Source organism: Lepidochelys kempii, chromosome 1 (assembly GCF_965140285.1).
Source record: "Lepidochelys kempii isolate rLepKem1 chromosome 1, rLepKem1.hap1, whole genome shotgun sequence".
Taxonomy (NCBI): Eukaryota; Metazoa; Chordata; order Testudines; family Cheloniidae; genus Lepidochelys; species Lepidochelys kempii.
In genome coordinates this window covers 303,828,903-303,900,991 of record NC_136380.1, presented here as the reverse complement: position 1 = coordinate 303,900,991, position 72,089 = coordinate 303,828,903, and the positions used below count along the sequence as shown (strand labels likewise).

General features: G+C 41.9%; 1 protein-coding gene across 1 annotated transcript; it reads right to left on the bottom strand.

Annotated features, from left to right (window-relative positions):
* Positions 1-20,375: 20,375 nt before the first annotated feature.
* Positions 20,376-48,257, bottom strand: LOC144930500 (uncharacterized). Its single transcript, XM_078852523.1, has 3 exons — positions 47,781-48,257; positions 46,935-47,192; positions 20,376-20,401 (listed from the first exon to the last, which is right to left on the bottom strand). The coding sequence occupies exons 1-3, from the start codon at positions 48,184-48,186 to the stop codon at positions 20,376-20,378; spliced, it is 690 nt and encodes a 229-aa protein (XP_078708649.1). The 5' UTR covers positions 48,187-48,257.
* Between the last annotated feature and the right edge of the window lie 23,832 nt (positions 48,258-72,089).

The following is a 72,089-nucleotide window of genomic DNA, read 5'->3' as shown; positions in this document are numbered from 1 at the left end:
AATCCATTTTAAGCAACAAACCAAAAGAGTGACATAGACAAAGTGTGTAAGTGAACTTTCCATCATTTACATCTTTATGCTATTGTCAGAATTGATAAATACTCATTAAAAATAACTGGGGTCAAGCCACTCATTAATCCTGCTGCCCAGTGGTTCCCAAATATGTTTTTCTTTCCTATGCAGCTTATGAAAGCTGGGAAAAGTACAGAAACAGTCTTGTTGAAAAATTAAGCAAATTTCTAATGGGGAAAATTCAGTGTTCATTAACCCTATCCTCATGTAATCTGTGGTTTGGCCACGAGCAGTATTTTTTTCCTAGTAATCTGTAATTTTCTTTCTTTAGGGCCTGAGTTCTTTCTTCTTTTAGGTTATTATTACACAAGACTGGTATTGCTTCAGAACGAAAAATGTCCATTTTGTCAATGGATTTCAAAAATAAACATGCAATGCAAGTAAAAGAATTGTTAGTGCGTCACAAGAAATGATCAAAAGCTGCTAGTACTGTTTGACAGCTACGAATGGCTTTGTTTAGTTGCCCAGCGTCTTTTACCTTGTGGTTTTTGTTTTCTGTCAGCAGTTTATTTCAACAAAGGGGACATCGGTGCTGTTCAAGTTATGCTACTAGACTGTTCAGCTCCCCTTCCTTCTCACCTGTAACTGAAACATTCATCTTTGCATTGTACTCATCCTTTTCTACACCAACATTTGCAGTTCTTAAAATTCCTAAGAGCCGGCATTCCACTCAGTTGAACAGCAATGTGCTCTAAGGCTATCGAATAGGGCCTGGTTCTATTTGTTTTTGTGTTTGTCTGGGCAAAACCTATACAGCTTCTGTTTGTTATTCTAAAACAACTTTAAAATTTGCTAAGGTTCCAATCATTCAATTGTTACTCAGAATAAAGTCTTTTTGGGGTACCAAATTTTAACTGAATAAACCCTGCCAGAACAAATGCTATAAATATGACTTATGTCCATGCATTTCAGTTCAACATATACTTTAAGAAGAAAAGTTAAATTTAGGGTCAAATGCTGCCACCTATACTGAGGTTGATTAGTACACTACTCTGTGAGTAGACTACTTGATTGGCCTGTCATTATTTACTAAAACGTAGAGATAGGGATCCCATATATCGCATGAAATTAGCAATTGAAAAGCTGGTAGCAGAAATCTTTCCTTTGATGGTGCAAGAAGAAAAATTTTAACAAGACTGAGGCCATGTCTACACTAGTGAGCTTACAGTGGCACAGCTGTACTGATGCAACTGCTCTGCTGTAAGAGTGCTTCTGTGGCCAACGGGAAAGAGCTCTCCCTTTGACATAATAAAACCACTTCAATGAGCGGCAGTAGGTAGGTCGTCGGGAGAAGCTCTCCCGCTGACCCAGTGCTGTGCAAACTACCATGTATGCTAGCAAAACTTATGTTGCTCGGGGGGATGAGGGTGTGTGTTTTTTTCACACCCCTGAGCAACCTAATTTTTGCTGACATAAGTGGTAGTGTAGACATGGCCTAAATCACATGTCTTGTCAACACCTCAGTGTGGGAATGCAAGGTTATATAAAACTACAAACAAAGACTGTGGCTACACTAGAGCACTCACAGCGGCAGCTGTAAGTGCTGTAGTGTACCTGTTCAAAACCGAGAGGAGAGAGTTCTCCTGTTGACTTAATTAATCCACCCCAATGAGCAACCGGGGCTTAGGTCAGTGTAACTTATGATGCCCAGGGGAGTGGCTTATTCAGACCCCTGAGCAACATAAGTTACACCGACATAAGTGGTATTGTAGACATAGCCTTAGGGACAGAAAAATAAGTTATGCAATGGCTTAGAATCATAGAATATCAGGGTTGGAAGGAACCTCAGGAGGTCATCTAGTCCAACCTCCAGCTCAAAGCGGGACCAATCCCCAATTAAATCATCCCAGCCAGGGCTTTGTCAAGCCTGACCTTAAAAACTTCTAAGGAAGGAGATTCTACCACCTCCCTAGGTAATGCATTCCAGTGTTTCACCACCCTCCTAGTGAAGAAGTTTTTCCTAATATCCAACCTAAACCTCCCCCACTGCAACTTGAGACCATTACTCCTTGTCCTGTCCTCTTCTACCACTGAGAATAGTCTAGAACCATCCTCTCTGGAACCATCTCTCAGGTAGTTGAAAGCAGCTATCAAATCCCCTCTCATTCTTCTGTTCTGCAGACTAAACAATCCCAGTTCCCTCAGCCTCTCCTCATAAGTCATGTGTTCCAGACCCCTAATCATTTTTGTTGCCCTTCGCTGGACTCTCTCCAATTTATCCACATCCTTCTTGTAGTGCGGGGCCCAAAACTGGACACAGTACTCCAGATGAGGCCTCACCAATGTCGAATAGAGGGGAAAGATGACGTCCCTCGATCTGCTCGCTATGCCCCTACTTATACATCCCAAAATGCCATTGGCCTTCTTGGCAACAAGGGCACACTGCTGACTCATATCCAGCTTCTCGTCCACTGTCACCCCTAGGTCCTTTTCCGCAGAACTGCTGCCTAGCCATTCGGTCCCTAGTCTGTAGCTGTGCATTGGGTTCTTCTGTCCTAAGTGCAGGACCCTGCACTTATCCTTATTGAACCTCATCAGATTTCTTTTGGCCCAATCCTCCAATTTGTCTAGGTCCCTCTGTATCCTAACCCTGCCCTCCAGCGTATCAACCACTCCTCCTCACTTAATAAGATATTTCCTAATGTCTTCAGACTAAACAGCCTTTTCTATAAGTTTAATCATTCTAAATTTCTGATGTAAATAGTTTACAATAATAACTGCAGGTTACCTCTGATTTGTGTGAAATGTTGTTACTTTTGGATCTAAAGCTAGTAACATCCGCCATAATGAGTGATATTTGAGAAGTCTGCCTAGCATTCCTTGTTCAGTTAATACATTGCAGTAGCATCCCTTTGCTTTGATGTTAATGGGATACGGTGCAAGACTTCCCCTGTATAGGATAGCATTCGTAAATCAATTCATCTTCTCTCCATCAGTGCTATGTGAAATGAAAGACAATGGCAGGATTGATTCTATATCTATACAGGATATTTCTGTGAACATTGAGAATAAAAGTATATTGTTAGTCTTGCTCTTTATTAATTTTGTTTTCCTGGCAATTGACTTGGCTTGAGGTGCTATATTTTTCAGAAAAGTTAATAATCTCTTTTTTATTCAGGGCCAGCGTTCTTAGCCCTTTCAACATGGCAATCCCTTATTTGAAATCAAACAATTTTGTAATCCTCTTACATTTATTGTAAAAGTAAGATAATGAATCAATGGTAACGATGACCCTATATAATGTATGTATGTATATGTGTTTTGAGAGATTGACAGAGAATACTTGGAGGGTAAGGATGTGTGGGTCGAGTGTGGAGGAGCTAGACTGTGGGAGAGTATTGTTTATTCAGATATGAAAGGGTTGGAGCTACTACAACTGCTACTATATTTAGCCTCACAAAGGTTAAGTTTTGGTCACTCCAAATTTATTCAGGACATTTTATTTTCTTTGCATTAGAATTATAATGAATTTTCCAACACCTTATGACCTCCCTGATTGTTTTTCTTGTCCACAGGGGGTCATGACTTACAAGTTGAGACACACTGCTCTAGTATAATGATCCTTGTTCTCTGGCTTAGTACTTCATGACTTAATCTCGAAACTGTATCTATCCAGGGGTGATAAGTCATGTTCCATAATGACTGGCATCTTCTCTGGAGGTATGGTGCCAAAGTTTACAAGAACATAAGACCATAAGAACAGCCACACTATGTCAGTCAGACCAATGGTATCATTGTTTCTGAAAGTTTCTGAAGATGGCCAGTGCCAGATGCTTCAGTGGGAATGAAGAGAACAGGGTGATTTTGAGTAATCCATCCCCTGTTGTCCAGTCTCAGCTTCTGGCAGTTAGAGGCTTAGGGACACCCACAGCATGGGCCCGCATACCTGACTATATTGGCTAATAGCCATTTATGGAGCTATCTTCCATGAACGTATCTAATTCTTTTTTTAATCCAGTTATAAATTTGGCCTTTACAACTTCCCCTGCAAACAGGTTCCACAGGTTGGCTGTGTGTTGTGTGAAGAAGTACTTCCTTTTGTTTGTTTTAAACCTGCTGAGTATTAAATTTCATATTAATTTAATTACTATTATACTTAATTTATTCATTTAATTTCATATTTCATACAGAGGGCCATAAAATACTTCTCTTTCTGCACACCATTCATGATTTTATAGACTTCTATCATACCCCCTCTTATTCCTCTCTTTTCTAAAAAAGAGACTTCTATCATACCCCCTCTTATTCCTCTCTTGTCTAGGACAGACCTTATCTTCTTAATCTCTCCTTGGATGGAAGCTATTCCATACCCCTATTCATTTTCATTGCCCTTCTCTGCACCTTTTCCAATTCTAATATGTCTTTTTTGAGATGGGGCAGCCAGAACTGCCCACAGCATTCAAGGTGTGGGCATACCATGGATTTATATAGTGGCATTATTATTTTTTATTATCTATCTCTTTCCTAATGGTGCTAACATTGTTAGCTTTTTTGACTGCCGCTGCACATTGAGTGGATGTTTTCAGAGAACTATCCACAATGACTCCAAGATCTCTTTCTTGTGTGGTAACAGCTAATTTAGACCCCATCATTTTGTATGTATAGCTGGGGTTATGTTTTCCAAGGAGCTTTACTCTGCACTTGTCAACACTGAATTTCGTCTGCTGTTTTGTCACCCAATCACCCAGTTTAGTGAGATCCCTTTGTAACTCTTCACAGTCTGTTTTGGACTTAACTATCTTGAGCAATTTTTTGTATCATCTGCAAATGTTGCCACCTCACAGTTCACTCCCTTTTCCAGACCATTTATGAATACGTGGAACAGACAGGTCCCAGTACAGATTCTCGAGGGACCACACTATTTACCTCTCTCCATTGTGGAAACTGACCTTTTATTTCTACCCTACTGAAGTTAAGCTTTCTGATCTATAATTGCCAAGATTGCCTCTGGAGCCTTTTTTTTTTTTTTTTTTAAAATAGGCATTACATTAGCTACCCTCCACTCAATTGGTACAGAGACTGATTTAAGCGATAGGTTTCATAGCATAGTTAGGAGTTCTGTAATTTCATATTTGAGTTCCTTCAAAACTCTTGGGTGAATACATCTGGTCTTGGTGACTTATTATGCTTTAATTTATCAATTTGTTCCTAAACCTCCTCTACTGACACTGCAATCTGGGACAGTTTCTCAGGTTTGACACCTAAAAATAAAAGGCTCAATTCTGGGGCTCTCCCCCGTATCCTCTGCAGTGAAGACTGATGCAAAGTATTCATTTAACTTCTCCACAATGGCCTTGTCTTCCTTGAGTGCGCCTTTACCACTTGATCAACCATTGACCCCACTGACTGTTTGGCAGGCTTCCTACTTCTGATGTACTTAAAAAAATGCTGTTAGTTTTTGTGTCCTTAGCTAGTTGCTCATCACATTTTTTTCTTGGCCTGCCTTACTATAGTTTTACATTTCACTTGCCAGAATTTATGCTCCTTTCTATTTTCCTCTCTAGGATTTAACTTCCAGCTTTGAATGAATGCTTTTTTGCCTCTAAATGCCTCTTTTACTCTGCTGTTTAGCTATGGTGACTGTCAGGGTTCCTTCCCCACTCTGAACTCTGGGGTACAGATATGGGGACCCGCATGAAAGACCCCCTAAGCTTATTCTTACCAGCTTAGGTTAAAACTTCCCCAAGGCACAGATTCCCTTCTTGCCTTGGGATCGCTGCCACCACCAAGTGATTTAACAACCATCCACTTGGAGTCCTATTCCCCCAAAATATTCCCCCAAGTCTATACACCCCCTTTCCTGGGGAGGCTTGAGAATAATATCCTAACCAACTGGTTACAAAATTATCAAAGACCCAAACCCCTGGGTCTTGGAACAATGGAAAAATCAGTCAGGTTCTTAAAAAGAAGGATTTTATTTAAAGAGAAAAAGGTAAAAGAATCACCTCTGTAAACTTAGGCTGGTAGTTAACCTTAAAGAGTAGCAGAAAATTCAAAGAGCACAGAGGAACCCCCTCTGTTTCAAAGTTACAACAAAACACGGATAAACCTCCCTCTAGCAAAGGGAAAATTCACAAGTTGATAAAACAAAGGTTAACTAATATGCCTTGTCTGGCTGTTACTTACAAGTTTGATATATGAGAGACTTGTTCAGGAAGATTTGGAGAACATGGATTGACGTCCGGTCTCTCTTAGTCCCAAGAGCGAACGGCCACAGAAAAACAAAGAACCCAAAACAAAACCTCTTTCCCCCTCTCCAGATTTGAAAGTATCTTTTGTCCCCATTGGTTCCTTTGGTCAGGTGCCAACCAGGTTACTTGAGCTTCTTAACCCCTTACAGGTAAGGAGGAATTTAGGCTACCCCTATGGTTATGACAGTGACAATTTTTGTTCCTCTTGCAGATTTCTTTGTTTTTATTTGGGGTGTACATTTCATTTGTGCGTCCATTATTTAAAAAAGTTTCTACATTGTTTGCAGACATTTCACCCTATTTCTGTTTAACTAGCCTCCTCATTTTTGTGTAACTCCCCTTCCTGAAGATAAATGCTTCTGTGGTGGGGTTCTCTGGCATTTTTCCCCCTACAAATTTAATTACATTATGGTTGCTATTACTGAGTGGTTCAGCTATATTCACCTCTTGGACCAGATATTGTGCTCCACTTAGGACTAAAGCAAGAATTGCCTTTCCCCTTGTGGGTTCTAGGAAAAGCTGCTCCAAGAAGCAGTCATTCATGGTGTCTAGGAAATTTATTTCTGCATCTGTTCCTGAGGTGGCATATACCCAGACAATATGAGGACATTTGAAATCCCCCCATTATTATTTGGCTTACTGCCTTTGTATCCTTTCTAATCTCTGAGCATTTCACAATCACCATCACCATCCTGGACAGGTGGTTGGTAGTATATTCCTATTGCTATACTCTGATTGTCCAAGGATGGAACTTTTATCCTTAGAGATTCCATAGTACAGTTTGATTCATTTGAGATTTTTACTTTATTTCTGACTCTATTTTTTTCTTTCACATATAGTGCCACTCCCCCACCAGTGTGATGTACTCTGTCATTCCTATATATTTTGTACCTGATATTACTATGTCCCGTTGATTATCCTTATTCCACCAAGTTTCCGTGATGCCTATTATATCAATATCCTAATTTAATACCAGGCACTCTAGTCCAGGGCAGGGGCATGGCCAGGGTTCATGTCACACTTCCTGTTAGTACCCAGTCTGGGCCAGGGTAGCTAGTAATCTAACCAGAGGACCAAATTCAATGATGAATCCTGGTCATGTGCCAACGGAGGCACACTGCACATATGCTAAGAAGACTTTTATCCATTTTATTATTTAGACTTTTAGCATTTGTATACAAGCACTTCTACATTTTTGTCAATATTCAGTTGCTTATCTTTATGTGTTATATTTAAATGGGACTCTTTTACATTTTGCTGTTCCTCACTAGCTCCTAGCCATACTTTACCAACTTCTTTTCTATCCTCTTTACTAAGATCTAGAGTTTCTCTTTTAATAAATTCATCCTGAAGGGATGTCTTCAGCCAAACCATGTGCTGCTCCACACCTGTCATCTTTCCCCCAGCTCTTAATTTAAAAAATCCTCTACCATTAAAAACTTATTATAACATCATACTTCTGCTGTAGTGTGAACATGGAAGTTGTATTGCATTACACTGAATTAGAATACTGTCAAAGTGTATCGTGCCTCATCTCATTACCTGTTGTCAATAACTAGTTTATGCTGGGGAATGGAATATATAGTTCTGAGTATGAAACAATATCACTTTACAGGATACCTTATGCACTAGTTCTATATTCCAGCAGCATTGCTTGGTAATTGTCATGTAATGACACAAAATTATACATTGTAAAACATCACAACTGAGCTGGGACTTGCAGTTATATTTCTGGGACCTTAACAAGTAAAATAAAAGTAAATGTAATTGTTTATGTGCTGATTGTACCTACTCCGCTTACCCTGACTAGCGGAGACATTCATTAAGTATTGCTTAAGAAAAAGAAAACGATTATTTGGATGTGTAGGTCATCTTTAAACATGTTTTGCATAAATGCACTAGTAGAAGCATTCTGACATTCTCTATATCAAAAAATCCTCCAAAATATTGATATAGGTTTAGTTTTATAATGCAGCAAAATAATAAACTGTGGCATAAAATATAAATACAGTATGTACAGATGAAAAAGCATTCATGAATATAGAGGAATAGAGGATACATGCAATTGGCAATAAAATATGATTAACCCATGTGCAGGGAAAGGCCTTACTAATTCACAAGCAGTGATCTCATTAGTGAGTTATAGGGGTTTACACATGAGTGAGGAAATCATGTATCATAATTGCTCATTATATACCCTATTTATTCCTAGGATGTCTTTTGAAAAACTTTATTTCCCCCCCACACACACACTTAGGTTGGGACTAGTTGAGAAAAAGGGATAAACAGAGATCCCAAAGTCTTTCATTTCAATGGCAATTTGGGTGCTATTCACTAAAAGGAAAGTTTGTTAATGCAAAAATGAAAACTATAGTTTTTGTTGTGTGCATGGGTGTTTTAGATCTTATTTGCTAAAGAAGACTTTGAAACATACTCAAGAGCTAGACCCACTAGTATGTACTGGCTTGAGACTAAAAAACAGAAGAACCTACCAAATTACTGGGGAGACGTGGTAGAAACTGTCACGCTATCTCTCCTCCTTTGAATTCTGGTCTAAACAAAGTCATCTAATGATATACAGGATTTTGAAAATATAAATAACTCCCAGGAAGACAAACAATTGAAAGGTTTTTGTGGAAAACCCCACAAAACTACCAGGAGCTGGGAATGTCAAGAAATTAATAATAAATGGGAAAATTTTATGACATTTTTCTGAAATGTCCCTCCAATTTCTTTGACCAACCAAAATAGCTAAATGAAATTTTTTGAATGTTGAAATGTCAAATTATATCACTGGAGTTACCCTGGAATAATACAATGGTGAAGCATAGAATCATAGAAGATTAGGGTTGGAAGAGACTTCAGGAGGTCATCTAGCCCCCTTCTAAAAGCAAGACCAACCCCAACTAAATCGTCCCAGCCAAGGCTTTGTCAAGCTGGGCCTTAAAAACCTCTAAGGTAACCCATTCCAGTGCTTCACCACCCTCCTAGTGAAATAGTTTTCCCTAATATCCAACCTAGACCTCCCCCACTGTAACTTAAGACCATTGCTTCTTGTTCTGTCATCCACCACCACTGAGAACAACTGAGCTCCATCCTCTTTGGAGCCCCCCTTCAGGTAGTTGAAAGCTGCTATCAAATCCCCCCCTCACTCTTCTCTTCTGAAGACTAAATAAGCCCAGTTCCCTCAGCCTCTCCTCATAAGTCATGTGCCCCAGCCCAGCCTAATCATTTTCGTTGCCCTCCGCTGGACTATCTCCAATTTGTCCACATCCTTTCTATAGTTGGGAGCCCAAAACTGGACACAGTACTCCAGATGTGGCCTTACCAGTGCCGAATATCACTTCCCTTGATCTGCTGGCAATGCTCCTCATAATGTTATACCAATAAAATAAAAACCAGCAGGTTCTTATTAAAGGGGATAAGACAAAATATCACATTTATTGTGAATAGAAAAAGAACCATAGTAGGTAGTTATAGCTATAACATTTCATTCAGTATCACATTCATTCACACATTCGTTCATACACACACACAGGTTCTGCAGCTGCTGTATAGTTACCAGTCCTGAATGTAACTTGAGTTCGTGGCTTGGGTTCGTAGCTTGTGGCGGCTAACTGGCCGGGAAAGCCGGGCACAAGGAAGAGCTGGGTCTCTGTTGCGCATGCACCGATGCCCTTCCATGTTGGCAGCAGAATGTTACCCTTCAAAGTCTTCCATCTCACCCATCCTTTTTGTAGGCTTTAGTTTGAATCCAGAGTCTATAGGTCTTGCTGTGCCACGCTGCCTCTGGGTCCGGTGTGACTGATCACCCATCAATTGCAGACATGACTTTCAGCCTAGGACCCGGCTTTGATGTTTCTTTAATTGTACTTTTGTTCTTTTCTTTTGAGGGTAGACTCCTCTTACTTTGTCAGGGCTGTTGTCTGCATCTTCAGCGGTTGGGTGTTTACACTTTATTTCATCAGGACAGGCTGGGGCTGGAGGTTGATTCCATCATCCATACATACCTCATTCACACATCTAAACTAAACTAATAAGATTACAGCAGGGTTTTGCAAAAATGAAGGTTGCAGTAAGCTTTTACAAAATGAAGTGAGCATTTTAAAATGGAGTTTGGGACAAGTTAAAATGGAGTTTGAGTTACAATATGGACAAGTTTCAGAGTAACAGCCGTGTTAGTCTGTATTCGCAAAAAGAAAAGGAGTACTTGTGGCACCTTAGAGACTAACCAATTTATTTGAGCATGAACTTTCGTGAGCTACAGCTCACTTCATCGGACAAGTATGGACAAAGTGTAAGGACAAGTGTAAGGAATGGCAAACAGTGAACAGAAGTTACAATAGAGACAAGTATAATGAATGACAAACAGTGAGCAGAAGTTACAATGTGGAAACAGTGTAAGTTTCAGCGATTTAAGCAGCAATTGGATTGAAAGTGAAACTCAATTAGCCAGTTATTGGGGTAACCAGTTTTAGGAATGAATGTTGTTTCAGTCATAAAACTTTGCTTATGAAGTTATATTAATAAAGTGAACAATTAAAAACAATTTCATTGATCAGTTCTACAATAATGCAGCCCAATATGCTGTTAGCCTTCTTGGCAACAAGGGCACATTGTTGACTCATATCCAGCTTTTCGTCCACTGTAATACCTACGTCCTTTTCTGCAGAACTGCCACTTAGCCAGTCAGTCCCCAGCCTGCAGTGGTGCATGGGATTCTTCCATTCTAAGTGCAGGACTCTGCACTTGTCCTTGTTGAACCTCATCAGATTTCTTTTGGCCCAATCCTCCAATTTGTCTAAGTCGCTCTGGACCCTATCCCTACCTCCAGCATATCTACCTCTCCCCTCAGCTTAGTGTCATCTGCAAACTTGCTGAGGGTGCAATCCATCCCATCATCCAGATCATTAATGAAGATGTTGAACAAAACTGACCGCAGGACAGACCCGTGGGGCACTCTGCTTGATACTGGCTGCCAACTAGACATGAAGCCATGATCACTACCTGCTGAGCCTGACGATCTAGCCAGCTTTCTATCCATCTTATACTCCATTCATCCAATCCATACGTTTTTACCTTGCTGGCAAGAATACTGTGGGAGACCATATCAAAAGCTTTGCTAAAGTCAAGGTATATCACATCCACTGCTTTCCCCATATCCATAGAGCCAGTTATCTCATCATAGAAGGCAATCAGGTTGGTTGGGCATGACTTGCCCTTGGTGAATCCATGTTGACTGTTCCTGATCACCTTCCTCTCCTCCATGTGCTTCAAAATGGATTCGTTGAGGACCTGCTCCATGATTTTTGCAGGGACTGAGGTGAGGCTGACTGATCTGTAATTCCCCGGATTCTTCTTCTTCCCTTTTTTAAAGATGGGCACTATATTTGCCTTTTTCTAATCATCTGGGACCTCCCCTGATCGCCACAAGTTTTCAAAGATAAATCAAGCCCATGGGTTTTTGGTCCAAACTAGAATGGGAATACAGTCTTCTTTAGATGAGGGTTGCCATTTCCATCACAAAAATAGTAAAAAATTTCTTTGGCGCAAATTTAAAAAATTGCGAAAGATCCAGGTTTCTTATCCCACCATTTCACAAATGTAAGAAAGATGTTTGCATGCAAATATTAACAAAGTGAACAGATTTTCAAGTGTCTATTTCCAATACACAGTGTTATTTCCTGAACATAAAGTTCTTACAGGAGACACAGAAAATCTACATTGTTTGAGTAATTTTCTTTAAATTTAATGAAAATAGAAAGATTTTATAGCAAATCTTGTATTATACACTAATAAAGTAGAGAGTATGTAATGCAGCTTAGCTGTGAATGAGATTTAAGTTATATCTTCTGACTTCTTCCAGATTTACACTGGTGTAACAAATTATTCTGGTCCATTGTGTTGATTTGGATTTTTTTATTTGGGATTTTTTTTTTAATTTAGAATAGTATCTTACCCTACTTTTAATGCAGAGAAATACTTCAGTATGCATCCGATGAAGTGAGCTGTAGCTCACGAAAGCTTATGCTCAAATAAATTGGTTAGTCTCTAAGGTGCCACAAGTACTGCTTTTCTTTCTGTAGTCCCTCTTTCTGCATCTGTCTTAAAAATAACAGCAATAAAGATGAGCATTGCCAGTAGCACTCATTAGGCCAGACCTACAGTAAATCATACTGTAGGTTTCATTTCTAGATATTGAAAAGTAATCTAAAATTCTGACACGAACTAACATTCACAATAGCATTATGTTCTTCATGTCTGAAATGCCCCTAAACCAGAGAAACTGAAGAGAGAGTCAGGTAATGTGATTAAACAGCTGACACCTCTCTGGATGGAAATACTCTAGGCAAGCCATCGTGGTCAGTGAAACAGATTGTGCAGCTACCTGTGTTAGAGAATCGGACTGGCTTCCTACATTACACATTTTTCAGAAATGAAAAGCACTATGCAAAACAACTGATGAAGAAATTAATTTCTGAGTAAAACAATACATGCCTAATGTCTCTAAATACCACACTGAATCAATTATTTTAAATATTAGAGATATTTTCTGAATTGCAGTGTGCATGGTAGGGGAATGTAACATTTTTTAACCCAGTTATCAATAGTGCCCCAACCAGTTCAAGGAAGAGTCAGGCTAACAGCACTTTGAGATGGCTGGCACATTACACATTCTGGAAATTCTAATTTTATGTAAATTTGGAAAATGTATGCATGTACCAGAGTTGCTCTTTGTTCATACACTGTTTTAGCATGTCTAAGTAGGGGAGGCTGCCACACAACTTGGTTTGCAAAACAGCAGCTGGGGGTGATTTGGTCCCCAAGGTACACTAATTTCGTCTGAAAAAAGTATTCATATTTGTTATTTTATTGCTATGGGGAATTCCAAAAATGTTTTTAAAAAATATATTAACAGTTAGTTTACCAGCTTTACATAGAGAATTATGAAAATTTTACTAATTTTTCTGTATTTAGTGATTATGCTCTACATTTAAGGCTGATTATGGGTAACAAAACTTTAAAATCAGAGGTTGAATGGTACATCCCTGAAATACTCATTTTATGCAGATTTAGAAAATAAATACATTTACAATGGTTTCTTCTTTGTTCAGCCACTGTTCCGGCATGTCAGCTTAGTGGTAGATGCCACACAGCAGGGGCTGTATAAATCTGACTGAAAAAGCAGATGAGGTTTAGCGTCATTTTAGTCCCTGTCAAGACCAGAGTTCCTACGCAAAGGGACACAGATTTAATACGTTTGTAATCAGGACACTTTCAACATTTAAAATGGTTTATGTTTGTGTTGTCAGATTATTTGCTAGAGTTGCATAACCAAACAAGCAAGGGGAAAAAAAAACAGGGACTTACATTTACTGTGTTTTTTACATTGCTTCAGCCTTAAGAAGATTTATGGTGAAGAAAACTTTGATGTGGGATGTTGAAATTATGTTCTTGGAATCCTCATACTTAATTCTACACTCATTGGAGTCAATGGCAAAGCCCTCTTTTCCTTTAATGGCTCAGGGTAAGAGCCATTAAGCCATAATTATGTTTTGGAAAAGTTTGGTTAGATTCTGGTTACCACAGTACATTTGCCTATAGTGGTGTTGCATATTACTGAAAACCAACATTTTGCTTATATTTTGTTTTGATCTGTGGTCACATAATTAGATAACTGCCTATCTGTACTAAAAAAATTCATACACTATAAAAGTTGTACTTATACCTGTGGAACAATAATAAAATTCCTCAAGGTGATGAACCTTCAGCGGATAACCGGACCTGACCGTTCCCACAATTCCACAATCCGGACCTGACAGTTCGTTATAGCCACTTCAATCTCCCCCTGCTGGGCACTCACCAGGCTGCTGTGTTTAGACCCACGCACTGGGTCTGTGACTTTTAAGCATCCCAGGAACTGAAATGGGCTCCAGGCTCTTTCTTTGGCCTGTAGGCTTACTCCTTGGGCATAGGCTCTTTGTCTGGCACCTCTTTTCAAAAGTGGTCCAGGTGCTGAAGGTCCCAGGACCCGTGCTGAATCCCTCAAGGGTGCCCAATAGCTTAAGCACAATGACCCCCAAGCTTTACCCTCCTGGGTACTTTGGTTTACGGTTTAACCCTTCAGGGACACATCATAGTTGAAGCCAGTAAGATGCAGATCTTGCAGAGGAATTTTTAAACCCATTATTCTTTATTTTTAGATAGCACAAGGGATAAACAGATCCATGCAAAATAAAAGACATCTGTATACCATTCTTCCCTGCCTCGGTTTCCTCACCACTCTTGAGCATTCTTTTTGATTTTGGCAATGTCCTTTCAGGATTCCGGGTAACTCTTCTGGACCTCACTCCTCCAGCATGGGCTTAATATTTTGTTCCAGTTAGTGAAAGAGCAAGCTGCTCCATGCCTACCTGTTTGGTTTTTTTTTACCTTCCAGTCCCTTTGCTGTGTGACGCTTATGGTCAGCCTCAGTCCATCATAGGTAATCAGAGCCCCCAGCCAAGTAGTCTGTTTCTTGGTTACCACCCACCTGAAGTCCAGACTTGAAAAAGTGGAGGTTATTTGTCCACAATCTTGGGCATAACCACTGATCTGCTATGGCAGGGTTTATTCAGTTGTTGATGGTCCTTAATGATCATCTCATTCAGAGGCAGACACCCAGGTGCCACTCCCCTTCTTTTTAACACAAGAAGCGTGATGCAAGACAGTTGATGACACAAACATACATTGAGTTCATAAAATCAAACTGGAATTCATAAATTGTACATAGGCAGGTTCCTCCAAACGGTTACAGTGTTAATTTAGTGTATGCTCCAGTTCCACAGCTAAGTATCCAGTCCTCTTGAGTCCTTATATAATTGACACTTAGGAGATGACTCTGTGCAATCTTTATAACTATTACCCTGATGAGACAGACTATGGTATGTGTATAACTCAAGTGGCTTTAAATAAAGCTGGTTGTGAAATTTTTTGGATCCTGTGAACAATTTTAATACAAATGAAAACGTTTTCATAATTTTTTTTCCAAATGTTTTCAGGTTTTATAAATAAATCAAAACATGAACATTTTTTTGGTTTTCAACAAATGGAAGATTTCAGTCAAAATTACTGAAAAAACTGGGAAAGGTTTCAGTTGTTGGTTGAAATTTTTTGGCTTTCTGTTGCTGGTAAAACTAAAAACAAACTCTTTTTTATGAAAGTCTGAAAAATTTGTTGAAAATGGACATATTCCATGGACATTTCAATTTTTATGACAAGGCCATTTTTTGGTGAGAAAAATGTTGTAGTTGAAACAAATTGAACAGCTCTAGCATTACGCTGAAATATTACAGTTTCTTTCCCTCTCATAGGGAGGAAGTGAGGATTCTCAACCATTACTTCAATGAAGGGAGTTGTTTCCCCCTCATTTTGAGGCCAGATTCTGTCACCCTTACTCCCAATGATAGTACCTTAAGCCTTAATCCTGCAAGCACTTATACACATGAGCGGACTTCTCACTGAGTTATTTACACTATACGCTCTATTGGGTAGGGACCATCTTTTATGATGTTGTTTATAAAATGATTAGCACAAAGGAGTTTGCAGTGTAGTTGTAGCCTAGTTGGTCCCAGGATATGAGAGGGACAAGGTAGGTGAGGTAATATCTTTTTACTGGATCAACTTCTGTGGTATTTAGTTTGGCCACTCTGGTTACCATCTCCAGACCTGAGGGATCGCTCGGTGAAGCTCGAAAGCTTGTGCCTTCCACAAACAGAAATTGGTCCAATAAAAGATATTACCTCCCCTATCTTGTCTCTAGCATAACAGGGCATGGTATTGGCTTGGGTCTCTACACACTACTATAATAAAAATAATAAATACAGTAATAAAACTAATAATAAACTTGTTGTGAGTAAAGGTAGATGAATTGGGGCATTTAAATTTATTGATTTGTGCAGGAAATGGCCCACCTTGATTATCATACACATTGTGAAGAGAGTGGTCACTTTGGATGGGCTATTACCAGCAGGAGAGTGAGTTTGTGTGTGTATGGGGGTGGGGGGGTGAGAAAACCTGGATTTGTGCTGGAAATGGCCCACCTTGATTATCATGTACATTGTAGGGAGAGTGGGCACTTTGGATAAGCTATTACCAGCAGGAGAGTGAGTTTGTGTGTGTGGTTTTTGGAGGGGGGTGAGGGAGTGAGAGAACCTGGATTTGTGCAGGAAATGACCCACCTTGATTATCATACACATTGTGAAGAGAGTGGTCACTTTGGATGGGCTATTACCAGCAGGAGAGTGAGTTTGTGGGGGGAGGGGCGGGGGGGGGGGCGGAGGGTGAGAAAACCTGGATTTGTGCTGGAAATGGCCCAACTTGATGATTACTTTAGATAAGCTATTACCAGCAGGACAGTGGGGTGGGAGGAGGTATTGTTTCATGGTCTCTGTGTGTATATAATGTCTTCTGCAGTTTCCACAGTATGCATCCGATGAAGTGAGCTGTAGCTCACGAAAGCTCATGCTCAAATAAATTGGTTAGTCTCTAAGGTGCCACAAGTACTCCTTTTCTTTTTGCGAATACAGACTAACACGGCTGTTACTCTGAAATCTTCCCATCAAGTTATTTATAACTTCCTATTGTTCACATTTATTAAACTAGCTCATTTTATAATCTCTACTTATTTTATTTTTCCACGTACTCCCCAGCCTTAGACTTAGGTCTACAAGCACTTATTCATATGCTCAATTTTACTCATGTGAATAATTCTATTGAAGTTAGTGGGGTAATCAAATGGTAAAATTAAGTAAATATGTGTTTGCAGGACAGGGGCCTTGGATTTCACATTTTGGGGAACTAACAGTTTTTAGATTATTCACTTTATCCATATTAAAATGTATATAGTTCAACAGGCACACATCCTGCACTATCTGCAACCTTATAACAGTTAAAATTACAGCCTCATCAGTATTATAGATATAAAGACAAACCTCCAGATCCCCACATAAAACCTTACACCGATGATGGTCCAAGTGGCAAATAAAGTTCCCCTAAATTCTCAGGCAACCTTCATCCCAGTGGCTGGGGTAAAAGCTGGGTCTTAAAACATCTCCAGAAAGTTAATAAATACATTATTTAATTTTCTTTTAAAAGTGTTATTCATAACAAATATTTTCCTCAACTTTCTACCTTTTCCTGGGGAAGCAATATGGCACATATCAGGGATTTTATTGTTCTCCTAAGAGATTAAGCACTCTGCTGTGCTTTATGAATCTCTGACTCACTATTTTTTCCATCATGGCTGGCCATATATAGGCCCATCCCACTTTGATCTGAACTGAAGCTGGTGGGAATATTCCTCTCCATTTTTTTCTCCTCTCTGGACTAGATTTGGATATCATTTAATCCCAGCAGTCCTTCTTAGTGAATAATGAATGTGAAATCTGAGGTCTGAGGTTGTTGGCATTTGAGCCTAATGTCAAACTGCTTTTCCTGCTTTACTTTTGAAGCAGACAAACTATAATGAATTCCCTTGACATACTACTTTTGGCAGGCTCTGACTTTTTTCATGGATGTGCCCAGCAATGTGGCTTCAGGCACACAGCTAAATCAAATGTCATTAACATTCGCCATCCCACATTCTGACCCGTAACGTGGGGAGTACAAATGTTGGCTACTAAATTGGAAAGAAAGCACCATAATAATAGTTCTGGTTATCATTTCATAGTCATGATTTATGCCTGAAGTAAGGAGAAGTGTGGAATCCATACTGCACCAGGTTGAACACCTGAGATATTGTGCCCTTTTTTGGGGTGCAGCATACTTCTCCTGTGAGGCTAGCCAGAGATCTCTGACTGGTACACGGGGAAGAGGAGCCATGACTCTGCCTATTCTTTACCATGTCCCCTTGCCGAGTTGCTCCCAAGGGGAAGCATCTAGGGTGCAGAATGCTGGGGCTGTAAATGAGTTGGGCCCTGCCATGGGCTGCACAAGGAGATGGGGTCCTTACTTCCTACTATGCTGTCATAAATATAAAGGGAAGGGTAAACACCTTTAAATCCCTCCTGGACAGAGGAAAAACCCTTTCACCTGTAAAGGGTTAAGAAGCTAGGATAACCTCATTGGCACCTGACCAAAATGACCAATGAGGAGACAAGATACTTTCAAAGCTGGAGGGCGGGAGAAACAAAGGTTCTCTCGGTCTGTGTGCTGCTTTTTCCGGAACCAGAGCAGGAATGCAGGTCAGAACTCCTGCAAAGGGCTAATAAGCAATCTAGTTAGATATGCATTAGATTCTGTTTTGTTTAAATGGCTGATAAAATAAGTTGTGCTGAATGGAATGTATATTCCTGTTTTTGTGTCTTTTTGTAACTTAAGGTTTTGCCTAGAGGGATTCTCTATGTTTTGAATCTGATTACCCTGTAAGGTATTTACCATCCTGATTTTACAGAGGTGATTCTTTTACTTTTTCTTTAATTAAAATTCTTCTTTTAAGAACCTGATTGCTTTTTCATTGTTCTTAAGATCCAAGGGTTTGGGTCTGTGTTCACCTATGCAAATTGGTGAGGATTTTTATCAAGCCTTCCCCAGGAAAGGGAGTGTAGGGTTTGGGGAGGATTTTTGGGTGGAAAGACGTTTCCAAGTGGGCTCTTTCCCTGTTATATATTTGTTAGACGCTTGGTGGTGTCCAAGGGCAAAGTCCAAGGGCAAAAGGTAAAATAGTTAGTACCTTGGGGAAGTTTTAACCTAAGCTGGTAAAAATAAGCTTAGGGGGTTTTTCATGCAGGTCCCCACATCTGTACCCTAGAGTTCAGAGTGGGGAAGGAACCTTGATATATGCCCTGGTTAAAATACTCACTAAATTATATTTTAATTTTATTTAAATCAACAAGATCCAGTCTCAGGTCCTGATCTTGCAAACATGCTTGTGAATATCTTCATACAAATGAATAGTTCCCATGTATTCAGTAGAACTACTCCTGTGCATAAAGTTACCCATGTGCATAACTGTTTCCAGACAGAGCCTTAAATAATAGTAGTACACAGGGCACATATTTAACTGTATAGAATATGCAAACTACATACTAGAAAGAAAGATGCCAGGAAATAATGTACATACAACCTAAGGAGCTAGAATAGCTGAACAAGTGAATAGATATAGTTCTCCATTAGTAAGAATCTTCACATTTGAATAACAATGTTTAGTTACAACTAAATTAATATTAAATACTTCTGTATTGAGTAATATAATTACAAAGATATTTTGTCAATAATAGTTATTTACACACCTCTATAATTTATATTACAGCGCTTTGTTTTCTTTTGACTTTTTTTTTGTTTAGTGTGTTAAAAATATATTCTTGGTATTTGCCAACTTGCATTTCATCCTACAGCCTACCTAATTTCCTAATCCAGTCCTGAAGGGGAGATCTTGGACTCAACATGATGCTTCAGCTGAAGTCTGAAGATATCGGATGTTGCACAATCAGTATATATAAAATGAGCAGTGTAAATCCATACTTACCTTTTCTATTATTTAACTTTAAAGGCTCATTATTTATCAAGGGTCAAATTCAGGCTTTTGGGCTGTGTGTATGCACATGTCTGAAAGCCAGAGGTTTTGGGAGATGGACTGCAGGACACAGCTTTTGCACATTCCCCCCAAATTTGCCGAATCTAGGCTCTGCACATCTTCTGTGACCAAAGCTATAGACAGAGGGCACTCTGGGGCTGGGCTTAGGATGAGAGGGCATGAATTGTGTATTTTAGTGTAGCCACCTTTAATGTATTTTAGCATATACCCTCCCTTGCAGGAATTATTCATATGAATGGCATAAATAATCTCCAGGGACACTTACGGGTTTACCCTTTGAACAACCTGAATATGAGAAGTGCCTGCTTTGCCCATTCCTCTCAGTTAAGGATCTGGCCACAGTGACCCACTCCTTTGTCACCAGCAGATTGGGGACTACTGTAATTCATGTAGCTGGGGGACAGTTAGAAGCAATACAAAATGCAGTGGCCCGGCTCCTCAGGGCCATGAGCACAGTACTCCAGTCCTCTGGGTGGACGCTATAGAAAACCCTAAGAGACAGAGTATCAGTGGAGACCTATTGCCATACACAAATGTCACTGAGGGTCAGAATCGTTTTCGCCTGCAATACAAGGGCAAAAACACAGTATAAGAGGATTTTCTTGTTTTAATTCAGAAATGAGAAATGCATCTCATATGCTCTCCCCATACCTCACCCCACTGCTCCCATGAGGAGCAAATCTCCTCTCCTTGATGGAATGCTAAGCAGGAGATTGAGAAGTTTCAGAGTAGCAGCCGTGTTAGTCTGCATTCGCAAAAAGAAAAGGAGTACTAGTGTCATCGGATGCATCCGATGAAGTGAGCTGTAGCTCACGAAAGCTTATGCTCAAATAAATTGGTTAGTCTCTGTTAGGTGCCACTAGTACTCCTTTTCTTTTTAGGAGTTTGAGAGTTGCCTATGCAAGGTAAAATAAGGGCCATGGAGCCTGATTCACCACTCCATTTTTATGCTGCTGTAACTCCGTGGATTTCACTGGCGTTAAACTAGTGTAAAACTGGAACACCACAGTGGTAAATCAGACCCAGAGGTTTTTGGTCTGAACTAGAAGAGGGAGGCAGTGGTTTTTTGGGTAAGATTTGCAAACTTCATAATGAAAATAGAGAACATTTCCTTTGTTGCAACTTTACAAGTTTTTTGAAAGATTTCCATATTCCATATTTTTCCACTGACAATTTTACCCTCTGGTTCTGCAAAGAGAGGCATGCCTTATGGTTAACGTTATTTACAAATCGTTTTCATAGCCATTCACCTCTACCTGGCATTGGAGACATGAGAAGACTGAAGGATCCAAGCTGCATATCTAGCAAGAGTTAATTCATTGACCAGTTCTCTATGCTGAAGACCAAACCTCTGACATTCTTCTATGTCATTTCCTATAAAACTTCACGAGTCAAACGTCTGGTAGCACCGATATGATCAGTACCTAGTCAGGTAGAAAATCATGATCAAAATTATGTATATGTTGACAATTATGTGGTCTGCATATGATTTTCAGTTATCACAAACAATTCTTGATAACTGCATTTTGTGCAGTTATCACCTCTGTTTGTTAATTGACATTCTGTTTGATCTTTCCCAACTGCTGTTTGCCTTTACTTCAAGAAGATAATCTGGTATCACAGGCTCAATGTGTTATTGAATATTTGTTTTTCTTGGAATCTCAGGACTGTTTTGGACGTGAGAATTTTTCAGCAGAGAATTCATTGTTCAGAATTTCTTTCCATATATTTTATAGACCTAATTAATCAGACTCTAAAGATCTGTATGAATAGGATTTCTTCTTTCATTTAAGATTATTGTTACAGATGTAGAGAACACAGAAAGCCAAATTCATCCCTTCTATTACTACAGTGGAGTCACTTTTAAGGTGTAAATGCACTTCAAGGTTGAGCTACAATTAACCAGGGGGCACACATCTTGGTACTTATATGGTACCCATCACCATGGGTTGACTATTCTGTTTATGTTAATAACATTTATTAATTAATTTTTTATAACAAATTAAGCAATATTATACGAGTTTACAATTAAAAAGGAACAGAAGGAGAGAACATCCTATGTATAGGCAGAACGGCTCAGTTTAGGATTATGAGGGACAATCAAAACTGTTGGAATTTCCTGACCTTTAAAAGATCGATGTGTCATCTTTCATGTTCCTTTACTTTTCTCTCCACCTGCTTTCTTAAAGTATGTAATGTTTCTAAAAAAAACAAAACAAAACAACAATGTAAAGAAAATGTAGGTGTGGAGAGAGAATTCAAATCAGCTCCTTCTGACTTACATGTTCCTCTAGACTAGAAACTGGAGGGGATTGAAAGCTCCACAAGCCTATTAGCTTTCTGTATAAAGCAATTTACATTAGGTAAGGACAGATCTGTTAAGAAAGACCAAGTTAAGGTTGAGGACTAGGATTGTCAAAGGGAATGAAATGGAGTTACATATCCAACTCATACTGACTTTCCTTGGTTTAGCCTTCCTTAATAAATCTATTCTTTGATAAAGAACTTTTAATCTCCACCACCTTCACTGAAGAAACGTCAGCTAGAGGTAACTGGTTGATGGCACTTACAAACTCTGCCAACTTCTCTAATAGACTAGGTCCTTAAATTATCTGTCATTGTCCAAGTTGTCCTTCACCTTGGTTATGACTGAAAAGTTAAGAAAACCTGAAACTAGAAAGATCATTTTTCTATATAAAAGGCTAATTCTATCTCACTCCATAACACTTCACCCCGTCACACACTTTTTAGCTTGTAGGGAGACTGTAACCTGGAGAATAAGCACATTCTCAGCGACCTAGAAAGATTACAAAGTGTACTCACAAATCTAGAGCTCTACTTTTAATTAACTGTAATTGGTTTGGGTGTGTTCAGTGCTGAAAAACATTTTCCTTTCTTTTAGCTAGGGTCTGCTAAATATATTAATTCAGAACTAATGATTGAGATTGGCTCAGAATTCTCTTTTATGTATTTGAGAAAGCAAAAGCCAGCCAAAGCTTGAGACTCCTGGTAAAACAATCGGGCCAGGGGCGGGGGGGAGGATGATAATATTTTGAATGGATAATTTTGTTATGTTTGCTACTGTTTCATGAAGTAACAAAATTTGAGAGCGATTCTCTATTTAACTTTAACATTTTTGCTTTTAAAAAGCCCCCACCTCCCTAATAAGCAATTAGTTGTAAGAAAGCCAGATGACTGAGTCCCCCTCCCTTCATTCTTATTACTGTAGTAAAATTTGGTCTTAGCTGATCACTGTTCTGCAGGGTAAGGAAAGGTAGCATAGAGGTGAGTCATACTGCTAAGGGACACAACCAGCTGGCCATACTTTTTTTAATTATAATGCATTTTTAATGTAAAAATCTCAGAGAGAGAGAGAGACGTGGCAGGCAGTGTCCAAGATTAGGTGGGTCTCTAAACGCAATAGAGATGATGATGCCCAGGACTCCTTACTGCAGCCAGAGTTAAAGGAGGAGAAATGTGTTTTCTTGTATCACTTGTGAAACTGTGGTTTACAAAAACAAAACTGACAATATCACAAGGAAGCAAAATATCATGTTACCTTTAGACGAGAGTCCCCAGTATGAATTTTATTATCTAGTGAGCGGTTATAGAGGAGCAAAACACAGAAATCACTGAAGATGCTGTTGTTGTAGCTGGGACTAAAGTAAAGGTTACTGTTTACTAGCACAGACTGAATGCATTCTGTGCTATGCCTCCATTGCGGCTTCTCTCACATGTAGTATTACCCCCAACAATGACACTGATATTTGTCTCTCTAAGGATCCTATTGGTTAGTGTAATGGCAGTGTATAGCCCAGTAGCAGGTGGATGTTGTAAGTCCCCAATAAAGTACATTTTAAAACATTTGTGTGCTTTAGAAAATAAAACCAGCCTCACTATGTAAACAATTTCAAAACTGTCTTTACAAGTTCATAATAAAAACCCCATAATAATCACTTTTCCCCATAAATTAAATTGTATATTGTTGGGCTCTCAGTAGTCTCAGTGTGACTTCCTCAACATTCAACAGTGGCAACATTGGTCATGTTGCTGCTCTCGTTTTCCTCCAATGTCACATATTTTAAAAAGGTGGAAAGATTACTAATAGCAAGGTTGTTGGGATAAGATTTCATTTCCAGCACTGAAATTCATGTTAACTTATGCCACCCCATGAAATAAATCATGTATCTGAAGCAGCTTATTGTACATAGCATGTATATGTGTGTGTGTGATTATATAGACCTAAGCACAGAGGTGAAGAGTGAATCTCAAAAGAATCCAAGGTTTTATGCAATTTCGATAGTCATATACTTATCTATACCATCTCTGAACTATCCAAGTCTTTTTGTTATGCTAGATTAGGCTGGAAAGTATAAAAGTATGGCCTTGGGGTAATTTCCATCTTCACTTCTTGTTAACACAGAATAAAGCTGCAGAGCTCTGTGATCCATGAGAGTTTTAAAAAGTTAACAGAATTTTCTGCACCTAGAAAAGGACTTCAAGATACAGTACAGAAATATATATTCAGTGGATATACACACAATACCTAAATAATAGGTATTTCAAAATTCAGAAATGTAGTGTATTTTCATACACAGGTGCATTGGGCTTTATAATGATTTAAGACTCAAGCATTCCAGATTTTACTTATTCGTTTTTAAGGGAAGACTACTTTATATGAACCATAGTTGGAATCTTAAGCTAAATAAAACTGCAGTTAAATTAAATATTTTCTGACTCATACTGAATCATCTGATTTAGGTCCTGCAGGCTGCAGTGTTACCTTGCCTGGTGAGTTGAATAATTATTTATAGACTAAGTGAACATTAAGATCACCCTTTATCTAACTTTACACAGGCTGTTGGGTTAGCAGCTATTGTAGAGATTATTCTGCTGGGTAATGTGGTCCCACATTGTAGGTCAGGGTCCAGCTGCCTTTTTTTCATTCTGTAAAGATGGCTTGAAAATGCTGGCACAATGGGTTTACACCACATTGATTCTATAATCCCTAATCTACTGTGTCTACAGGGGACTATAGTTCTATGTAACTGGCATAAAACAAAGTGATAAATGTTAAAGTTCTTAATGAAAATGAAGTAATCAAGGATCCATTGAAAAGTTCTATACTTTTCACAATAACGATTCTTGATATTTAGATAGATTATAATGAAACAAGTATGTTTCTCTGAGATGCATGATACAAATAATATTTATAGCATGGTGCCATGCGGCTAAATTGAAACCACATTGGTTCCACATTAAACACATAGTATAGTTTGGTGATACTGTATTTCAGATCTTTCTGAAGGAATATTTTATACCCAAACTATGCTGTGAGGCATGAGGCTGAATTTATGCCACTTAGCTTCAAACACTCCCATTGAAATACACAGTCTGGAGTTTCTTATTGCCACTTTGAATCTGAAACTATCAAAGAATAAGAAAATTATCTCAAATATGACATAACTGATGACCCATAAAATACCCATTTCATGATCCCAGAATAGTGGATGTCTCTCTAATGTTGGAATCATGCACTACTGTAATGAATAATCTCACTTAGGGTTGAACTATGGTTCTAGTGAAACCAGCGCGCTACATTACATGACAAAAGCACACACTGAAATGCAAAACGTGGCATTTGCATGTAAATAATATTATTCATTATAGATTCATTAGGAGGTATTGGATCCCATTGACCCCTCTCCCATTCCCCGCACATCAGTCTGTGAACTTCTTTTCTGATATCAGGCAGCAAAATACTCAATTTTTCTATCATGTCTAACAGCCTGATGTCAGTTTTGCAAACATATACAAAAATAATATAAAATACTTTGTTACATCTTGTGTTCTAATCTACATTAGCAAAAAATAACACATCCCAGTGAGCATGCTGTAACAATGCTTCTGGGCCTGCAAATATTTGTGGCTGAAATTTAGGTCACTTAGGCCCAGAACCTCAGAGGTATTTAGGAGCTTAGCTGCAATTGAAATCAGTTGGACCTGGACCTTACAGTCAGATTCTGACACTCTTACACACACTGTGTAGCACCATTTGAAATCAATGGGACTATTCAATGAGAGTAAAGATGGCAGAATCAGGGCATTGATGTTTAAGGCACAGTCCTACATTGAGAACTGTACGGATCTAGAGATTTGCTTTTGCTGTTCTCAATTAATAATAGTAGGGATGTACATAATTGAATTTCAGGCGCCATCAGGTATGTAGATGACCAAGGGTACATCTACAGTGCAAACAGGAATTGTGATTGCACCCAGTGTAGGCATACTCAAGCTAGCATTGATCTAGCTAGATTAAAGCTGACTGAGGTATGTCTACATGTTCTGCAGTCACACCTCCTGACTGCAGTGTAGATGTACTCCAAGTGATCAAAGCTGTGCCCTAAGTGTGCAAAATATGAAAAACAGTAGCTAGGACACTGGACTTGGACTCAGGAGACCTGGATTCTGTTCTCTGCTGTCCTCCTGATTGAATTTAAGCAAGTCACTTCAACTTTCTGTGCCTCTGTTTTTTCATTTGTAAACTGGAGATACAGGTACTGTTACTTGCCTCCTTTGTAATGTGTTTGAGATTCACAGGTTAAAAGCGCTATGCAAGAACATATATTCTTATATATTTAAAGTCTGGTCCTCATGCAGGCTGTTTGTCTAGAAATTTGTTTAGCTTTTTTACTGTATACTATGGTTCTATGTGGTAGGTGAGGACCCAGCTGCTACTAATCACTGTATTATATCATTAAGCTTTGTTTAACATGCAGAATTCTGCTTCCCAACCTCAATCAGTCATGAACCCTGCCTGTCTTTGAAACCAGCTCACTGATATGACACATACTTAAATGATAAATCAAATAGGTGTATATTTTGCAAAATATAAATCTGTCTCTTTACAAAGATTCTGTGACTTGGTCTCAGTTTGTTGATCATAACACAGGCCTCCACCATTCTGAAAATAGCTAGTTAAGCATAAATGGCAAACAAGCAAGAAAAATCAAACACTTCCCCAAAGTAAACAGCTCTGGGGAGATCTGAGTAGTGAAAGAAAAAAATCAGCTGAAATATATCTTAATAACTAGAGCTCTGATCTTGCTTGAATTGGAGTCAATGGGAGTTTTATCATTAACTTCAATGGGAGCAGGAGAGGGTAATTTTACCATTTAAAAGTGGCAAAAATATTTCAGAGTAGCACCAGTCTAACAGGACATCAACTTCTGTGGGCTCCAAAACACACAAAGTAAAAGGGAATAAAAGATCAGGAAATGCCACAAAACTACTGTATTGTTGGTTCATGGTTTCATATACCTCCTTTTCTATTATTTGTACTTGTTTAAAAATGGAAAATAAAATAATAAAAATAAAGTAGTAGAGTCCAGGGTAGAGTCCTCCATTTTGTAAGTATTGCTTACATACTTTGTTCCTAGATGTATGACCTTGCATTTTGCCATACTGAAACATACTTTTTGCTTCACCCAGATTACCAAATGATCCAGATCACTCTGTATCAATCACCTGTTAAAAAAATTGGCCTTATTTTTAATTTGTATTTGTCTGGCTTTAACTTCCAGACATTGATTCCTGATATGCCTTTTCTCCATAGACTATAACTCTTCCTCTTGACATATAACTCTTCCTCTTCCTTGAAGAGCAGAAGCATTTAAACTGCTAACTTCAAAGCACTAGGTTAAGAGGATTGCAGAATATGTTGGGTTCTTCTCCTCCTTCAACTTCATGCTAATGTAGGCAGGGGGTTCATGAGACTTTGACAGCTGGCAAGGCATTGCATGCCTATCAAGAGGGCTTGGGATCAGGTTTCTCACTGGGAGACGCATAGGGAGGAGGTGGTTAGTGGGTTTTAGATTGTTAATAAACCACTGAATGCATCCGATGAAGTGAGCTGTAGCTCATGAAAGCTTATGCTGAAATAAATTTGTTAGTCTCTAAGGTGCCACAAGTACTCCTTTTCTTTTTGCGAATACAAACTAACACGGCTGCTACTCTGAAACATAAATCCAGTGTCTCTGTTCAGTCCATGATTTTTAGTGTCTAGCAAAGTTATGAATTTAAGCTCCCAGGCTCATCTTTTGTGGTGCAGATTTCCTGTGAGGCTGAGGACTGAGAGGTCAGATATAGAGTGATCACTTTGTGAAAAGCGTTAACACACAGGTGCTTTGGCTGTTTTTATCTTTTATCATTTTCCTGTGGAAGTTCATCCAAGAGTGTGGTGATTGTCTCCTTTCACCCACATAGTTATTAATGGGGCCTGAATGCACTGAATGAAATATAGCACATATTGTGATAGGCATGTCTAGGACCCCTGAATCTTTAAAAGTGTGTTGTGGGGGGTGATAAAAGACAAAAAACACCATACCACCTGTGGGTGAACGCTTTTCACCAAACTATCACTCTATATCTGACCTCTCAGTCCTCAACCTCAAAGGAAACCTGCACAACACCTTCAAAAGATGAGCCTGGGAGCTTCAATTTGTAACTAAAAGTCACGGACTGAAAAAAGACACTGGATTTATGGTTTAGTATGACAATTTATAACCCATTAGCCACCTCTTTCACCACCAGTCTCCTCCTCCCATCTAACTCCTCATGACTCACTCATGAGTCAGAAGTGTTAATGGGCCGTTTCACTTGGAATGGTCCCTTGAAATATGTGTTAACTACTTATGCTGAGCAATCTGTTCCACCTTGTATTTAACTGTGACACTCTGAATGCTTTTCCCAGTCCTGAAGAAGAGCTCTGTGTAATCTCAAAAGCTTGTCTCTCTCACCAACAGAAGATTGGCCCCATGATGATATTACCTCATCCACCGGGTCTCTCTGCTAGCATTCAAGAAAGAAATTTTTGAGTCATTGTGGATAATTCTCTGAAAACAGCAGGTAACTGTGCAGTGGCAGTCAAAAAAGCTAACAGAATATTAGAAACCACTAGGGAAAGAATAGATAATAAAACAGAAAATCTCATAATGCCACTATCTAAATCCATGGTATGCTCACACCTTGAATACTGCATGCAGTTCTGGTCACCCCATCTCAAAAAAGACATATTAGAATTGGAAAAAGTATAGAGAAAAGCAACCAAAATTATTGGTATGGAACAACTTCCATATCAGGGGAGATTAAAAAGACTGGGACTGCTTAGAAAAGAGACAATAAAGCATAAGTGGATTCCATAAAGAATTAGATAAGTTCCTGGAGGATAGCTCCACCAATGGCTATTAGCCAAGATGGTCAGAGATACAACCCTATGCTCTGGGTGTCCTTAAACCTCTGACTGACAGAAGCTGGGATAGGATGACAGGGAATGGATCACTCAATAATTGCCCTGTTCTATTAATTACTTCTAAAGGATTTCCCACTGGCCACTGTCAGAGACAGGATGCTGGACTAGATGGACTATTGTCTGACACAGTATGGCCATTCTTACGTTCTTACATTTTTCAAGAACGGAGCCTGTTTAAAAGTGGAGTGGGGCATGAAAAGAGGGAGATAACTAATTTAAATTTCAAAGTAAAACAATAAAGGCTGTCCTGAAAAATTTAAAGCAGGATGTATCAAAAATCTGAACACTAAGTTCTGAGAACTTCCTGATCTACATATATATTTAAGTGGATGTCGCACATTAATTGATAGAAGAGAACATCTGGAAAAGCATCTAACTACTTTATCTTATACCTTCATACCTGCCTCTTACTAGTTTCATTCTGATACATTCTCTTTCCTTTCTTTAAGTTACCCTCCCTTTTACTTGTTTACCCAACCAATAGTTTACATTTATTTTCATTGCCTCTTAATCTGGCCCAGGGAAGATGTATTCCATGCATAAAGTACTGACTGCCCCTACATCATATAGCTAGCATTAATCACATTCTTATATAAACAAACTCACTGAAAATGTTGCCTTTTTTTATTGAGAGGTTTAGCAGATAATCTAACTTTTGTATACACTCAGGGATGGATTTAAGAAGAAACATGACATAAAGTGAACAAAACTCAAGATCCCAATACTCAGGGGGAAAGGTACATCAGAAACTTGGAGTAATGTGGATCCCAGTCCTGAAGGGCAGGGATTTGTAGACCAATATGTTTCTGAGCCCTGGTCTACACTAGGACTTTAGGTCGAATTTAGCAGCATTAAATCGATGTAAACCTGCACCCGTCCACACGATGAAGCCCTTTATTTCGACTTAAAGGGCTCTTAAAATCAATTTCCTTACTCCACCCCTGACAAGTGGATTAGCGCTTAAATCAGCCTTGCCAGCTCGAATTTGGGGTACTGTGGACACAATTCGACTGTATTGGCCTCCGGGAGCTATCCCAGAGTGCTCCATTGTGACCGCTCTGGACAGCACTCTCAACTCAGATGCACTGGCCAGGTAGACAGGAAAAGAACCGCGAACTTTTGAATCTCATTGCCTGTTTGGCCAGCGTGGCAAGCTGCAGGTGACCATGCAGAGCTCATCAGCAGAGGTGACCATGATGGAGTCCCAGAATCGCAAAAGAGCTCCAGCGTGGACTGAACGGGAGGTACGGGATCTAATGCTGTATGGGGAGAGGAATCTGTGCTATCAGAACTCCGTTCCAGTTTTCGAAATGCCAAAACCTTTGTCAAAATCTCCCAGGGCATGAAGGACAGAGGCCATAACAGGGACCCGAAGCAGTGCCGCGTGAAACTGAAGGAGCTGAGGCAAGCCTACCAGAAAACCAGAGAGGCGAACGGCCGCTCCGGGTCAGAGCCCCAAACATGCCGCTTCTATGATGAGCTGCATGCCATTTTAGGGGGTTCAGCCACCACTACCCCAGCCGTGTTGTTTGACTCCTTCAATGGAGATGGAGGCAATACGGAAGCAGGTTTTGGGGAGATGATGATGATGATGAGGAAGAAGATGATGATGATGATGAGGTTATAGATAGCTCACAGCAAGCAAGCAGAGAAACCGGTTTTCCCGACAGCCAGGAACTGTTTCTCACCCTGGACCTGGAGCCAGTACCCCCCGAACGCACCCAAGGCTGCCTCCTGGACCCAGCAGGCGAAGAAGGGACCTCCGGTGAGTGTACCTTTTAAAATACTATACATGGTTTAAAAGCAAGCATGTGAAAGGATTACTTTGCCCTGGCATTCGCGGCTCTCCTGGATGGACTCCCAAAGCCTTTGCAAAAGGTTTCTGGGGAGGGCAGCCTTATTGCATCCTTCATGGTAGGACACTTTACCACTCCAGGCCAGTAGCACGTACTCGGGAATCATTGTACAACAAAGCATTGCAGTGTATGTTTGCTGGCGTTCAAACAACATCCGTTCTTTATCTTTCTGTGTTATCCTCAGGAGAGTGAGATATAATTCATGGTCACCTGGTTGAAATAGAGTGCTTTTCTTCAGGGGACGCCCAGAGGAGCTGTCATAAATATAAAGGGAAGGGTAAACCCCTTTGAAATCCCTCCTGGCCAGGGGAAAGCTCCTCTCACTTGTAAAGGGTTAAGAAGCTAAAGGTAACCTCGCTGGCACCTGACCAAAATGACCAATGAGGAGACAAGATACTTTCAAAAGCTGGGAGGAGGGAGAGAAACAAAGGGTCTGGGTCTGTCTATATGCTGGTCTTTACCGGGCATAGGCCAGGAATGGAGTCTTAGAACTTTTAGTAAGTAATCTAGCTAGGTATGTGTTAGATTATGATTTCTTTAAATGGCTGAGAAAAGAATTGTGCTGAATAGAATAACTATTTCTATCTATGTATCTTTTTTGTAACTTAAGGTTTTGCCTAGAGGGGTTCTCTATGTTTTGAATCTAATTACCCTGTAAGATATCTACCATCCTGATTTTACAGGGGGGATTTCTTTATTTCTATTTACTTCTATTTTTTATTAAAAGTCTTCTTGTAAAAAACTGAATGCTTTTTCATTGTTCTCAGATCCAAAGGTTTGGGTCTGTGGTCACCTATGCAAAGTGGTGAGGCTTTTTATCCAACATTTCCCAGGAAAGGGGGGTGCAAGTGTTGGGAGGATTGTTAATTGTTCTTAAGATCCAAGGGTCTGGGTCTGTAGTCACCTAGGCAAATTGGTGAGGCTTTTTACCAAACCTTGTCCAGGAAGTGGGGTGCAAGGTTTTGGGAAGTATTTTGGGGGGAAGGACGCGTCCAAACAGCTCTTCCCCAGTAACCAGTATTAGTTTGGTGGTGGTAGCGGCCAGTCCAAGGACAACGGGTGGAATATTTTGTACCTTGGGGAAGTTTTGACCTAAGCTGGTAAAGATAAGCTTAGGAGGTTTTTCATGCAGGTCCCCACATCTGTACCCTAGAGTTCAGAGTGGGGGAGGAACCTTGACATGGTGGCATAGTGGTGGGATTAACCTGAAATCATTTTGAGATCCAGTTGAGATTTTTTGAACTAGAAATACAGATTTTAAAAAGGAATTTTTTTTTCCTGTGGAAAGGAAGTCCAGAAAGCAGCTTTGAAACTGAAAGCAGCTTTTTTTTTCTCTGCTTTGTGGCCAAGCAGAGACAAAAGGGGATTATCTTGTGAATTGCAGGTTTTCTTTGCCTGGAGGCAGGGTACTTAACTCCTGCAGGGAAATTCACAGTCTTCCAACCCAGAGGTTTTTTTTTCCTTTTCTTCCTAAAAGTAAATAGGGGGTGTGTGTTCAACCCATTTGCTTTTTCTTTGGGCTGGGTAAGCAGGTTTCCAAGTAGTTGGAGGTTTTTTGCTTTAATTTGGGCCCAGAGCAGAGACAAGGGAATTGTCTTTTTCTGTAGGCTGACAGTCACTATCAGAGAATAGGTATTCTATTCCAGCACAGCAAAATTTTACAGCCACGTTTTGTTTGTTTATTTCTAAACCTCGGGTGTAAAGTTAGTTAAAAACAGAGAGGTTAGAATGACCAAATCCTCAGCTCGACTACAGCTGGAATTAGCCAAATTTCAGGCTGAGGAAAAACAAAGGGAATATGAAAGACAGATAGAACTCATGCGGCTGGAGAAGGAGGTACAGGAGGCTGCCCACAAGAGGGAAATGGAGGCAAGGAAGCATGTGGAGGAGGAGAAGGAAAAAGAGAGGAAGCATGTGGAGGAGGTGGAGAGGATAAAGGCCCAGCAGAATATACCAACAAACCCTAGCAATCCTTCTCCAGGTACCACTTCCCATCCCAGAAAGTTCCCCACCTACAAGGCAGGTGATGATACTGAGGCCTTCTTAGAAAACTTCGAAAGGGCCTGCCTTGGGTACAACATCTCTACTGACCAATACATGGTAGAGCTGAGGCCGCAGCTCAGTGGACCCTTAGCTGAGGTGGCAGCTGAAATGCCTAAAGAACACATGAACAAGTATGAACTGTTTAAATCCAAGGCGAGAGTCAGAATGGGGATAACACCCGAGCAGTCTCGTCGGAGGTTCCGAGCCCAAAGGTGGAAACCAGACATGTCATTTACCCGACATGCCTACCACATTGTGAAACATTGGGATGCCTGGATATCAGGAGCAAGTGTTGAATCTCCAGTAAATTTGCCCTTCCTAATGCAAATGGAACAATTCTTAGAGGGTGTTCCTGAGGAAATAGAAAGATACATCCTAGATGGGAAACCCAAAACTGTAATTGAGGCAGGAGAGATTGGAGCCAGATGGGTGGAGGTGGCAGAGAAGAAGAAAACTGGTCGCAGTTGGAGCGGAGACCAGAAGGGACCACCCCAGACCACACCCTATTACCGGGGGCCGCCCAAAGCCCCACCTACCTCCCAAAGAACCCTCCAGACCCCTTATCGTCCCACCACCCCGTTCTCCAGCAACCCTCCTCGCCCCAGTGACCCGTCAGCTGGACGATGTTTTAAGTGTAACGAGCTGGGGCATGTAAAGGCCAACTGCCCCAAGAACCCCAACAGATTACAGTTCATTGCACCGGAATCACACCAGAGGTCCACAGGCCCAGATACCTCCCAGATACCCTTGGAGCGGAGGGAAACTGTGAGTGTGGGCGGGAAGAAGGTCACCGCGTGGAGGGACACCGGAGCACAAGTGTCAGCTATCCATGCTTCCTTAGTGGACCCCAATTTAATCAACCCAGAGATCCAAGTGACGATTCAACCCTTCAAGTCCAACTCTTTCAATTTGCCTACAGCCAAGTTGCCTGTCCAGTACAAGGGCTGGTCAGGAATGTGGACTTTTGCAGTCTATGATGATTATCCCATCCCCATGCTGTTGGGGGAAGACTTGGCCAATCATGTGAAGCAGGCCAAGAGGGTGGGAATGGTCACCCGCAGCCAGGCTAAACAAGCCGTGAGGCCTAGCTCTGTTCCGGAAACTTCTATCAGGACCCAGTCAGAGGTGATGGACCCGGACCACAGGCCAATGTCTGCAACAGCAGTAGTGGATCCAGTCCCAGAGACACAGACGGAACCAGTCCCAGAACCGGAACCAGCCGAACAACCAACACCAGACCCCGTGTCAGCACTGAATCCAGTACTTGCAACCTCAACACCAGAGGGCCCCACCGAACCTGAACTGGCAACAGCCGATAACTCTACACAAGAGGCTCAGCCGGAGCTTGAATCCCAACATAGTGCAACAGCGGAGAGCGGTTCACAGTCAACAGAAACAGCTCCATCCCCTATATCGCTTCCAGAGGGACCAAGCGTAGGTCCACAATCCCATGAGGAACTGATGTCTCCAGCATCAAGGGAACAGTTCCAGACCGAACAGGAAGCAGATGAAAGCCTCCAGAGAGCTTGGACGGCGGCACGGAGCAACCCACCGCCTCTCAGCTCTTCTAATCGATCCAGGTTTGTTATAGAAAGAGGACTTTTATACAAGGAAACTCTTTCTGGTGGACACCAGGAAGACTGGCATCCTCAGAGACAGTTGGTAGTTCCAACTAAATACCGGGCCAAGCTCTTGAGCTTAGCCCATGATCACCCTAGTGGCCATGCTGGGGTGAACAGGACCAAAGACCGTTTGGGGGGGTCATTCCACTGGGAGGGAATGGGCAAGGATGTTTCTACCTATGTCCAGTCTTGTGAGGTGTGCCAAAGAGTGGGAAAACCCCAAGACCAGGTCAAAGCCCCTCTACAACCACTCCCCATCATTGAAGTTCCATTTCAGCGAGTAGCTGTGGATATTCTGGGTCCTTTTCCGAAAAAGACACCCAGAGGAAAGCAGTACATACTGACCTTCATGGATTTTGCCACCCGATGGCCGGAAGCAGTAGCTCTAAGCAACACCAGGGCTAAAAGTGTGTGCCAGGCACTAGCAGACATTTTTGCCAGGGTAGGTTGGCCCTCCGACATCCTCACAGATGCAGGGACTAATTTCCTGGCAGGAACTATGAAAAACCTTTGGGAAGCTCATGGGGTAAATCACTTGGTTGCCACTCCTTACCACCATCAAACAAATGGCATGGTGGAGAAGTTTAATGGAACTTTGGGGGCCATGATACGTAAATTCGTAAATGAGCACTCCAATGATTGGGACCTAGTGTTGCAGCAGTTGCTCTTTGCCTACAGAGCTGTACCACATCCCAGTTTAGGGTTTTCCCCATTTGAACTTGTATATGGCCATGAGGTGAAGGGGCCATTGCAGTTGGTGAAGCAGCAATGGGAGGGATTTACACCTTCTCCAGGAACTAACATTCTGGACTTTGTAACAAACCTACAAAACACCCTCCGAACCTCTTTAGCCCTTGCTAGAGAAAACTTACAGGATGCTCAAAAAGAGCAAAAAGCCTGGTATGATAAACATGCCAGAGAGCGTTCCTTCAAAGTAGGAGACCAGGTCATGGTCTTAAGGGCGCTCCAGGCCCATAAAATGGAAGCATCGTGGGAAGGGCCATTCACGGTCCAGGAGCGCCTGGGAGCTGTTAATTATTTCATAGCATTCCCCACCTCCAACCGAAAGCCTAAGGTGTACCATATTAATTCTCTAAAGCCCTTTTATTCCAGAGAATTAAAGGTTTGTCAGTTTACAGCCCAGGGAGGAGACGACGCTGAGTGGCCTGAAGGTGTCTACTACGAAGGGAAATGTGCTGGTGGTGTGGAAGAGGTGAACCTCTCCATGACCCTTGGGCGTATGCAGCGACAGCAGATCCAGGAGCTGTGCACTAGCTACGCGCCAACGTTCTCAGCCACCCCAGGACTGACTGAACGGGCATACCACTCCATTGACACAGGTAATGCTCACCCAATTAGGGTCCAACCTTACCGGGTGTCTCCTCAAGCTAAAACTGCTATAGAATGGGAGATCCAGGATATGTTACAGATGGGTGTAATCCGCCCCTCTGAAAGTGCATGGGCATCTCCAGTGGTTCTAGTTCCCAAACCAGATGGGGAAATAGGTTTTTGCGTGGACTACCGTAAGCTAAATGCTGTAACTCGCCCAGACAACTATCCAATGCCACGCACAGATGAACTATTAGAGAAACTGGGACGGGCCCAGTTCATCTCTACCTTGGACTTAACCAAGGGGTACTGGCAGGTACCGCTAGATGAATCTGCCAAGGAAAGGTCAGCCTTCATCACACATCTCGGGCTGTATGAATTTAATGTACTCCCTTTTGGGCTGCGAAATGCACCCGCCACTTTCCAAAGACTTGTAGATGGTCTCCTAGCGGGATTAGGAGAATATGCAGTCGCCTACCTTGAAGACGTGGCCATATTTTCGGATTCCTGGGCAGACCACCTGGAACATCTACAAAAAGTCCTTGAGCGCATAAGGGAGGCAGGACTAACTGTTAAGGCTAAGAAGTGTCAAATAGGCCTAAACAGAGTGACTTACCTTGGACACCAGGTGGGTCAAGGAACTATCAGCCCCCTACAGGCCAAAGTGGATGCTATCCAAAAGTGGCCTGTCCCAAAGTCAAAGAAACAGGTTCAATCCTTCTTAGGCTTGGCTGGTTATTACAGACGATTTGTACCGCACTACAGCCAAATCGCTGCCCCACTGACAGACCTAACCAAAAAGAAACAGCCAAATGCTGTTCAGTGGACCGAAAAGTGTCAGAAGGCCTTTAACAAGCTTAAAGCGACACTCATGTCTGACCCTGTACTAAGGGCCCCAGACTTTGACAAACCGTTCCTAGTAACCACAGATGCGTCCGAGCGTGGTGTGGGAGCAGTTTTAATGCAGAAAGGACCAGATCAAGAATTCCACCCTGAAGTGTTTCTCAGCAAAAAACTGTCTGAGAGGGAAAGCAACTGGTCAGTCACTGAAAAAGAATGTTACGCCATTGTCTATGCTCTGGAAAAGCTACGCCCATATGTTTGGGGACAGCGTTTCCACCTGCAAACCAACTGTGATGCACTGAAGTGGCTTCACACCGTCAAGGAAACTAACAAAAAACTTCTTCGGTGGAGTTTAGCTCTCCAAGATTTTGATTTCGACATCCAACACATCTCAGGAGCTTCTAACAAAGTGGCTGATGCACTCTCCCGTGAAAGTTTCCCAGAGTCAACTGGTTAAAATCATCCTTGAGATGTGGAAAATATTGTTAGTCTTTATGTACTTGGTAGTATATTTAGAGATGCATGTGTCTTATTAACTCTGTTTTTCCTAGAGCTCCAGGAAGAAATCCCAGCCAGTGTTTCACCCTAGCTGAGATTTGGGGGGCGTGTCATAAATATAAAGGGAAGGGTAAACCCCTTTGAAATCCCTCCTGGCCAGGGGAAAGCTCCTCTCACCTGTAAAGGGTTAAGAAGCTAAAGGTAACCTCGCTGGCACCAGACCAAAATGACCAATGAGGAGACAAGATACTTTCAAAAGCTGGGAGGAGGGAGAGAAACAAAGGTCTGGGTCTGTCTATATGCTGGTCTTTACCGGGGATAGGCCAGGAATGGAGTCTTAGAACTTTTAGTAAGTAATCTAGCTAGGTATGTGTTAGATTATGATTTCTTTAAATGGCTGAGAAAAGTATTGTGCTGAATAGAATAACTATTTCTGTCTATGTATCTTTTTTGTAACTTAAGGTTTTGCCTAGAGGGGTTCTCTATGTTTTGAATCTAATTACCCTGTAAGATATCTACCATCCTGATTTTACAGGGGGGATTTCTTTATTTCTATTTACTTCTATTTTTTTATTAAAAGTCTTCTTGTAAAAAACTGAATGCTTTTTCATTGTTCTCAGATCCAAGGGTTTGGGTCTGTGGTCACCTATGCAAAGTGGTGAGGCTTTTTATCCAACATTTCCCAGGAAAGGGGGGGTGCAAGTGTTGGGAGGATTGTTAATTGTTCTTAAGATCCAAGGGCCTGGGTCTGTAGTCACCTAGGCAAATTGGTGAGGCTTTTTACCAAACCTTGTCCAGGAAGTGGGGTGCAAGGTTTTGGGAAGTATTTTGGGGGGAAGGACGCGTCCAAACAGCTCTTCCCCAGTAACCAGTATTAGTTTGGTGGTGGTTGCGGCCAGTCCAAGGACAACGGGTGGAATATTTTGTACCTTGGGGAAGTTTTGACCTAAGCTGGTAAAGATAAGCTTAGGAGGTTTTTCATGCAGGTCCCCACATCTGTACCCTAGAGTTCAGAGTGGGGGAGGAACCTTGACAGGAGCCCATTCCTGCTGGGCTGTTTGCCTGTGGCTAAACAGAAATGTTCCCTGCTGTTAGCCACAGGGAGGGAGGAAGGTTGAGGGGGTAGCCATGCGGTGGGGGGAGGCAAAATGTGACCTTGTAACGAAAGCACATGTGCTATGTATGTAATCTTAACAGCAAGGTTTACCCTGAAAGAGTGTAGCCACTGTTTTATAAAATGTGTCTTTTAAATACCCCTGTCCCTTTCTTTTTCTCCACCAGCTGCATGTGTTTCTATGATCACAGGATCTTCTCCTTCCCAGAGGCTAGTGAAGTTTAGAAAGAAAAAAAAACGCACTCGCGATGAAATGTTCTCCGAGCTCATGCTGTCCTCCCACACTGACAGAGCACAGACGAATGCGTAGAGGCAAATAATGTCAGAGTGCAGGAAAGCACAAAATGACCGGGAGGAGAGGTGGCGGGCTGAAGAGAGTAAGTGGCGGGCTGAAGACAGGGCTGAAGCTCAAATGTGGCAGCAGCGTGATGAGAGGAGGCAGGATTCAATGCTGAGGCTGCTGGAGGACCAAACCAGTATGCTCAAGTGTATGGTTGAGCTGCAGCAAAGGCAGCTGGAGAACAGACTGCCACTACAGCCCCTGTGTAACCAACCGCCCTCCTCCCCAAGTTCCATAGCCTCCTCACCCAGACGCCCAAGAACGCGGTGGGGGGGCCACCGGCCAACCAGCCACTCCGCCACAGAGGATTGCCCCAAAAAAAGAAGGCTGGCATTCAATAAATTTTAAAGTTGTAAATTTTTAAAGTGCTGTGTGGCATTTTCCTTCCCTCCTCCACCACCCCTTCTGGGCTACCTTGGTAGTCATCCCCCTATTTGTGTGATGAATGAATAAAGAATGCATGAATGTGACGCAACAATGGCTTTATTGCCTCTGCAAACGGTGACTGAAGGGAGGAGGGGAGGGTGGTTAGCTTACAGGGAAGTAGAGTGAACCAAGGGGCGGGGGGTTTCATCAAGGAGAAACAAACAGAACTTTCACACCGTAGCCTGGCCAGTCATGAAACTGGTTTTCAAACCTTCTCTGATGCGTACTGCACCCTCCTGTGCTCTTCTAACCGCCCTGGTGTCTGGCTGCGCGTAACCAGCAGCCAGGCAATTTGCCTCAACCTCCCACCCTGCCATAAACGTCTCCCCCTTACTCTCACAGATATTGTGGAGCACACAGCAAGCAGTAATAACAGTGGGAATATTGGTTTCCCTGAGGTCTAAGCGAGTCAGTAAACTGCGCCAGCGCGCCTTTAAACATCCAAATGCACATTCTACCACCATTCTGCACTTGCTCAGCCTGTAGTTGAACAGCTCCTGACTACTGTCCAGGCTGCCTGTGTACGGCTTCATGAGCCATGCCATTAAGGAGTAGGCTGGGTCCCCAAGGATACATATAGGCATTTCAACATCCCCAACAGTTATTTTCTGGTCTGGGAATAAAGTCCTTTCCTGCAGCTTTTGAAACAGACCAGAGTTCCTGAAGATGCGAGCGTCATGTACCTTTCCCGGCCATCCCACGTTGATGTTGGTGAAACGTCCCTTGTGATCCACCAGAGCTTGCAGCACTATTGAAAAGTACCCCTTGCGGTTTATGTACTCGCCGGCTTGGTGCTCCGGTGCCAAGATAGGGATATGGGTTCCGTCTATGGCCCCACCACAGTTAGGGAATCCCATTGCAGCAAAGCCATCCACTATGACCTGCACATTTCCCAGGGTCACTACCCTTGATATCAGCAGAGCTTTGATTGCGTGGGCTACTTGCATCACAGCAGCCCCCACAGTAGATTTGCCCACTCCAAATTGATTCCCAACTGACCGGTAGCTGTCTGGCATTCCAAGCTTCCACAGGGCTATCGCCACTCGCTTCTCAACTGTGAGGGCTGCTCTCATCTTGGTATTCATGCGCCTCAGGGCAGGGGAAAGCAAGTCACAAAGTTCCATGAAAGTGCCCTTACGCATGCGAAAGTTTCGCAGCCACTGGGAATCGTCCCAGACCTGCAACGCTATGCGGTCCCACCAGTCTGTGATTGTTTCCCGACCTTATTCGACCTTATTCCGTAGTGTCGACATACCCTCATTCAACATTGTTCTGCCAATAGGCTGTCTTATTCCTTAAATCAGGCAGCTGTTTAAATCTCAAACACTTTGGAAGTAAATATTAACTTGTAAGCTTTTATTGATATTGTATACAGTGGTGGACTGTTGTCAAAACAAATGCAGTATTGTAGTTCATCTGTAGATCAGTTCATTCCAAATGGCCTTATGTCTACACTATGGAATAAGGTCGAATTTATAGAAGTCGTTTTTTTAGAAATCGGTTTTATATATTTGAGTGTGTGTGCCCCACAGAAAATGCTCTAAGTGCATTAAGTGCACTTGAGCGGATCACTGCGGACTATGTGGCTCTAGGAAGAAGAATAAAGGAGTTGGAGGCGCAAGTGGTGTTCTCGTCCATCCTCCCCGTGGAAGGAAAAGGCCTAGGTAGGGAGCATCGAATCGTGGAAGTCAACGAATGGCTACGCAGATGGTGTCGGAGAGAAGGCTTTGGTTTCTTTGACCATGGGATGGTGTTCCATGAAGGAGGAGTGCTGGGTAGAGACGGGCTCCATCTTACGAAGAGAGGGAAGAGCATCTTTGCCAGCAGGCTGGCTAACCTAGTGAGGAGGGCTTTAAACTAGGTTCACCGGGGGAAGGAGACCAAAGCCCTGAGGTAAGTGGGAAAGCGGGATACCGGGAGGAAGCACAGGCAGGAATGTCTGTGAGGGGAGGGCTCCTGCCTCATACTGGCAATGAGGGGCGATCAACAGGTTATCTCAAGTGCTTATATACAAATGCACAAAGCCTTGGAAACAAGCAGGGAGAACTGGAGGTCCTGGTGATGTCAAGGAACTATGACGTGATCGGAATAACAGAGACTTGGTGGGATAACTCATATGACTGGAGTACTGTCATGGATGGTTATAAACTGTTCAGGAAGGACAGGCAGGGCAGAAAAGGTGGGGGAGTAGCACTGTATGTAAGGGAGCAGTATGACTGCTCAGAGCTCCGGTACGAAACTGCAGAAAAACCTGAGTGTCTCTGGATTAAGTTTAGAAGTGTGTGCAACAAGAGTGATGTAGTGGTGGGAGTCTGCTATAGACCACGGGACCAGGGGGATGAGGTGGATGAGGCTTTCTTCCGGCAGCTCACGGAAGCTACTAGATCGCATGCCCTGATTCTCATGGGTGACTTTAATTTTCCTGATATCTGCTGGGAGAGCAATACAGCGGTGCATAGACAATCCAGGAAGTTTTTGGAAAGCGTAGGGGACAATTTCCTGGCGCAAGTGCTAGAGGAGCCAACTAGGGGGGGTGCTTTTCTTGACCTGCTGCTCACAAACCGGGTAGAATTAGTGGGGGAAGCAAAAGTGGATGGGAATCTGGGAGGCAGTGACCATGAGTTGGTTGAGTTCAGGATCCTGACGCAGGGAACAAAGGTAAGCAGCAGGATACGGACCCTGGACTTCAGGAAAGCAGACTTCGACTCCCTCAGGGAACGGATGGCCAGGATCCCCTGGGGGACTAACTTGAAGGGGAAAGGAGTCCAGGAGAGCTGGCTGTATTTCAAGGAATCCCTGTTGAGGTTACAGGGACAAACCATCCCGATGAGTCGAAAGAATAGTAAATATGGCAGGCGACCAACTTGGCTTAATGGTGAAATCCTAGCGGATCTTAAACATAAAAAAGAAGCTTACAAGAAGTGGAAGGTTGGACATATGACCAGGGAAGAGTATAAAAATATTGCTCGGGCATGTAGGAATGTTATCAGGAGGGCCAAATCGCACCTGGAGCTGCAGCTAGCCAGAGATGTCAAGAGTAACAAGAAGGGTTTCTTCAGGTATGTTGGCAACAAGAAGAAAGCCAAGGAATGTGTGGGCCCCTTACTGAATGAGGGAGGCAACCTAGTGACAGAGGATGTGGAAAAAGCTAATGTACTCAATGCTTTTTTTGCCTCTGTTTTCACTAACAAGGTCAGCTCCCAGACTGCTGCGCTGGGCATCACAAAATGCGGAAGAGATGGCCAGCCCTCTGTGGAGATAGAGGCGGTTAGGGACTATTTAGAAAAGCTGGACGTGCACAAGTCCATGGGGCCGGACGAGTTGCATCCGAGAGTGCTGAAGGAATTGGCGGCTGTGATTGCAGAGCCACTGGCCATTATCTTTGAAAACTCGTGGCGAACCGGGGAAGTCCCGGATGACTGGAAAAAGGCTAATGTAGTGCCAATCTTTAAAAAAGGGAAGAAGGAAGATCCTGGGAACTACAGGCCAGTCAGCCTCACCTCAGTCCCTGGAAAAATCATGGAGCAGGTCCTCAAAGAATCAATCCTGAAGCACTTGCATGAGAGGAAAGTGATCAGGAACAGCCAGCATGGATTCACCAAGGGAAGGTCATGCCTGACTAATCTAATCGCCTTTTATGATGAGATTACTGGTTCTGTGGATGAAGGGAAAGCAGTGGATGTATTGTTTCTTGACTTTAGCAAAGCTTTTGACACGGTCTCCCATAGTATTCTTGTCAGCAAGTTAAGGAAGTATGGGCTGGATGAATGCACTATAAGGTGGGTAGAAAGCTGGCTAAATTGTCGGGCTCAACGGGTAGTGATCAATGGCTCCATGTCTAGTTGGCAGCCGGTATCAAGTGGAGTGCCCCAAGGGTTGGTCCTGGGGCCGGTTTTATTCAATATCTTCATAAATGATCTGGAGGATGGTGTGGATTGCACTCTCAGCAAATTTGCGGATGATACTAAACTGGGAGGAGTGGTAGATACGCTGGAGGGGAGGGATAGGATACAGAAGGACCTAGACCAATTGGAAGATTGGGCCAAAAGGAATCTGATGAGGTTCAATAAGGATAAGTGCAGGGTCCTGCACTTAGGACGGAAGAACCCAATGCACAGCTACAGACTAGGGACCGAATGGCTAGGCAGCAGTTCTGCAGAAAAGGACCTAGGGGTGACAGTGGACGAGAAGCTGGATATGAGTCAGCAGTGTGCCCTTGTTGCCAAGAAGGCCAATGGCATTTTGGGATGTATAAGTAGGGGCATAGCGAGCAGATCGAGGGACGTGATCGTTCCCCTCTATTCGACATTGGTGAGGCCTCATCTGGAGTACTGTGTGCAGTTTTGGGCCCCACACTTCAAGAAGGATGTGGATAAATTGGAGAGAGTCCAGCGAAGGGCAACAAAAATGATTAGGGGACTGGAACACATGAGTTATGAGGAGAGGCTGAGGGAGCTGGGATTGTTTAGCCTGCAGAAGAGAAGAATGAGGGGGGATTTGATAGCTGCTTTCAACTACCTGAAAAGGGGTTCCAAAGAGGATGGCTCTAGACTGTTCTCAATGGTAGCAGATGACAGAACGAGGAGTAATGGTCTCAAGTTGCAGTGGGGGAGGTTTAGATTGGATATTAGGAAAAACTTTTTCACTAAGAGGGTGGTGAAACACTGGAATGCGTTACCTAGGGAGGTGGTAGAATCTCCTTCCTTAGAGGTTTTTAAGGTCAGGCTTGACAAAGCCCTGGCTGGGATGATTTAACTGGGAATTGGTCCTGCTTTGAGCAGGGGGTTGGACTAGATGACCTTCTGGGGTCCCTTCCAACCCTGATATTCTATGATTCTATGATTCTAAGTGCATTAACTTGGGGGAGTGCTTCCACAGTACTGAGGCTAAAGTCGACTTCCGGAGCGTTGCACTGTGGATAGCTATCCCACAGTTCCAGCAGTCTCCGCTGCCCATTGGAATTCTGGGTTGAGATCCCAATGTCTGATGGGGCTAAAACATTGTCGCGGGTGGTTCTGGGTACATATCCTCAGGCCCCCCTTCCCTCCCTCCCTCTGTGAAAGCAAGGGCAGACAATCGTTTCGCGCCTTTTTTCCTGAGTTACCTGTGCAGACGCCATACCGTGGCAAGCATGGAGCCCGCTCAGGTAACCATCACCCTATGTCTCCTGGGTGCTGGCAGACGCGGTACGGCATTGCTACACAGTAGCAGCAACCCATTGCCATCTGGCAGCAGACGGTGCAGTACGACTGGTAGCCGTTCTCGTCGTGTCTGAGGTGCTCCTGGCCACGTCGGCTGGGAGTGCCTGGGCAGACATGGGCGCAGGGACTAAATTTGGAGTGACTTGACCAGGTCATTCTCTTTAGTCGTGCAGTCAGTCCTATTGAACCATCTTATGGTGAGCAGGCAGGTGATACGGATTGCTAGCAGTCGTACTGTACCATCTTCTGCTGAGCAGCCATGAGATTTGGATGGCATGCAGTCCTTCTGCACTGTCTGCTGCCAGCCAAAGATGTAAAATATAGATGGAGTGGATCAAAACAAGAAATAGACCAGATTTGTTTTGTACTCATTTGCCTCCTCCCCTGTCTAGGGGACTCATTCCTCTACGTCACACTGCAGTCACTCACAGAGAAGGTGCAGCGAGGTAAATCTAGCCATGTATCAATCAGAGGCCAGGCTAACCTCCTTGTTCCAATAAGAACAATAACTTAGGTGCACCATTTCTTATTGGAACCCTCCGTGAAGTCCTGCCTGAAATACTCCTTGATGTAAAGCCACCCCCTTTGTTGATTTTAGCTCCCTGAAGCCAACCCTGTAAGCCATGTCGTCAGTCGCCCCTTCCTCCATCAGAGCAACGGCAGACAATCGTTCCGCGCCTTTTTTCTGTGCGGACGCCATACCAAGGCAAGCATGGAGGCCGCTCAGCTCACTTTGGCAATTAGGAGCACATTAAACACCACACGCATTATCCAGCAGTATATGCAGCACCAGAACCTGGCAAAGCGATACCGGGCGAGGAGACGACGTCAGCGTGGTCACGTGAGTGATCAGGTCATGGACACATATTTCTCTGAAAGCATGGGCCCTGCCAATGCATGCATCATGGTGCTAATGGGGCAGGTTCATGCTGTGGAACGCCGATTCTGGGCTTGGGAAACAATCACAGACTGGTGGGACCGCATAGTGTTGCAGGTCTGGGACGATTCCCAGTGGCTGCGAAACTTTCGCATGCGTAAGGGCACTTTCATGGAACTTTGTGACTTGCTTTCCCCTGCCCTGAGGCGCATGAATACCAAGATGAGAGCAGCCCTCACAGTTGAGAAGCGAGTGGCGATAGCCCTGTGGAAGCTTGGAACGCCAGACAGCTACCGGTCAGTTGGGAATCAATTTGGAGTGGGCAAATCTACTGTGGGGGCTGCTGTGATGCAAGTAGCCCACACAATCAAAGCTCTGCTGATATCAGGGGTAGTGACCCTGGGAAATGTGCAGGTCATAGTGGATGGCTTTGCTGCAATGGGATTCCCTAACTGTGGTGGGGCTATAGATGGAACCCATATCCCTATCTTGGCACCGGAGCACCAAGCCGGCGAGTTCATAAACCGCAAGGGATACTTTTCAATAGTGCTGCAAGCTCTGGTGGATCACAAGGGACGTTTCACCAACATCAACGTGGGATGGCCGGGAAAGGTACATGACGCTCGCATCTTCAGGAACTCTGGTCTGTTTCAAAAGCTGCAGGAAGGGACTTTATTCCCAGACCAGAAAATAACTGTTGGGGATGTTGAAATGCCTATATGTATCCTTGGGGACCCAGCCTACCCCTTAATGGCATGGCTCATGAAGCCGTACACAGGCAGCCTGGACAGTAGTCAGGAGCTGTTCAACTACAGGCTGAGCAAGTGCAGAATGGTGGTAGAATGTGCATTTGGATGTTTAAAGGCGCGCTGGCGCAGTTTACTGACTCGCTTAGACCTCAGGGAAACCAATATTCTCACTGTTATTACTGCTTGCTGTGTGCTCCACAATATCTGTGAGAGTAAGGGGGAGACGTTTATGGCAGGGTGGGCGGTTGAGGCAAATTGCCTGGCTGCTGGTTAAGTGCAGCCAGACACCAGGGCGGTTAGAAGAGCACAGGAGGGCGCGGTACGCATCAGAGAAGCTTTGAAAACCAGTTTCATGACTGGCCAGGCTACGGTGTAAAAGTTCTGTTTGTTTCTCCTTGATGAAACCCCCCGCCCCTTGGTTCACTCTACTTCCCTGTAAGCTAACCACCCTCCCCTCCTCCCTTCAGTCACCATTTGCAGAGGCAATAAAGCCATTGTTGCTTCACATTCATGCATTCTTTATTCATTCATCACACAAATAGGGAGATGACTACCAAGGTAGCCCAGAAGGGGTGGTGGAGGAGGGAAGGAAAATGCCACACAGCACTTTAAAAATTTACAACTTTAAAATTTATTGAATGCCAGCCTTCTTTTTTTGGGGCAATCCTCTGTGGCGGAGTGGCTGGTTGGCCGGTGGCCCCCCCACCGCGTTCTTGGGCGTCTGGGTGAGGAGGCTATGGAACTTGGGGAGGAGGGCGGTTGGTTACACAGGGGCTGTAGTGGCAGTCTGTTCTCCAGCTGCCTTTGCTGCAGCTCAACCATACACTGGAGCATACTGGTTTGGTCCTCCAGCAGCCTCAGCATTGAATCCTGCCTCCTCTCATCACGCTGCTGCCACTTTTGAGCTTCAGCCCTGTCTTCAGCCCGCCACTTACTTTCTTCAGCCCGCCACCTCTCCTCCCGGTCATTTTGTGCTTTCCTGCACTCTGACATTATTTGCCTCCATGCATTCGTCTGTGCTCTGTCAGTGTGGGAGGACAGCATGAGCTCGGAGAACATTTCATCGCGAGTGCATTTTTTTTTCTTTCTAAACTTCACTAGCCTCTGGGAAGGAGAAGATCCTGTGATCATAGAAACACATGCAGCTGGTGGAGGGAAAAAAAAGGGACAGGGGTATTTAAAAGACACATTTTATAAAACAGTGGCTACACTCTTTCAGGGTAAACCGTGCTGTTAAGATTACATACATAGCACATGTGCTTTCGTTACAAGGTCACATTTTGCCTCCCCCCACCGCGTGGCTACCCCCTCAACCTTCCCCCCTCCCTGTGGCTAACAGCGGGGAACATTTCTGTTTAGCCACAGGCAAATAGCCCAGCAGGAATGGGCTCCTCTAGGTGTCCCCTGAAGAAAAGCACTCTATTTCAACCAGGTGACCATGAATTATATCTCACTCTCCTGAGGATAACACAGATAGATAAAGAACGGATGTTGTTTGAACGCCAGCAAACATACACTGCAATGCTTTGTTGTACAATGATTCCCGAGTACGTGTTACTGGCCTGGAGTGGTAAAGTGTCCTACCATGAAGGACGCAATAAGGCTGCCCTCCCCAGAAACCTTTTGCAAAGGCTTTGGGAGTCCATCCAGGAGAGCCGCGAATGCCAGGGCAAATTAATCCTTTCACATGCTTGCTTTTAAACCATGTATAATATTTTAAAAGGTACACTCACCGGAGGTCCCTTCTCTGCCTGCTGGGTCCAGGAGGCAGCCTTGGGTGGGTTCGGGGGGTACTGGCTCCAGGTCCAGGGTGAGAAACAGTTCCTGGCTGTCGGGAAAACCGGTTTCTCTGCTTGCTTGCTGTGAGCTATCTATAACCTCATCATCATCATCATCTTCTTCGTCCCCAAAACCTGCTTCCGTATTGCCTCCATCTCCATTGAAGGAGTCAAACAACACGGCTGGGGTAGTGGTAGCTGAACCCCCTAAAATGGCATGCAGCTCATCATAGAAGCGGCATGTTTGGGGCTCTGACCCGGAGCGGCCGTTCGCCTCTCTGGTTTTCTGGTAGGCTTGCCTCAGCTCCTTCAGTTTCACGCGGCACTGCTTCGGGTCCCTGTTATGGCCTCTGTCCTTCATGCCCTGGGAGATTTTGACAAAGGTTTTGGCATTTCGAAAACTGGAACGGAGTTCTGATAGCACAGATTCCTCTCCCCATACAGCATTAGATCCCGTACCTCCCGTTCAGTCCACGCTGGAGCTCTTTTGCGATTCTGGGACTCCATCATGGTCACCTCTGCTGATGAGCTCTGCATGGTCACCTGCAGCTTGCCACGCTGGCCAAACAGGCAATGAGATTCAAAAGTTCGCGGTTCTTTTCCTGTCTACCTGGCCAGTGCATCTGAGTTGAGAGTGCTGTCCAGAGCGGTCACAATGGAGCACTCTGGGATAGCTCCCGGAGGCCAATACAGTCGAATTGTGTCCACAGTACCCCAAATTCGAGCTGGCTAGGCCGATTTAAGTGCTAATCCACTTGTCAGGGGTGGAGTAAGGAAATCGATTTTAAGAGCCCTTTAAGTCGAAATAAAGGGCTTCATCGTGTGGACGGGTGCAGGTTTACATCGATTTAATGCTGCTAAATTCGACCTAAAGTCCTAGTGTAGACCAGGGCTCAGATGAATTTTAACCAGCCTTACTAACCTTGATACCGTCTGCTCTTCATTTCTTCACACTTATTTACTTATTGAAGCATATTTTTCCAACAAGGAAAAGCAGTCAAGAAAAACTGAGAGGTATTTCTTATATCAAAATGATTGTCTCACATAGTCTCCTGAACGAGAGAAAAGCTTTTTGGAATCAATTTTTGGAAATGCCCATGCCTTCTGAACTCTAAAAGCCCAAAAATCCCCAACTATTTTATTTAACAAACAAATATATCTAAGAGCAAAAATTGTCTCAGTTTGGTGCTTGCGTCAAATAAAAAGGCCCGTCTGTCATCAGGCCTGAAATATAAAGCCATTTATATAAAACAATAAGGAAAATCAAAATGTTTGTTGGAACATAGAACTTAGCCTACCAGAACTGACTGAGGTCCATCTGTATCAATATCCTGTTTTAGCGCCTAATCCAGGGCCTATTGAAATCGAGCAAAAGGTATGTATTGACTCAAATGGATGTTGGATTCTCCCCATGGGTAGATGGATTCCTGCACCTGTATGAATTTTCACTGAGGTCAATGGGATTCCACATAAGTTGCTGGGTCTATGGTAGTAGATCCCAATGGCAGATTGGAGTCTTAGTTGCATAATGGACAAAGTAACATGCTACTATGAAGGCGTAAATGCTTTACTATGCATCAAGTTGAGAAATATTCTATTTCAGGGTGAACAGATTTCTTCCTGATCTCTGACTGGTGATCTGAACAGAGGATAAACAAAAGGGGACTCTCCTTGTGAGTATTGATAAAGAAATGCATATGCCTAAATATTTGCAGTCACAGAGTCTATAACTGCAGGGGCCATTTTGTCTCTAACACATCCATCTTCAGGTTATCTTGAATGCCAGTGTGTACTAATTTCTATGCAAAATATTTTTCTTTGGGAAACTATGCTTACAGGAAGATTATTGTAAATTGCATTAAGTGTGAAGCAATAGGTTTCTTTTATTTCCTTTTTCCAGGCTACATCTGACCATTCTGGAAACACATGTATTTTTAAAAACACTTAAAAATGAAATGTTATCAAATGGTTATCTATTTAATATAGTAAATGTCCGCACAGTGCTTTGAAGATGAAAATCACTATATGAATACTGGGTATGTAAGCTGGGAAAATCTATATTTTATTAAAAAATAAAGCAAATGTACAAACAAAGCCTCTCAGATGCCTAATTTTTTTCGGTGTGCAGGTGATTTTATGAGAGATTGACCATATGATATGTCTTTGATAGGTATTAGGTCAGAAAAGTATGGCATTTGCCTCCTACTTTATCAGTTCTACTGGAGATACTTTAATAGTTATGTATCAAGGAGAGAGAAATCAGAAATTAAATTCTTATATTCAGGTTAGTACATTAACCACTACATCTTCATTGGGCTTAATACTGAGATCTGAGTCAGGATCTCACAGACAAGACCTGTTCAAAATCTAGCTTTTCATAAATATTTTCCTGCCAATTTTGTTTTCTCCTTTTTTTTTGGTTGGGCTATGTAGATTGAAAAACAGCATCTAAAACAAACCATATGATCTTAATATTATCAATATCTATATCTGGAGAGCCTTTCCACTACACTCTGCAATGCTTTAAGAACAAAAAGGCGGTTGTTAATAATTAATAGCCAACTGTGCAAATGTAGCAATACTATCCCAGGGTTTGGTAAGTAGTAAGGCCATGGTACAATAGGGGTTGTAAGCTCTGTAAGCATTAGTTGTATTTGCATATGTCAGAACAGTCTGTGAATACTAACAGCACAAACACTTCACATCTGCTTCTGTTTACTCCCATGCTAACAGTCAAAAGTACAAAAGTACTGTGTTAATTGCTCTGTTACATACTGACTGTTGACACATTCTCCACAGAGCGTTTGGTAAATACACTGCTGCAAATAAACTACTAATGACTTTGCTTATTTCCAACCTGTCTTTGAAGGAAATCCACAACATATACACAAATTTAATGATCCCCCTATTTAGCAATGTGTCTTGTTGGGAGCTGTTGTAGAGGTTTGTAGAAAGGCAGTATCAATTAAGTTGCAATTATCTCCAAAGTGGGGAAAAAGTGAAAATTATAAATAAGTAATGTGTTTGAAGAGGTGAGAATCTCTGAAAACAACTTAAGGTGAACTCTGAGGCAAGGGCACCGACTAGTGAACAATCCTTTCCATTTGCTCTTCTGTCTAGAATCATTAGAGCCCAAACTGAAGTCTGACTAAACAGAACTGATACTTTTGGGTCTCCATTGAGTATTTTTCTCTCTATATGACATGCCCTGGGGAACATTTTAAAAAAGGGGATGGGAGCTGAGAAAAAAGTAAGACTCCTAAAAACCACCCCTAACAAGCTAATTAGATTTAGATTTGTGCTTCAAGTTTCTTTTTATGGTGAAGCTTTCATATAGGAATATTGCTATTGTTACACTGAGAAAAACCGAAAGGAGGACTTGTGGCACCTTAAAGACTAACAAATTCATTTGAGCATAAGCTTTTGTGAGCTATAGCTCAAGTGAGCTGCTAACAAATTTATCTGAGCATAAGCTTTTGTGAGCTACAGCTCAAGTGAGCTGTAGCCCACGAAAGCTTATGCTCAGATAAATTTGTTAGTCTCTAAGGTGCCACAAGTACTCCTTTTCTTTTTGCGGATACAGACTAAATACGGCTGCTACTCTGAAACCTGAAAAAACCCAGTGATCCATACAGTGCGGTATCCAATTTCTTACCATGGTATACTTGCTTCAGAAGAAGGAAAATCCCATAGCGCACCTGGCCTTCTCCAAGGCATGAGCATTGATGGTTTTTACAACTTTTATACTAGCTTATTTTCTTTTCTTATTCCTAACGCTGTCATCCATTTCTGAATCTTGTTGACCTTTTAGTCTTAGCAACATCCAGCATCAGTGAGTTCCACTCATTAATTGCTGTAAACACTGGGTGAGTAGTATTTCATTTTTTCATTCTAAGTGATTATCTTTTAATTACATTGAACCTTCTCTTGTACGATGGGTAAGGGTAAAAAGAAGTTAGTCTTCTCTGTCCTAGTTGTTATTACATTCCTGTGTCACATTGGTCTTTACAGATTTTCTTCAGGACATTCAGGAATGAAAGTGACACGGGGATGGATTTAAGTGGCAGGCTGCAACTTAATTAACAATGGGGCAGGCCACTATATGTCCACCCCCTTACCCGCCACATGCATGCCAGGCATTTAATTGGGTCCAATGCAGAGTTACTGGGCTCCCACCATATAACCAATAGCTTGGGGTAGTCCCTCTTCAGCCAATCCCATAAGTTTTAGCTCACTTCTGAATCATCTCACCCTTCCCCCCTGTGAGGGGAGTAGAGGGCACCAAAGGGGACTTCCATTTGCAAACACTTCTACTTACAGGCACATGATTCACCAGCAAAATCCTGGGTCTCATTTACCTCTGGAAGCTGGCTGTCTTAGCCTGTATCTGCAGTTGTGGATACCAGCCACAAATGGTGACAAACAAAACATTTCTATGTTATCTCCTAATATTATTTCCTATTCTTACTCCTTTAATCCAGCTGTGCCTCCACAATGCTGCATGAAAGGCAAAAAACCCACTGGACCTCTGCCAGTTTTGACCCAGTGGGAAAAAATTCCTTCCTGATCCCCAAAACAGGAAATCAGTCAGATGCACAGAATCCAGAAAACACAGCTAAATACACTTCAGTTACAGAGAGGCAGGGTGGGGCAGTCATCAAGGCAATATGGCTCCTGAAAGCCCAGGAAAATTCTAAATTTGAGGAGGAGGTGGTGGGGGGTGGGGGGACGGACAGCCAATTGGTGCCTTTATCTCCCCCTCCCTTTGCCCAACCAGAGGGAAGCAAAGAAACCCCTTTCCCTTCCCTCATGCACATTGCTCCATGCATTGATATAGGAGGAGGGGCCTGCTCTAGCTCTTCCCCTTCCTTACCCCTCTCCCCCTCATCTGGGATTTTAGGCATCATTTCTTTTAGTTCAACCAAACATTCCCCCCTCCCCACAGCTGATATGGAGTTGTGTGTGTGGGGAGCATTTAGAAAAAAATAGCCCTGATTGTGCAAACACTTATGCACTTAGTAAATGTATACACCTGAGTAATCCCACCTATTGGCTACAAGTAGGACATGCATACATTCATTCACAAATTAGCCTAATTTACTGTTGAACCAGATTCTGATTTCACTTACACTCACGTAAACCTAGAGTAACACCAATGAAATATGCGGAATTGCTCCAAATGAGATCAAAATATGGCCTCTGGTCTCAAATCTCGCCTCATATGGAAGCCTCCTCTTGACCTTAATGATTTTCATTGCCCTTCTCTGGACCATTTCAACAATTTACTGTGTTCTTTAAGAAACGAGGTGACTACAGGTGAATAAAGTATTAAAAATTAAGAGCTACTACAAATTTATACAATGGCATTTTTATATTCTCCAGATTAATCTTTCATTCTTAATCCACCCTAACATTTTATTTAAATCAGAATTGTATATTGAAAAATATATTTTCATTGAATTGTTCAAAATAATTTCCAGATTCCTCCAGGATGCTTTTTCCTGAGAGATTACAACTAATAAAAAATTCCTTCTAAATAGGTATCTCCTGCATTTGTCTCTGTTGGATGTCCTCTGAAACCATGTGCCTAAACTATTTAGTTTTGTTAGCTTCTTATAGGGTATGTCTATACTACAACAAAACACCAGCAACTGGCCCATCTGGGATCCAGAGCTCAGTTCTGGCCTGAGCCCAGATGTCTACACTGCAATTTTATAGCCCCACAGCCCGAGACCCAGGGGCCTCAGTCAGCTGACATGGGCCAGCTGCGGGATTTTATTGCAGTGTAGACATACCCATAAACGCTCCTAATAATTCTGTTTTGTATTGAGTAACCTAGTGAAGGTTATTTTGTGAAGTCAGAAATATTGACTCCCCACTATACACTTTTTCTTCAGTATTATAAATCTAGAGAACCTCAGTTTCGCCATTAACTTTGTTACATGCTAAGATTTACTCTCATCAGTAAAAAAGAACAACAAATCAGCTTCTAGTTAAGGAATCGTATTCATCAGGCCAATCTTCCAATTAGAAGAAATGTTTCTTATAACTGACTGTTAAAATTAATAACTGAATACATTCCAGTTTATTTCTGGTGATGTTTAAAGTGTTGCTTTTGCCCTATACAGGCTGTAGGCGTTTGGGTCCTGCTATCTTAAGGCATGTCTACAAAAGCACGTACTGTGAGGCAAGCTGGGGTGTATATCTACAGCACTCCAGTATGCCATGCACTCATTGGCCTGTGAGCCCTGCTGCTGTGCACTAAAAGTATCAGCAGTGACTCAAAGTGCACTAGAGAATGTGTAGTGCACATCAGCAGGGACCTCACAGACACTTAGTGTGTGGCATGCTGGAGCACTAGAAATTTACACGCTAGCTTGCCACACCATTAATTTTCTTGTAGAGATGCCCTTAGACATTGTTGCTTTCTTTATGTGATTTCATGACAATCGCTATTAGCTGAGGTGTTCAAGCTAGCAGCCCAACTGTGATGAACTCAAATGGGAACTTGGGGTACACAGTGAATGCAGGATCAGGAATGAAATGGGTAACATTGACTCAAGGATCTCTGGCAGTGTAGTCTGTGTATATGGCACTTGACTGGGAGTTAGGAGATCTGGGTTCTAGCTCTTCTGTTGACTCTGTGTGAATTTGGGCAAATCTCTTTGCCTGGGTTTGTCAATCAATAAAAAGGGGAAAATGTTGTGTACCTTTCTTTGTAAAGTTCTTTGAAGTTCCTAGATGAAAAGCACTATACACAGGCGGACTATTAGAATTATTGAAATCTATTTTTGTGTTTACAAGGAAATCCTTTAAAAGATTTTTATTCTGTCAGCTACTATGACACCTAGTTTAAACACAATTTATCAAGAGGAAAAAATAAATATAAGAGCAAGAATAAATGTCACTTACCAGCCTTTAAATGGAATATTTATGTAGTCATGCTATGGTTATGAACTATTAGTCCTTTGTTAAAAGTGTATTAATTGAGACATAGATCTAATTGTCACTTAATTCACTCCAAATTACATAATCAATAATGCAAAATGAGATGTTTGTGGTATTTAAAAATGTAAGGAATGTTTTAGAATTTAATCACATAGAGCAAAATAACCATAACAATTTAGATGCCAGCTAATTAAAATTACATATTAAATTATTTTGAATTTTTAATGACTAGTTGATGGCTAATTTACCTTCCTCGAGGTAGTTCATTTATTTCATTAAATGGGTGTCAAATAATCTAACTTTTCCTTAAGTTTCTTTAAGCATCATATAAGGAATGTTACTGAGACACTCCAGTAGAGCCTTTTTCATTTCTTTTACCATATATTGCAACACTATTGCCAGAAATGCCTGCACTTCCCGTTAATTGCTAATGTAACTAAGTTAATTACATTAACAACCAGGCTTCTCATTCACCTCACTCTGCTAACAAAATCTCTGTAAGAAATCTTAGTGATATTTATTTATCCCAAATCAGAGCTTCAATTAAACCAAACATAATTGCTTATTTGAAACACTTATTTTCAAGTGTTACTAAGTAAGACTTAAATGGATGGACGTGCATACTTCAGGTTTGAATGTTTTTTCAGGCACCTTTAAGAGTGTTAGAAAAATCTTTGATATTGAGTTTTGTTATTTATTCTACTGTTAGTCAACTAGCTGGCCTTAGGTTTGAGGGCTCCTATGCAAACTAACACCTGAGGACCTCATCCAGCTCCATATGACTAGTTTCTCCACATATACGCACAGTACCTACAACAGCTGCCTCTCCCAAGGCTGTCTGCAATGCTCTCAGACCATAGCAAACTCATACCGGGTGTAGGCTCCTGATGGACAACCCCCACCACATACGTACACACACACTGGCGAGCCATGAGGTGGAGCTGCCCGAGCTCTTGCCAGGTGCCCTGAAGTCCACAGGATGTGGCTCTCAAAGCATACAGACATTTGAAAGGAAACATGAACTGTGGCTTGCAACCCTGACTTTGTGATGCAAAGGGCAGATGCATTGTTGGGGGGGTCTAGCAGTTGAAACTTGCTAAATTTCCCTGTGTATGTAATTCAACAAGATTTTTTATAGGAAGTGCTAATATAGCTCACTTTTGAAAATGTTATGCCAGTGGTTTTGCTTAGAGTCCCAGGCTTTAAAGAAACTTAAGGATGGACATTTTGGTGGTTGGTGTACTTGGATTTGGACTTGAACCAGAATTCCCTGTGATTTTGTTTTGGTTGCCAAATTCTTCAGCAATTCTTGCTCTTTACTATTCTGCCAGCCTTCTCTGCCCTCAGATTCACCCAAGATTCTCTCTTGTGCTTCCTCAGCCCTCTTAGACATCAACCCAGCGTTTCTTACTACTGCATACTCTGGCTTTTCTGACCACCAGTAATGCTCCTACAAATCTTCCTGCATGTTCATCAGTCCTTTCTGATGCTCTTGGTCATACTGGTTGGTTCTCATGCTTTCCAATGCCTTATTTGCACTTCCCTAAACCTTCCTTGCTCCCTTAAATGTCCTTCCATCCTAACAATTCCCTGACCCGGCAGATACTTTTGCAGCTGCTTCCTGGCTTTCTTCAGTGCTCCATACTGCTACCATATCTCTCCTTGCCTTCCCCCTGAGAAAGCTCAGCTAAAAATATGATTTGAACATTTGGTTTATGGAGTGGTGATTTTCAGACAAACCCACTGCACATGTGCATATATGCCCCTACTGTCAAATACCTGCTATTCTGATGCTGTTGTGTAGTCAAAAAAAAAAACAACTTTAGGGCTTTCTCATTTGGTTTACAATGACATTTACCAAGAAAGATAGAGCAAGGAGTAGGGGGGGGTTGAAATTTAATTACTGGCAAATATTGGTTTATTCTTTTACAAATGAAAGAAAAATATGTTCATGCATTTCCTCATTTTCACATGTCAAGCTGTCAGTTTCATGCCAATCTTAGCTCATTTCATGCTGCGGATGGGTTGGACTGAGAACCAGGGGAAAAGGAAACCCTGCGTAATAAACAGAGTTTATCAGCTGCATTACATAGATTTTAAAAAGAATCCAAACCCCTCCTTTCCAAATTTTTGGGTGCAAAGCCAGCTTGTGGAACTTCTATTCCGCTCCAGACTTACTCAAGCTCAGTCCGCCATGATAATACCATAGGGCAGGTGGCATGTTTTTAGAGTTGAGGAAGGGTCAGTGAGAAGTCTCTGAGGGTATGTCTACACTGCACATTCCTTATGGCAATGTATAGAGTACATGCACTGCAAGCCCTCCTAAGCAAGGGTACAAAGAGCAGCGTAGATGGTGAGACACTGCTTAGGCAAGTAAAGACATATGAGAACCCTAGGATATGTACTCTACATGGCTCTCTACTCACCCTGTCAGTGCCTTCCCTATCTACCTGCTATTTTTAGCAGTGTTGTGTCCCCATTCTTTCCCCCTGCTTAAACCTTTCCCTGCTGCCTCTCCACTGCCAGAGCCTTTCACTGTCGCGTGTAGCTACGCATGCCGTACATGCCACCAACAGTGCAGACAAGACCCAAGAGGACCCTCCAAACCTAACTCACACATTTTTCATCAGTGGTGGCAGGGGAAACCTCAAAGGGCTAGATTTGTAAAGGGGACTTAGAGTCAGTATTACAATGCCTAACTGTTAGGTGCCCTGCTTCCTAGTGAAATCCACAGTAGGCATGCAGTTGTGACGCTGGCAGATCAGGTGCCAGCTTATGCCAAGACTCAGTGTCACTGAACACTGACAAATGTATAGCTGGAAACCAGTCTGGCTCACCTGTGTGTTAATATTGTCAAGACAAATATTAGAGTTGTAAGAATGTGTTTTGTATTTAGACCTTATGAATAGCTTGTAGGATGCTGCATGTATTGATCTCACTTATAATCTCTGTAGCCCAGGGTATAAAGTTATATTGAGAGTTTGCATTGTAGAACTCTGTAATTGTATAACTCACCAAACAGGAAAGAAGCATTAATCAAAGTAAAGTGCTCGTGCTGCACAGAAAAAGGCCCATTGAAAGCAAATGAACCATTGTGAAGCATCAAAGGACAGAGACCTTATTGATTGATCCCTCACCCCCTCCAGGTGCGTGAACTCATCCCATCTAGTGTGAAAGTGATAAAACTCTCTGACCAGGAGAAACTTGGTTCCTATGATACTTGAACTCTGGGGAAGTGAGGGTTTCTAAGCATAAGCAAGGAGTCCCCAGCTGTTTAGCTTGGTTAGCCCTCAAGGACATCTAAAGCATGCATATTACAGCAGCAACTATCATCTTTTGGAACCTGAGTCTGTATCTCATTTGGGTGTGTACATTCACCTGCTTTAACCCTATCAATAACTCGCTTATTTCCTTTTCCTAGTCATAAACCTTTAGCGAGTTTGTTACAGGATTGTTTTTGGTCTGAGATCTGAGTACAATAGACCTGGGGTAAGTGACAAGGTCCTTTGGGAATATTATTGTGATTTTTGGTGTAAAGTGACCATCTACCACAAAGGAAAGCTTGTCTGTGTGGCAAGATAGACTGGAGTACCCAAGGGCACTATCTGTGACTCCTTCTCAGGTCTGTCTCATGCTTGAGAAGTTCACACCTGCTGTTTAATTGGTTACATCTAATTAGAGAACATACAACCAGTTTGGGGCTTTGCCCTGCTTCTTGACAGTCTTCCCTGAGTTTGGCACTCACAGTCATGAGCCACTCCAGACAGCGTGACACCAGGTTCCCTTTACAATGCCTGGGGAGAGTTAGGCACCTAAGAATGAAATCCACAAATGCCAGCAAGCTGAGCAGGAGGCTGCCTAAACAAGCAAATGCTGAGCCGGTGAGTAGATCCTAATCCCTGCTCCCCAAAGGGACTTAAATGCGTATCTCTTCCTAAGATTCACAGCCATGAACCCTCTCCAGAGTTAGGTGCCTAAGCACTTTCTTGCAGAAAAACAATGTTGAGTAGAGACTTGGGTCACCTACTTCCTAGGTGAGTGCCCTCAGAACTGGACTATGGGATATGCTGGGGTGAATTGCTATCACACTGTTCCACTTGGTATTCAATAACTAAATATTCATTGGACTACTGAGAGAGCAAGAATGACTATTGTCCAGTGGTTAAGGCACATACCTGAAATGTAGGAGATTCAAATTCCTGTTCCAATGACTTTGTCGCCATGTTCAGTCCTTCCATTTCCAATCCAGTCTAGCTATATGTCCACCCTACACAAGTCTCCCATCTTCCATGTTTATGCTTAGACCGATAGACTATTCTGCCCTCTCACACTATCTATCTATCTAGAACTCCATCACTGAAGTAGCTGCACAGCTCCCAACTATTTAAAAACAAGAAACCACCCTGAACAGCTATGATGGGGACTCTGAATGACATATAAATATTTTTTTGTAATATGACTGACAAACTTTCAGCATCAGTGACTGACTTACAATTTCTAGGTTAGTGTGAACAAAGGGCTGGAAGTTGCCTTTTTTCTAAAATGAAAGTTATGATTAGTCTTGATACATCTAGTGTCCCCAGATCAGGGAGTTGCTGTGTTGGCCTTCATGAGCCCCAAAGGTTAGCACTGTTTGGAACCATAAATGCCGCCCTCCTCCCCCCCACACACAATGGGAACTAGTTAGTCTATTTAACTAAACTATACTGGCACCACTAACAGCTGCTCTGGGGTGTTTTAATGTAACATGTACTCCCCAGCAGTATTATGAGATTTGCAATGGGGGTTGTTGTTGCCAGAAGTAAATGACAAACAGGTTCCAACATTATGACCTTTGCACTCAATAAATCTACATTCAGTCTCAAATTACTTTTTCTCCAGTGTAACACCACTAACTTTAATGGAGTTAACTCTCAATTTATACGGGTGTAACTCCAGGATCAGACCTATAGGCTTCAGCCAGAAAGCTGTCCATAAAATCAGTGCATATAATCATGGGGAATGGGGGAAGAAGAGTCAAATTCTGCTGCAGTTACACCCAGTGCAACTCCACTGTAGTCTGTAAATTACATTCGGTGTAAGTAAAGGGGGAAATTAATTCATTTTCAACAAAGTCACATAGGTCTGAATGAAAAAAAAAATCCAAACCAAACAGCTACCAAATTAAAGAATTCAAAATTTTCATGTGAATATCATCCATCAGTCAAAAATATTCTCTTCAAATTAAATCCTTTGGAAGAAAATACATTAACAAAACCCTACATCCCTTGTAAATATGTTTTACGAAAACTTTTATGATTCTCTTTGTTTGTTCAACTAAAATTTAAGTTCATGTTTAAAATGTAATAAGACAGACCCTTTATATTATCCTAAATACCAAGACTTAGTGGTTTACTATCCACAATCTAGGAACAGAGTTCTGGCAAAAAAACAAAACCCATCCATCTGTACAAATCTGATAATACTACCAAGGAATCTAGGTAACCTTACATTTCTGAAGAGGTATTGATGTTGGCACAGTGGCAAAATGAGGACAGATACATGTATGGAATTTAAAAGCATGTTACAACTTTTATTAAACTTTAACACTTTAACACAAAGGAGGGGTGCTACTCAGCTCTCTTTGTCCTAGCACCCACCCTTCTGTAAAGGGTACAGAGGGTACAGAAGGGTGGGGACCTCAGCCTGTGAGGGCCACAAGGTCTGACCTTGGCCCATGAAGGTCACAAGGTCTCAGTCTTTCCCATGAGCCTTGGGCCCATCACCAAAGTCGTAGTATCTTACCTCTGGGAACCTTTATTTTATTCCCTTAACCATACTGGACGCTGGCCGCAAGTTGCAACAAATAAACAATTCCACGCCAGTACCTCAGTCTGATACTAAGTGTGTTCCTACTTAACCCACTGTGGCTTGAAGGTGCTGTGAGGAAGGTAGAAAGCTCCCAGATCCTCCACCAATTGGCCCATCAGAAAAAAAAATTCTTCCTGACCTCCAAATGGGAGATCGGCTAGACCTGCAGTATCTGTCAGGCCGGGTTCCCATTCCCAGTTCAGGTGGGTCAGGTGGGGGCTGCTGGAATGGAGCTGAAAGATGCTTCACGTGGCCCCCACACCAGGTTGAATCCTGAGGGGTGGGGAATGCTGGCCAATAAGCACTCCTTCCCCCAGATGGCCAATGAGTGCCAGACACTCCCAGGGGAAAGAGCTACCTAGTGTCCCGTAGTGACTGTCTCTCTCCCTTGCTGCTGGGACTGTCCCCCTTTCACCGTAGGCCCCATCAAGTTCATCCACCCTTTGAGGCAGGTGGATGGCATTTGCAGTAAGTTATATGCCATTATATAGTATATTACATGGAATAAATATAGCTAATTATATATAAAGACTCTTGACAGAAGAAAGGTTAAGGTTCTGAACCAGATTAGTTTTTGCCCTCTCATAGCTGACCCACTGCTGTAATATCGTACGCTTGAGAAAACAAGCCTAAATAGGGATATAGTTGCCAAATACAAGGTGCCATCTAGTGGTTAGCACAGAGAAAACAGATATGCAGAGTGTAAGTTAAAACTGCCTTCACAAACGTTTTATCAAGTGTAATGCATTTTTCCTTTGATGATATATCCCGCTCAGTTCCTTTCCAATATCAGCAACCTCCAGTTTTCACAGAAATTCCTGTTGTCCTATTACTGCCGTAAAACATCTCCCAACTTCATTGCACTTCTAGTGGCATCTTGAAAGGTCTTTACTTGTCATCATCATGACAGATGTAGACAAAAGATATTTGCCATGGGATGTTTTTAGCACATACAGGATTATCCAGCCAGTAAGTGCAGGACAGTAGCAGTATTAGAGTTTGGAATCTTTACTGACAGAATCAAATTTCACAAGTTTTCTGTTATTACTTAAGGTTGTTTGAGAATAATAGTCTATTTCTGATGTATTACTTTTCATGGGAAGTCGATACCTTAGACTGGCCTTCTTGGGTCTTTCTTATTAAAAATATGAGGTGTGAATTAGCTAGTTTCTAGCCTTTATGAAGGAAAAACTGAGCCAAAGGTTTTAAACTGGCAGGCAAATGCTGTGAAACCATCTTTACACAGCTCTAAACATTCACCCAAATCCTTATCTGTACCTCCCTCCCTTCCCTCTGAAGTCTTGAGCTTGAGTCCTTGACTCTCAAATGCTGACTTTTGTAGGATTAAATTAAATTTTAACTGTTGGGTATGGGAAACATCCTGCAAACTTTTGCTCAGACTAGGAAGAGCTACTCACACAAATAAGGCTCCCGCCCTCTAAATGTATTTTGTGGGTTCAGAGTTCTATTGCTAAAGCATAAACAGTTTATTAGCATTTTATTGTTAAAGAGCACACTCAAAACTAGCCAGGCATTTAGCAAGAGCAAATTGTCCTTTGGGAGGAAAATATAAAGTGTACATATATATTTGGTGCAGGCTGTGAATGAATTGAAAATGACCTTAACAGTAAAAACACGTTCCTTCCCCAATCTCGTAAGTTAAAATTGCACACAATGAAGCTGGGGTTGTGGCTATGAAAGAGAGCACTGTCACTGTTCTGGCAAACATCCACTTTTGCAGCCAATGTCTCTATAAGAATATAAGATTCTATCATGGCTATTAATACTCTGTTCAGTTGGGTCACACAGATTTAATACTTTTACAGCTAGAATAGTTCAATCTAGTCTAATATGGCTTTTTTAGGAGTAAATTCTAAGCTATATCTCCTGAGACACAGCCAGAAATTTTAGCCCAGGAGTATGAAGGGCAAAAGTGGCTTCATTTGCAGTGTCCAGATTCTGGGTTGCTGCAGAGGCCAAAAAACCTCCTGGCGTAAAGTAGAGGAGTCCTTCCCATCCTTAATCTAAGGCCTGCAAGTGGTGATAAGTGCTGGGCTGCTTTCATCAGATATATAGCCCCAATCGCCCAAGTGCTATAAACAACAATGGTGTAAATAGTAACACTGTTCTAATTAGCACTGGCTAATACTTGATGTCAGAAACAGCAAAATCTCAAAGGCTAAGAGATTCACTATGGATAAACACACAAAAGTGGTGTGTATCTGAAACTTATTCAAATGATAGGTTTCAGAGTAACAGCCGTGTTAGTCTGTATTCGCAAAAAGAAAAGGAGTACAATTGGTTAGTCTCTAAGGTGCCACAAGTACTCCTTTTCTTTATTCAAATGATGTGTCTATGAAGTTCATAGATTTTAAGCCCAGAAGGGACCAATATGATCCGTCTGGTCTGACCTCCTGCATAATACAGGCCAAGAAACCTCACACAGTAATCTCTGTATCAAACCAATAATTTTGGATAGGTATAACATTGCTTTTAAAAAGATATCCAGTCCCAATTGTAAGACTTCAAGTGATTGAGAATCCATCACATCCTTAGATAAATTAGATAACTAGTTAATTACCCTCTCTTAAAAATGTGTGTAGTTCTAGTTTGAATATTTCAAGCTTCAGCTTCCAGCCACTGGATCTTGTGCCTTTTTCAGTTAGATTAAAGAACCATCCTCTATCAGACACCTCTTCCCCCATGTAACTATTTGTAGACCACGATCACATCACTTAACCTTTCTTGGATAAAAACCAAAATGAACTTCTTTAGTCTCTCTCTGTGAGAGAGGCATTCCAGACCCCAAATCATTCTTGTAGCTCTTGCCTGAACTTTTTCCAATATTTCAACATCCCCTTTGAAGTGTTTATTCAAAAACTGAACATAATATTCCTGCAATGGTCTCACTAATTCCATATACAGAGGTAATATTACCTCACCTTTCCTGTTAGATATTTTCCTGCACATATATCAGAGAACTGTGTTTGCACTGGAAACTCATGTTCAGTTGATTATCCACCCAATCTTTTTCTGTGTCACTGTATTCCAGGATACATTCTCCCATCTTGCAATTGCAACCTACATTTTTTGTTCCTGGCATGACATGGCATTTGGCTATATTAAAATACATGTTGTTCAGATGAGCCCACCTTACCAAGTGAACCATGTTAACTTGTATCATTAACCTTTCTTTATTGTTATTTACCACTCCTCCAAATTTTTTTCTTATCTTCAAATTTTGCCAGTAATTTTATACTTTCTTCCACATAATTGATAAGAATATTGAATGGCATTAGGTCAAAAACTGGTCTCTGAAGTAACACATTAAAACCACCACCATTAGATGACAATGTCCCATTTACAAAGGGTTTTTACAGTCTATCAGTTAACCAGTTATAATCAATTTAATAAGGACTGCATTGGTTTTATACTAGAGCCAATATTTTTTTAAATCACAATCTCATGTGGGACCAAGTCAAATGCCTTGCAGAAGTCTAAGTATATTATATCACAGTTACCTTTGGCAACCAAACTTATGATCTCATCAAAAATTAACAAGTTTTTCTGACAAGATCTATTTTCCATAAAATTGTATTGACTTGCATTAAATATGTTACCAATCTTTAATTCTCTACTGATTGCATTCAATACCAGCCTTTCCATGATTTTGCCCAGGATTAATGTCAGGCTAACTGGTCTATAGTTACCTCTGTCATCTCATTTGCCCTTTTAAAATATTGGCATTACATTAACTTTTTCCAGTCCTCTGGAACTTCCCTAGTGTTCCATGATTTGCTAAAGATCAACAATGGTGTCCTCACAACAGTCTTCAGACAATTCTTTTAATACTCTTGGGGGCAAGTTATCGAGGTCTGCAGATTTTAAAATGTTTAACTTTAATAATTGCTTCCTAGTTTTTGATGGAGTAGAAAGTATTTCATTTGCATTATAAAAATAGGAATGCACTACTCTTCTGCATCATGATTGACAATGTTACCATCCTTATCTAGTATTGGACATATACCATTTGTTGCTGATATAGTTAAAGTAAATTGTCCTTAACTCTATTGGCTATAGATTTTGGTACCCTTAGATTCCCTTTTCAATTGCCTGCATTTCCTAACTGCTGATTTGTATTGTTTCTATCAGCTACCCCATTTTTCCATTCGTTATACATTGTTTTGTTATTTGGATTGGAATTTTCATAACACATTTTTCTGCTTCTGTAACAGCCATACCATGTAGTATTTTGGCACTTTCCTTTCTGCCCTGACCAGTGGGAACCGAGCAGTGCAGAGTCTCATGAGAATGAATGAAAATGTGAAAAATGTAACCAAAACTCTTTCAAACTTCAGAAATGGTTGGTTGGAATTTTGGACAAAATTTTAGCATGAGACATCTCCTTGATGTCTTACCTTACTTGATGTAAATAATTTTAATGAGGCATTTGTTCTTTAAGCAGAAAAATATACTGGGATTATGGGCTGTTTGTGGGAGAGTAGGTTGATTTTCCTTTTGACATTCAATTGTTTTATGAGTTTTTAAAGCTGCATAAACACAGAAAGAAGATATTACCCCACTGTGGGCCAAGGACCAATGGGGAGCTGCATAGTACATGCTGGTCTTTCCCAGACAGCTGGCTGATCATCTGGTATTCACTCTCCTACTCACACTAACGTCACACTAGAGACAGCTGTAAATACATTAAATACTTTCCCAATATTACTTTTCCATGTGAGCCATTTCTGCAGTTGCCACAGGGATGTTATGTGCTCACTAAGGAGAGGGGAACATGTCTACAAAATGTCAAATGGGAGAAAAGACAGTCCGCAAGGCAATCTTTCTGTTAAGTTGTGGTGTCCAGTATGAAAAACGTTGAGAACTGCTGGCCTAGAGAGTGTGATAAGTGCCATCATTAATAGAGAAAGAACTATGTAGTCAATAAGAAGAAAGCTGACCGTAAAGAGTAAAGCAACAAAGAAAAACAGGTTGGCTTTTAAACTTTTCTCTACAATCAGCTTGATTGATAGTATTGCAAACACTTGCACATGTGAGCAAACTTACTTTCATGAAAAGTCCTATTGACTTCAGTAAGACTACTCACACGAGTGTAACGTTTGGCTCCCTTATTCCTGTCATTCCTCCCAGTGAACAGTTTACCTTATGTCCCTCCTGGCTGTACCCACTGGCCAGGTGGACTGGCGTCAAACAGGATAGGTCTGGTTTTCTCCTTGACACCATTTCACACGAGATCAGAATATAATCTTTCTTTCTAAGAAAGTACCATGGTGATGATACTCCCTCACCCCCTCCAAAATCTAAGACTTAAATGGTCTCATAAAAGTATATCTATTAAGGACAGACAGAGGAAATCCAGTGAAAACACAAATGAATGACGTATGTAGATTTAGACTCAGCAAGAGTTATTCTAGATGGGCATCAGTTATATAGTTGCTGGAAAAAAGCAGTATATTACATTTCTCAAGCATTCATCCTTTGTCCTTGCCCTTTTGGCAGGCTGCTCATCAGGAACACAGCCTCTAGGCTCCTGGGATCCTAGTCCATTTTTTTTTATATTAAAAGTATGTCAGAATCTATTATCAGATCTAGGTTTCACCAGAATTTCACTAATATAATGTTTGATCTACTGTGTTCATGTGACAGGAAGTGGAGTATCTTCTGTTCTCTGAAGAATAGACATTGTTTCCTCATCTGGGTCTAGAGTTAATTCCCGATTTCCACTCTCAAAACTAAATATTTCAACAGTGTCTTTGATCTTGCCTTCACTTCAGTCAGCCTACAGGGTCAAGATTATTGGAACCTGGTTTGCATGCTCTAACTTTTACACCCTAGAGAGTCCTCTGGAAGGTGTATACATATATTAGTTGTCTCCCAGTTCAACCTAAGGGAGTATGCATGGAGTAAGATGTGAATGAGGGTGGTGTAATTTGGCCCTATAAGAACATATGGCTGACATGGTGGTAGCATCATGTAATCCAGGTTCATGAATAGTCTCTGGCTTGATATTCCAGCAGAGAACACTAAGGACTTGTCTGTACGGAAGGTTTAGTCAGCAGCTTTTTGATGCGTTAGGTAACGTCCAATATGACGCAATCCATGCTAATAGCATGCACCTGGCCCTCTTTCAATGGCCATCATCATGTACTCTCAGTGGCAGCTTATCGCCTATTAAGGGCATGGTGGTCTTGGAAAATATCCCATGGTCCCTTGTTTTGCTGTTGAGCAGTGTGCATTCTGGCTGTGCATTGTGGGATGCATAGTGGAAGGCAGGTGAGTTTAAAAAAAATCCAGATTTTCTGTCTTTGCCTAAGGCCACACAGAGGTTTTCAGGGGCCCAGGGCAAAATCTGATGTGGAGTCGTCCGCCGCGCCCCCCCCCCGCCCCGCTCCCACCGACCCTTCCAAAATAATTATCACTGAGGAGAGGCCTGGGGGAAAGGGATGGAGATTGAGCCTGCCCTGAACTCATCCCCCAGCAGCAGTTCAGCTCCTGTCCTCAGGGTCTGGGCCTGGCTCCAGGCTCCAGGTGTTGCGACCTGGCATGCCGGGTCACAGTGTAACCCAGATTTGGCCTGCCAGCCCCTGTGTGGTGACGGAGGGGCCACCAAGCATAATTTCAGTGATTGGTATTCTTGACCCCACTTGCCAGGTTGCAATGTCACTCAGTTTGGGGGCCCTGTCAAAAGGGGGGCCCAGAGCAAACTGCCCCTTTATGGACCCCCCATCTTGGAAGCCCTGTCTCCACCCCACACTTCCTTTCTGGGCAGGCCAGTCCCATTTTAAAAATTGTTGTCGTCCAGCATGGACCCAACAGTGCCCCACACCACTATGCTGGTAACCTCAAATACACAGAGGCTGCCTGGGCTGTATGTCAGCCTTCACGGCTGCATGAATTCGGCTTTGGACTCCACCTGCCATGCTACCAAGCAGCTGCTGTGTCAGGGATGCCTATTGCACTTATTTTGAATTTCAGGCCAGAAGCTGTGCAGTTGTACATCCAGCTGTTAACCCGTGGAGGAGGGATAAGGAGTGGATGAATTGTGAGGAGTTCAGTGTTGTTTATGGGTGGTAGAGGAGCGACGTTGTGGTAAACCTTATTTTGCCTTGTTTTAACTGTCTTTTGTAAAACTTTATGTATTATATAAAACAATGATTGTCTGTGTAAGATGCATTGTCGACTGCTTATGAATGAGGTTTTCAAGGTTTTTATTATTAAACAACAATCTATTATGTAACAAAAAAAGTAAACCTTTACATGAAACAATGAAGCATTTTTAATTATGAAACAATACATTAAACAACAATATTATCTAACAGCTACAAAGAAAACTTTAATTAAAACAACAGTGAAACAAAACATCATAGTGCAACTGTGTAGTGCAGGGCACATCTTGAGAGGTGGAGGCTTAAGGTCACACATGAGTATATGTCTTTTCTCTGCCTCTTAGTGCTCAGGGGCCTTCTGGCATTGAATCGTGAGGTTTGAAGGTACCACAGACACTGGAGGAGTGGCTCTCAACCTTTCTAGACTACTGTACCCTTTTCAGGAGTCTGATTTGTCTTGTGTACCCCCAAGTTTCACCTCACTTAAAAACTACTTGCTTACAAAATCAGACATAAAAATACAAGTGTCACAAAGCACACTATTACTGAAAAAATTCTTACTTTCTCACTTTTACCATATAATTATAAACTAAATCAATTGGAATATAAATACTGTACTTACATTTCAGTGTATAGAGCAGTATAAACAAGTCCATTATCTGTATGAAACTTTAATTTGTACTGCCTTTGCTAGTGCTTAGCCTATTGCAAAATTAGGCAAATATCTAGATGAATTGATGTGCCCCCTGGAGAACCTCTGTGTACCCCCAAGGGTATGTGTAACCCTGGCTGAGAACCGCTGCACTAGAGGGCTCCCAGCTCCCACTGTTCTGAGTGCCATGTGCTCGGATCTGTGAAAGGAATGGTCTCTTTGAGCACTGCTGTAGTGGCACAGAGGTGAGGACTTGTTGCTATTCCTGGTAGCCTGTATTGTCCAGAGCCTGCATAACATGGCTGGCTGTTGGTTACAGTACTGCACTTCCTGCTGCCCTAACAGCACCAAGCGCTGCAACAGAGCATTTGGGCTTTGTTTTGCCTCCACGTCTCCCTGTCTTTTTCAATACTGTCCTTTGCCATGGTAATATGGCTGCCAGCAACTGCCATGCTGTCACTGGCCACTCGCATGATTTCTCTGCAGAACTCCTTGTCTGTTCTCAAATATTTCCTTCACCTCTCCACAATTTTTAGGGGTTTGGGAGATTCTGCAATGATGTCTATAAACATCTCATCACAAGTTTCCCCACCAGCCATTCATCCATTGATAATGATTCAACTGTTCATCCATTCTTGCCCTATTTTGTATTTAAATCTGTAATTTCTCTCTCCCCCCATACACACCCCTTTCTGGAATCCCATTTGTTTACCTATGTTACATTTAATTTTTAGAGCTGTGCAGGAACCAGAATTTTTGTTCTTTGGAAAAAATTGCAAATTTTTGTTTGTTTTTTAAGAATTGAAATGAAAAGTCAAATTTGCAAAATTAAAAACAAAATCTATCTAGGAAACCATTGATTTAAAAAAAATAAATTTCAGGGAGCTGGGAAGCCAAGGAGCTCGGAAGCTGGACACCTGGGGATCTGAGCAGCTCAGCAGGCAGACAGCTAGATTGCTTGGGAGCCCTGTAGGTGGGCAGCTGGGAAGCCTGGTAGACCACAGGCAAGCAACCTGGGAGCTGGTAAGCCAACCAGCCAGGCAGTACGGCAGTCCACCAGGCAGGGAGCAGCAGAGCTGACAGGTAGGCAGGCAGAGAGCCAGAGAGCTAGCTGGCAGAAAAACAAACTGGCCTAGTTCCATCAATTGACAGACTGGACACGTTCCTGGACAACATTTCGATTCCACCAAATCAGCATTTTCTAACATAAAACTGTTCTGTTCTGTCAAAAACTTTTTGACCAGTTGTATTCATTTTCTCATAATGATGCATATTTCAGCAAACATACAATCTGGGACCATTATTACTTGACAGTGCCCTTTTTAGTTAATCCTTGATTCTGGTAACTGGGCAAAAGAGAAAACTACACAAATTATCGATTGTTTGGGACATATAGCAACTATCTTCAGTCTTCATTGTAATAACTAAAGTCAAAGACATCGATTTTTAATTAAAACTGTAGTCAGTGAAATGAATTGCACTTAAAATATTAGCTATTATTTATAATATTTAATCACAAATAACTATGCAAATAGCTATGGCATTATACTATAATTGTCCGCAAAAGATACTGGGATGGGGAAATATCTGGCAATTGAATTTTTAAATATTTGTAGCACCCATTTTCTTTAATGTCTTGCAATACAATGTTACAGTTTCTAATTGGTGCTGTGTTTACTATCCAGTTATAATCTTTTAAGACAAAGGGCCATTAAATATGAAAATGATTGAAGTGCCTCAACCATAAATGGCATTATATAATTTTGAGTCAATTTCTCCCAAAGATTTCATGGAGTGAACTCATCAGAATTACTCATTTTAAAGAAGTGCCCCAGGGTTTATTACTTTGACTTTATTAGTTTTTTCTTTAGCTATTCAAAACCTTGGTTTGTTTGTGGGAAATGTTAATTACCCATTCTATGCTGATATCCCACTGCTGTTTTATAAGCAGAACTTTGCCTGTACAACTTCAAAAGAAATCTTCAAACTCAATATTACCAAGTTTGAATATTATCTAATTAACCTCCCAGTCTGTCATACCTTGTTGGTTATCATAAAATAATCACAGCCCCTCAGGTGTTGAAGCACTAGATGCAGCTAAGTGCCTCTAATTCCCTAAGGGGGTGATTAGCTCATGATAACAATGCTCCCTTGAGATGTTCTATTGCTTTTTATAAAAAGACTTTATTGTGGGGAAAATGTTTATTTTTATGCAGGAGGAAGATGGAGCTGACAGTTTAGACTGATGAGTGACTGTAGCACATACTTCTGAGTTGTAGTTCAAACCTTGATAAATTTACTCATTTATAATGCTCCTCAGCCAATCTGAATATTTCATCCATTGCTGTAGTTTGATAATTTAGTGCACATTATATATACAGTGTAGGGAAAGACAGAAGTTAGTGTTTCTGGCTTTGCCAATAGTAAGCAGATAAACAAAAACTTCTGCTACAGGATCAAAGCATAAGAGTTTTTGAGTAGTTAAATGTTTTGGAGTTGACTGGACCCATTCCTGTGCATATATTCCCAGACACAAACTTTGTTAAAGGAGACTTTGGATTGAGAGGTTTCAGAGTGGTAGCCGTGTTAGTCTGTATCAGCAAAAAGAACGAGGAGTACTTGTGGCACCATAGTGTCTAAGATGCCACAAGTACTCCTTGTTCTTTTTGGATTGAGAGTACATGTCACCAATTTAAGGGTAAAAAAATCCATTGGAGTTAGCAATATACCTCAATCATTAAAAAGCCAGGACAATTCAAACTTTAGGTTAAACTTTTACGATAACCAAATATTTGAAATTGTGGATATTGACAATTAAGTTATTCAGAGTTTCTTAATTCTGTCTCCCTTCGTTGTATCAAAAATGTGTGCTGCAGAACATTGCTTTTATAACTGCCTTCATGTATACAACACTGCTAGTAAATGCTTATTTCATTTAAGTGAAATAACTTCATAATTTAGGCATAGTTTGTATATGGAGACACATTAGCACTCTATCTAATGACATTTGGATGGTTGGTTGTCTCATGGAACCATAAGGCTTGATCTTGTGAGATCCTCTTTGTCTAAGCAAGAATTAGTAAAGATTTTTTTCCACTGTGTACTGTGTATGACCACAAAGAAGACCAGAGCTGGCACAACTAATGTGCAATTAAGAGATGTTTGTCTTCACTGAGATGATGACACTCTTTGTCAAGGATGGTTAAGATAGTCAAAATTTCTGATTTGTCTAGGGCGTCAGAATGAGGATTCATAGATATTAAGGTCAGAAGGGACCATTATGATCATCTAGTCTGACCTCCTGCACAATGCAGGCCACAGAAACTCACCCACCCACTCCTGCAATAAACCTCTCACCTACGTCTGAGCTATTGAAGTCCTCAAATCATGGTTTAAAGACTTCAAGATGCAGAGAATCCTCCAGCAAGTGACCTGTGCCCCATGCTACAGAGGAAGACGAAAACCCCCCAGGGGTTTTCCAATCTACACTGGAGGAAAATTCCTTCCCGACCCCAAATATGGCGATCAGCTGAACCCTGAGCATGTGGGCAAGATTCACCAGCCAGTTACCCAGGAAAAAATTCTCTGTAGTAACTCAGATCTCACCCCATCTAACATCCCATCACAGGCCATTGGGCCTATTTACCATGAATAGTTAAAGATCAATTAATTGCCAAAATCATGTTA

Bases quoted from the DNA above. Each gene is read 5' to 3' on its own strand.
- LOC144930500 (XM_078852523.1), bottom strand. From the start codon at position 48,186: ATGAAGGACAGAGGCCATAACAGGGACCCGAAGCAGTGCCGCGTGAAA. The intron at 47,193-47,780 runs GTGAGTGTACCT...TCCCTCCACCAG, and splicing joins AGGCAGAGAAGGGACCTCCG to CTGCATGTGTTTCTATGATC. The intron at 20,402-46,934 runs GTGATGAGAGGA...CTTGTATTGCAG, and splicing joins AGCTCAAAAGTGGCAGCAGC to GCGAAAACGATTCTGACCCT.